The sequence below is a fragment of the Paramisgurnus dabryanus genome, chromosome 3 (assembly GCF_030506205.2).
Source record: "Paramisgurnus dabryanus chromosome 3, PD_genome_1.1, whole genome shotgun sequence".
NCBI classification, from domain to species: Eukaryota; Metazoa; Chordata; class Actinopteri; order Cypriniformes; family Cobitidae; genus Paramisgurnus; species Paramisgurnus dabryanus.
The window spans coordinates 15,608,203-15,680,291 of NC_133339.1; the positions used below are offsets into that span (position 1 = coordinate 15,608,203).

Here is a 72,089-nt window from a genome sequence, read left to right on the forward strand (position 1 = left end):
AAACAGCTGCAGCTTTTCACATTCACCCATAGAGCTACAGACCTGGATCCTACAGAGAGAAACTGGTACACACACACACACACAAAGACGCACAAACACACACACACATACATGCACACACTCACAAGGTTAAACATGAGATACTAAAAGGCACACAGAGAATCACTTCATATTTGAACAACGGTAGCCAAAACTCACCTAACATTGTATGTGTTGTGTTTGCGTGTGTTATTGTGCGTGTGTGCGTGTGTGTGTGTGTGTGTGTGTGTGTGTGTGTGTTAGGTATCACTTCTGAAGAGATTGTTCAGGAGTCAATAAAACACTGGAACAAACAGCGAGTGAGTTTCTCTTCATCTCTCTTCCTCAACATCCAGTAACTGAAACCAATGAACACTCAGTGTGTGATTATAATAAATGATGACATCACACCATACACTGACGAATCATTCACAGTAAATTCAGAATCATCTATGAAGAACATCAGACATCACTGTGATGTCATATTGATATGAACTCTGTCTTTCATCAGACATGTGTGTCCTCACCTAACAAAATCACTGCTGCCAAATGTAAGAGTCCAGTGAGAGGCGAGGAGACTAATGGGAAGGTGGGTCCTGTACAGGGAACAGGAAGTGCTGAGTCCACTGAGGTCAAAGGTCACGGGCTGGAGATGAAGTTTGTGTGTGGTCAATGCTGGAGAGATGGACTGCTCAGTGAACCAGACCGAGCTCTGAAATACTGCAGTGCTAAAGCTCGACACGGGTGTGAAGACACGACTACACACACACATATTAACACGCATTGTCTGTCTCACCCTCTTCTGTATGTATATCTGTGTCTCACTCTCTTCTACAGCTGGCAAAATAAGTATTTGACACATCAGCATTTTTATCAGTAGGGGGATTTTTGGGTGGGCTATTGACACAAAATTTCCATCAGATGTAGCCATCAAGCCAAATATTGAATTCATACAAAGAAATCAGAACATTTAAGTATACAAGTTGAGTCATAATAAATAAAGTGAAATGACGCAGGGAATAAGTATTGAACACACTTCATTTAAAACTTCGTCTGCATTGCTCAGGACTGATTCTGGCCCATTCTTAAATGCTCTTTAAATCTTGAAGGTTCTTTAGTTCCTCTTTTATTAACTTTGATATTCAGTTCTCTCACTGGGCCATTCAAGCAACTTGATTTTCTTTCTTTGAAACCAATTCATTGTTTTCTTGGCCTTGTGTTTGGGATCATTGTCTTGCTGAAATGTCCACTCTCTTTTCATTTTCAGCTTTCTGGTAGATGGCAGCAGATTTTTTTCCCCAGAATGTTCAGTGCATTGCTTATAGTTTTCTTTGAAACAACAATACTTGCTGATGCAAGGTCTTCCTGAAGTTCTGCCCGAGTGGTTCTTGGAGATCTCTCTTGATTATTCTTTGGACTACTTGGACAGGGATCTTACGTGGAGCACCTGTTGTGGCCGGTTTATGGTGAAGTGATGCTGTTTCCATTTCCGCATTATGGCCCCCACAGTGATCACAGAACATTTAGCATTCTGGAAATGTGCCTATAACCATTCCCCCATTCCACATTAAGATTACGAAGATCATGAGAGAGTTCTTTGCTTTTACCCTTCATGAAGTCTTTTCTGTGTGCCTCCTGGGTAATGAGAAGCCTTTATAGGCCATCAATTAGGACTAAAGCAGCTGATTTCAATTAGTACTGATAGGGGGCAGGATTTCTCTTTTTCAATACTGACAGATTTCAGGTGATCATCTGGCTTTCTATGCCATTTTGCACCTTGTTCTCTTCATGTGTTCAATACTTATTTCCTGTGTCATTTCACTTTATTTATTATGACTCAACTTGTATACTTAAATGTTCTGATTTCTTTGTATGAATTCAATATGTGGCTTGATGGCTACATTTGGTGGAAATTGTGTGTTCTGTCTGTCACTCTGCTTTTTCTGTCTGTCTCATTCTCTTCTGTCGGTCTGTCTGTCTCTTCAGCTGGACTAAAGAGAGAAGGATTTTACTGGTAAAGTCTCAGGAGAGGAAGAAGTGGGTTGCTGTGCGACCTTTGCCCTTTGCTAAGACCTTCCCTCAGCAATATGATGTGAGTGAGAAAGATTAATGTATGTACATTTTTGACATTTAAACATAAAATCTTCATTTTAAAAGGTTTTGTATCAATTACCACCTGTTTACGGGGTGTCTGATGGTCATCTGGGGTTTGCCCTTTTGTGTTATTCTAGTTTTATCTTTAAAGACATATAATGAAATTAAACTTGAGTTTAAAGAAAGATAGAAATCCTGAAACAGCAGAGATGATAAACGTGTGTAATCTCAGTCTCATAGCAGTGATGTGATGTTGAGATGTTTTTCCACAGATCTGTGTTCATGTGATGAAACAGCGTAAGTGTAATTATATTGGGAACTGCACGTTCGCTCACAGTGAGGAGGAGAAGGAGCTGTGGACGTACATGAAGAACAACAACTGTGAGTTATCTCAGAGTTATACATTCATATCTGATGATGTACTTTAACTGCAGTAAAGATTGTGTAGGACATCATTGTGTTGAATATTTCTTCAGGTAAAGACATTCAGCAGGTGTATGATGTCTGGCTGTCATCAACCAATCAGAATCGAGGGTCTGATGTAACCTCACCATCTCAGCCAATAGAAGAGAAGCAGATCACCATGCCGACAGACTTTGCAGAAGCTTTGGTGTGGTTCACTGTATTTATTTATTGTTGTTGTTGTTGTTGTGTTTGCTGACTGATCTGAATGTTGTGGTGTTTTGTTTGTCAGCTGGAGAGTTTTTACTGCGCTCTGTGTGGTAAACACAGTAACAGTAAGCGTCAGTGGCTTCAGCACATCACATCAGAGAAACACAAACAGAGAGTATTGAGTGGAGAGGGAGAGGATGAGAGTCTGGTCTGGTCATATCGATTCCCTGGACCATCTTTCTCTCTCTGTCACAGGTACTACAACACTTATAATCACATCATCACTTGATCGTATGGACTGTGTGCTGATTGGCTGTGATGTTTGATTGACAGGTTAGAGGAGGGTTGTCCTGATGGGGTGAGTTGTGATTTCGCTCACAGTGAGGAGGAGCTTCAGGAATGGAGAAGACGACGAGAGTTTCTGCGCAGGACATTGAATAAAGCTCGAGAAGATTTGATGATATCACCCGACGACAATGACTTTGGAAACTACAATTTTCTCCTTCATGACTAATACACAATTACACACACAGAGACACACACACACATGATGCGTTACCTATAAAGCCGTTTTCTGGGTAAGAGTGGCAATTACAATGTCCTCTTTCATGACGAAACACACAGAGAAGAGAGTTCAGATACATGTATGCTTCACTTGAGTTCAGTTCAGTTCATCGTCATCAGATCTATAAATGTAAACTCAGAACACAAACACACACACCGGTGAAAACCGTATTTTGTGTTTGTCCTGTTGATGGTTTTATTATAATTCACTGTTTGTAAAATCCATTGCACCACTTGACATTGCTTACAGAATGATGTAATAAAGATTATTTTTATGAAATGTTTTTGTGGTTTATTATAAACAGTCATTAATCTCATTAAATGCTTCATAAAGACTACATAAATACAGTCTGTGCTTTAATATACAACAAATAAAAACAAGATCCATTCAGATGTGTTAAATAAAATATTTACTAGAATAAAGATGTGACACTAAACATGAACATTCATTAAGATTTGTAGTATTTTACTTTATGTAAAGTTATATATAGAACACTATTTACAGGTCAAATATCTTTAGATTTGTATAATTGTTGATAATAACAGAGAACCAGCAACCAAACATTACTTGTGCAGTGATCTACAGATTAAACCCAATATCTGCACAGATATTTTTTGTTAGTTGTAAATATTCAGATTGTAACATCTGTTGCAGAATAAATAGATAAAATGATTTAATTTTAATTTGACAGCTTTTTCTCTCTGATCGTACATGAGATGATCTGCGTTTTGAAGAAGTAAGGCTTAATTTGTTTATGTGAGTGGTGCTGCAGGTTTAATGTCAGAGCTTCTGGTATGAAGATGTTGTTTAATTGAAGTCTCTTGAATTGATTTTTTTCACTGATTATTAAATCTTTGTCTAAAACTCACATCTTTATGAGGTGTTGAGATATTCATGAGTTTAGAGTCAGAGATTTTCTGTGAATCAGTCACACAATCTGTTTATGGTCTGGAGGACACACTGAATATATCTGCTGTCCATCATAGGTGCTTCATTACATGAATTTATCTAAACTCTCAATGTTTTGTGTATTTTCTCCATTCACTTGTAATCTTACCAGAACCCTGAAATGTTTTCTTATAGTATATTTCCAGCTCTTTCTGAATCTGCACACAAACCACTTCCAGTAGGGCATCTCAGAGAGGTCAGGGGTGATGCTCCACTTAGCATAAACTCCTCCTGCCATTCTGTATTCATTATATGGTATCCACTGATCTGAACTGAAGATGAAAGTGAAACTGTCAGATGTTACTGCAACTCATTCAGAAATCTAAAAGATTTATATCTAAACGCATTATTTACTCTTCTGTCTAATATTTACAGACACAGATTACAAACATGAAGAGTCTAAATGTAAATACCTGTATGTTAAGGTTTCTTTGATGTTTCTTCATATGAGCTGCAGTAAGAAATTTGAGTTTAGGTGAAGTCAGGAACAACACACAAGTAAAAACTGAACAGACAGGTATTGTCAGTTACATGAATTCACCTGAATTTGAGCATAGACAGCAACCCAACTCACTACTTTCAAGACTCAGTACGGCAGTAAAGACATTGAGGACATTATTGTAAATTAAAATTTTTCATCATGCTCTTACAGTATAATTATGGTCGGTAATTTGTAAAAAAAAATTCAAAAACACTTTGGAAAAGTGAGTCGTGCCAAGTACCAAAAGACATTTGTAGCCAATCAGTAGTAAGGGGCGTGTCTAAAAATGACATGGAGGATAGAGCACTCAGTTCTATCAGGGGTTTAAACAAATACTGGTGAAAAATTCAGTCATGCAGGGACACTTTTGTGTTAGTTCTAGTTTTTGGGCCTGCAGCATGTGATCTATGTGTCCTGCAGGTGTTTGTCCACAGCAACATTTTGATCTCTGTCTCCTCCTCTTGTGCTGGGTGTTTAACGTCACCTTCAGAGTGAAACGGAGCAACACCATTCACACGTTTAAACACACAGTATTATCAAAACACAGTCGACTTGGATTACCATAGTAACACACATTGCTTTCACTCATTTATGACATTGTTACCTGGGTTCTGTATGTGTGGGGCGAGTCTATTAAAAGAGGGTCCAGATCCTTTTGGGGTAGGGGCGTGTTTGTTTTTGTGATTTAACAGAGGTGAAAAAAGTACTTAAGTGAAAGTAAAGTACTGAGAGTAAATTTGACTAAATTAAAAGTAAAAGTATCTGGCCAGAATCATACTTGAGTAAAAGTAAAAAAGTACCACATTAAAATTGTACTTGAGTATTAAAAAAGTAAAAGTAACAGGAAGAATGAAAATTAGAGATTCTTGTTTAAGCTTTTAATCTCTAAAAACATGAAGTGAAGTTATCCTTTACAACTGTTTATATTTAATTGTATTTCATTATCAAACTATAAGACTACTAAGACCTAATTTCCAACATGATCTCACAAAGTTCTGTGGTATAATCACAGATTTTTTTTTGCTTAATTATCCGTGTCATTGTCACGGATCTCCGCATTTTTCCGTGTCTGTACCACTGACTTTCTTTTTTGTGTCAAGTTCACATATTGGTTACTCAATTGTTTATCCTATTTTTAAACAATTTTCGCGTGGGTTTGGGGTTAGATTTGGGGTTTGGATTAGGATGTCACTTTAACTATTGGTTTATACTATTTTCCAGACTTTTAAACAATTGTCGCCTGACGTTAGGGTAAGGAGTTGGGTTTGGATGTCATTTTGTTACAGAAAGTCGTTCTAACCCCAAACCCACACGAAAATGGTAAGAAAATAGGAAAAACAATTGAGTAACCAATACGTGAAACTGACACGGAAAAGAAAGTCCAGTGCAGATAATTCGGAAAACGGCTACAGGATGCACAGATCGGAACTGAACAGTTGTGATACACAGTGTGGACAGTGAGTTTGTCAAATTAGATATGCACCACAATCAGATTTGGACTGACAGTGTGAACAAGGTATTAGTCTTGATAGAGAGTCTCTATTGGTTTGATAGAGCAAGGGAAAATAGATCTCTAAAATAGAAGTACTTTTTGACTGTAAATAAAATTGTAAGGAGTAAAAAGTAAATTTTTTCTTTAAAAAAATGTAATTAAGTAAAAGTAAAAGTATTGATTTTTAATTTTACTCAAGTAAAGTAAAAATCCCCAAAAATAATACTTAAGTACAGTAGTCAAGTAAAATTACTCAAGTACTTTACACCTCTGGATTTAAAATATCAACAATAGTTACCAGAAATCGCTTACCCTACCTTTAATGACAATGAAAAAGTTATTATCCACTTGAATGTTTTATTTTCACAAATGTCAAATATTATTTAACAAATATGACTCTCTTTAGCTGTAAAACCCTTTAAGTGCATGTAAACGTCTATGAACAAGACATATTAAACAGTTACAAAATCACTAAAACTGCAACTAGAAACAGTGGAATATTTCTGAACGAGCTGAGGCAGAGATTAAGCAGATTTGAAATGAATGTATTTGAAGAACATATAATACATGCAAAGAGCATTCACTTCATTATCTCATTTTTGACAGAGGTGGCAGCTTTTGCATTTCAGTTTCTCACAGATAAGCTTTTATGGATTATGTTATTATTATTTACTTAGCTGTGTGGATTTCTTGAGTTAATACTAATACTTCTGCTTAAAATGTCATGTCAATTGCTGCACCAGAAATGTGTTTAATTAAAAATATTGACAGGTTATTTATAAAAAATAATACTTATTTCCCCCACTGTAAACAAGGCAAGTTTAATTATACAGCACATTCAAAGTACTGTACACAAAGGCAATTCAAAGTGATTTAGATATGATTTTCAACAACAAATATGAAAGAGAATTAAAATAAAACCCAAATATACATAAAGAGAGATGACATTAAATGCTTGACAGTTTTCAAGTCTTTAAAATACTGCACACAAATAACTTGTATTTTTTTTTTTTTTGTTGTATTCTAATAAAGACACTGAGAAATATTCAGAAAGATGGGCATTACAATAATTACATGCACAGCTAGCTGTCGATTATCTGGTACTTAAATGTAAGTTTACTTAAAAATTAAACTTTAAACTTATTTAAAGGCTTGCATTAAAAAAATGAAACATAGCTATTTTAATAAGTACACTGACTCCCTCGATCACAATCAAGGGGTTTAGGTTTCATGTACAAGCAGACTTCAGTCAGACTATATGTTCAAGAATATAGTGTATAATGTGATAACTGCAGTACTGCAATATTAAATATCATGTTTACTAGTATTACTGGAATCAGTGGGGTAGCGTCTGGGCATGCAGGGTATGCACGTGCAAATGGGCCCGGGCCAATAGGGGGCACGGCACTGGGCCCGCCCCAGCTTTCAATTAAATGTTTATTTCTGGCCGCAATAAACATATTTTTGTATGCATATCATGTGTAGTGATTTCTTATTTCTCTGTAATGTCAAATTTCTACAACATTTCTTGTTTGCGTTAATAATTTTTTTTTGCACTTCGCAGCTGCCGTAGACTACTATGTCACCATTTTTTTTACATGCATCGCCGTGCCAAAATAAAAAGAAAACACAGTGTGAGAGGTTACAATAGCGGCTATTTACATGAACATACATTAAGGATGGACAAATATAAACATAAAAGTTGGGCCTTAAAGAGAAAAGAGAAGGCGGAGAAGTTAGTCAAGAGTCAAAAACTACCCAAAACATTTCGTTTTTTTATTTAAATCTACCCTTTAAAGTAAAAAAGTAAAGTAAAAATATTTGACTACCTTATAAAAAGTATTATGTTGTTAACAGACCTGCGCGCAACAGTTAAAAGTGCCAACAGGCAAGGATGGGGGGGGGGCTTTGGCTTAAGGGGGCCCGTAATTTTTTTTGCATATGGGCCCGGGAATGACTTGCTAGGCCACTGACTGGAATGATTGTGTTTTGTCCCTTTCACAGAATGACACACCGTTTATTTGGTTCTTCTTTTTTTAACAGTTTTGCTGATAACGTTTCTCCAGTAATTCACGTTGTTTCTGTTCTTCCTCCAGCAGTTGTTTAAGTTCTTTAACATGTTGCTCTTTCTTCTCTCTGAATTCATTAAATTCTTCTGCTTTCTTTCTGGCTTCATCTTCATATTTCTTCTTCATCTCTTTTATTCTCTGTTCATGTTCCTGCTTCATTTCTTCTCGCTCTTCCTCTTCTCTGTCTTTTCTCTCTCTTTCTATTCTTCTGGTCTCTTCTTCTTTTTCTCTTTTTATTTCCTCAATTCTTTTCTCCCATCTCTTTTTCTCTTCTTCTCTTCTCTCATCATTCTCTTGTCTTTTTATTTCCCACTCCTCTTTTCTCTCTCGCTCCAGTTTCTCATAATGTTTCCTCATTTCATTTTTCTTCTTTTCATATTCTCTGTCTTTCTGTTCTCTCTCTTCTCTTTGTTTCTGCCTCTCTTCTTCTCTCTGTCGTCTTTCTTCATCTCTCTCTCTTTCAAATTTCTTTCTGATTTTCTCCAGTTCTTCTTGTTTTTCTCTCAGTTCTTCTTCATGTTTCTCTCTCCTCTCTTTCTCATCTTCCTCTCGTTTTCTCATCTGTCGTTTATTCTCCTCCTCCCATTCTCTCTTTTGTCGTTTAATTTTCTCTTGAATCTCTTCTTTGTCATTTTCAGCTTCTCTTATTTTTCTCGCCCATTCTTGTTTCTCTCTCTCTTCTTGTTCCCTTCTCTTCTGTTCATCTAAATCTCTCTTTTTATTCTCCTCCTCTTGTTTCTTCTGTAACTGTATGATGAGATATTCTTTAGCTTTCATCTTCTCTTGATCTTGTCTGTATTTCTCTTCTCTCTTTCTATCGTCCTCTTCTCTCTCTTTCTCTCTTTTTTCATACTGTGATCTCTGTTGTTCATTCTCTCTCTTCATCTCTTCTATCTTCTGATCATATTCAGCTCTTTGTTGTTTTTCCTCCTCTATTTGTTTCTGTTTCTCTTTCTTTCGTTTCTGCTCTTCTGTTTTTTCTTTCTCCTCAAATTCTTTTCTCAGAGTTTCTTCTTTTTCCTTGAATTTATTTTCAATTTTCACTCTTTCCTCATCTGCTTTTCTTTTCTCTTCCTCCAATCTCTTCTTCATGTTTTCCATTTCAATCTCATATTTGGCTTTTAATTCATCTTGAATTTCTCTCTCTTTCTCTTTCAGTATTTCCTCTATTCTCTTTTGAATGCTCATCTCTGCTTCTTCAAACATGCTGTTAGTGAAATATCGACCCTGATTTGTTGTTTTCATCTCTTCTATCATCTTTATCAGTTTAGTCACTTGAGTTCTGTCTTGTTTGTCTCTGTTATTAAAGGCCAGATATCTGTCTCCACAGTCTCTGATCAGTTTATTCAGTTCCTCAGATGTACTGCTTTTCACATAATCCTCTATAGATTCACCCTCAAGATCATCTCCTCTTGTGAACAGAACAACACTGAACTGTGCTGCATTTGGACCGAAGATCTTCTTCATCAGATCTATAGTCTCTGTTTCTTCTTTGGTGAATCTACCCAAACTTAACACAATGATGAAGGCGTGAGGTCCAGGTGATGACAGTGAAACACAATTCATGATTTCCTCCAACACTTGTTCTTTTTGTGATTTTGTGTCAAACAGACCTGGAGTATCAACAACAGCGACTGATCGACCATCAACTTCATCAACTCTCTTCTCACAAACAGACGTCACTGAATCTGTGCTTGATCGGCTGAGAAACTCATTTTTTCCCAGTATTGTGTTTCCTGTTGCGCTTTTTCCACTTCCTGTCTTCCCGATTAAAACAATCCTTAAATGCTTCAGATCTTCCTGTTCATCTTTAATACCTGAAAATCAAGTTAAGATTTAGGATTTAAATTCATGTAAGAATATACAGAAAAAATAGCTTGAACTTCTCAAGAACACTGGCATGCCTTCACAACATGACAGTAGCATATTTTTTATGAAACAAATTACTTCACATTCTCCAAATTGCACATAAAATACTCATAAAAATAAAGATGCTCAAAAGGTGCTACACATGTGCATGTAATAAAAACTTCCTTAAACCAGTAAAGTCCTTCAAAGACAAAAATACTTATATTAAACCAGAAATAAAATGTTTATTAACAATAAGCTTTTTGTAAGACTGCTTTGTTGAGGACATAGAAGATGGGAGTAATATCCGTTTAGGCAAGACTCATTTATGTGGTTGAATGTAAATGAAACATCATTAACAAGTAGCTATCTGATCAGAAAAATGACCAGGCCCTATAATGACTGCTGGAAAGTTAAAATAAAGTCATTGTTAAATAATGTGAAATAAATATAGTATAAAGGACATTCTGGAAATGTAACTTATACAATGGTGAGAAAATGGGCAAAATAATTATATTATAAAAAAAAATCGTATTTGGCCTTTGGATGAGTTTTTCATTTTACTTCGGCCAAGAATTTTCCTTTCTGTGCATCCCTACTTATAACACGGCTATTTACCTCATAAGTAAGAAAAGGAGCATTAAATATTGATTTGGAATATTTTATTAGCTCATTTTTAACAAATGCAGACCTTCCGCGTGGAAAACCGGTTTACTTTTATGATAAAGATAATTTAAGATAATTTGATTTTTGAGTAATATTAAACTAATCCTTTCAAAATGATTTGCAGCCATGTGTTATTAGTTTCAGGTGGTTGTTATGTAAGGAATAATTGATAACGGGCAAATATTAGAAATTAATGGACGTCCAAGGTGGTAATGCAGCATGGCTTGAACATGGATTTGCATTATTTTCAAATAATTTAAAGGACCGGAGTCAATTATTCCTTTTATATTGCTTTGGTGGTTATTTTAAGACCTTTGACAGGTTAGGTGTGTGGTTTACAGAAAATTATTAACACCTGTAAAACATTTCTTAACCAATCAGAATAAAGTATTTAACAGCACCGTGGTATAAGTCAGAATAACAAACCTTGGAATGTCGCGACTGGCCAATCAGAATCAAGCATTTTAGAGTGCCATGTAATAATATAGTTTATAACATTTAATATATGGATATTTCTCTAACAAAATCAATCACATGGATTACCCTCAGAAAGCCTTTATCAACCCCCTGGAGCTGTTTGGATTACTTTGTGAAGGATGTATGCACATTCTTTGGGCTTGAAGGAAGTGGACCCCAAGCTTGATATTTTTTAAAAACTGAATATGTGTTTAAAAAAGTCACACTGAAAATTCATTTAAAAATGCCCATGACAAAGACTCTGCCAAATACAGGTAGATTTCAGCTGTGGTTTGTAAGACAGCCACTCCAACTAGCCACTTTGGCAGGTTGAATATAATTTTACATTTAGTTCACAGTATGTAAACGGTTAAAAGATTGCTGTGTCTCATATGACCTTGCTATTTTTACATACTGTGACTATACAAATCACAACATATATAGGAAAATGTTTGCGTTATTTTGTCACTTATTGGGAGCAGTATGCTAGCTGGAGCCATTTACTTCCAATCTTTGTGCTAAGCTAGGCTAGCGGTGGTTGTGTCAGACAGAGTTACGGGACACACAGAGATGAGAAAGGGTATGTATGAACTTATCTAACTCTGGTGGATACAGTGAATAAGATAAAGTCCCAAAAAGTCGGCGTGTTTTCCTTTAATTTACATTAAAGTATTAAAATCTTACCACATTGGTTGATCTTTAGCTGTAACTCGCTCAGTTTTTCTTTATATTCCTCTTTAGTTTCATCTCTCACTCTCATCTCTTGAGCTTTGACATACATCTGAGGTGTATATGGTTCAGTCTTCATGTTTTTTATATAATCCAGCAGTTCTGGTATTTGTTTTGATTGTTCATGTTCTTTTAATCCAATCACTCGGTATCGTCCTCCACAGACACTGATCAGATTCTGACATTCAGGATATGATTTTAGAGAATCTGTCAGATTTTTTTCAACAGTGAGATCAGATGTGAAGATCACTATGAAGTTCTTGCTGGAGTAAAACATCTTCTTGATCTTCTGTACTTCTGCTTTATCTTCATCAGTCAGTGGACCAAGAGGAATAATGATGAGAAACACATGAACTCCAGGATCACAGAGAGACACACAGTGGAGAGATTGATGCATCACTTCATCTTGTGAGAGTCGAGTCAATGACGGAAGTTCAACAACCGAGATCTGATGTCCATCTATCTTCTCTTCTTTCTTCACACACTGTGGGCTGAACTCTTTCTTGTTTGATGGTGGTTTTCCTCATAGAAGTCTGGAGACATTGACCTTCAGTCCTGGATCAGCTCCACACAACACCAAGTTCAGATTTGATTTTCCACCTACTGATGCTGAAAAACATACAGGAAAACTATTAAAAATGGTTGTATACAAATGTTATCATTTTAATTTGTTGGGCATCACGCGTGAAGGACGGCTATATTTTTTTCTACAAAAGTAATTTCAAGCATTTAACCATACACCTTCAGATTATTATTTTTTTTAAGATCATAGTTAACATTTAGTCGGGTGACCCTAAACTTACTCTTAGAGAGCCTAAGATGTTTTTTTAAATAAAACAAAACATTTTAATATTAATTAAATTGATTTTAATTTATAGTCATATTTATAGAAACAGGATATTCAATACCTCCTCCATCTTTATTCTTTTTATGACTCGAATATTCCTCCGCTGATCCTTCAGCTTCTGCATCTTCATAGATGTCACATTTGAGATATTCTTCAGGTTCTTTCTCAAGTATCTCATCTACTCTTTTGATCATCTCAGAGCACCATCCTTCTTGACCTTCATTAAAGTAAAGATGTCCTCCTCCACATTCACTTATTAACTGAGTAAATTCATTGTTTCTCCCAGAAGTGTGTATATCTTCATCAGTAGTCAGCACTATGGTGCGTTTTATTGCTTGATCACTGAAGCAGTTCAACACATTCATAACTCTGTGTTTGTCCATCTCACTGAAGTTATGATGCTGCACTATGAGCATGAACACATGAGGTCCTGGTGCAGACATACTCACACAGTCTTTTACTCTTTCTGTGATCTGATGTTGTGTGAGTTTCGGCTGGAGCAGAGGAGAACAGCTGATCAGAGATGTTTCTGTTCTCCACCATTCCACTAATTCTCACACTCTGATTCTTTAAATAATCTGAAGGAAGTTTCGTCTCCTTCACATATTTCCCCTGGATAAAGTTTCTCACTTTGATGTTTTCAAATAAATTCTTCCCCAGCAGAACAATCCTCAGATCACTCACTGAAACACAATCAATAATGAAACCTCTGGATTATGTACAGTATGTTACCTTTTCAATAAATGTACAATACAGTATGTGTTAGTCATACGTGCAACTGCTACTTAAACCCATTCCTAAAATGATGCGAAGCAACTTTTATGTTCTAAAACATTTTTTATATCATTCAATCATATTATGCACAAATAGCCAACTGGGATGTCCCATTTATTTTAACATAGTGACACATATTTTATTTGTTATGCCTAATTGTATTATCAGTGGTAGCATAATATTCAGTTATTAAGCTTGTTCACTGCTATGGGCCATCATATTTCATATACTGTATAATTTATTTTCCAGCTTATTACACAACTGCAAAACAATATGTATGACTTTGTGTTCATACACCTGTATTCATTTACATATTTGTGTCTTTGATTTGTTAAAACAGATAAAATGATGACATCCACAATATAAGATACAGTATTGTTTTGAGCTACTAGGAGTATGCAATTGTTGTTTTAATATATGAATATTTTCATAGTGTTTAGCTACTGTAGTGTTTAATTCTGTGCTTTTGTATGTATTTGTATCTAAAGTCTATTAAGTTAGTAAAAGTAAGTTTAAAGGACAAGTTCTGTATTTTACACTTAAAGCCCTGTTTTCAGATTGTTTATGATGAAATAGAATGGTTTTGACTGAAATTTGGACATATGATGCTGGCTCAAGAATTTTCGGGTGTTTGTTGTTTCACCTCCCACCTCTATAATGGCTTAATAGGTGCACTGGAACAATCCTTCCTAAAATGCATTAAACTTTCATTTACAAAGATGTGAAACTCACCGAGTGGTCCACTGATATGCTCACACAAAAATCGCTGCAAAAGATGCTTTCCAACAGGTTTTATCTTAGTTTTTGTCAAACTTCACTGACTTGTATTAGATGTGTTGTGTCGCGACAGGAACTTTGTTTGCATTCTTGTAATTGGCAAAGGCAGATTAGCGCCACCAACTGGGCTGGAGTGTCTATTATTCAATCTCTCAACGTAAGAATGTACGGGTGTGAGTAGGGTTGCCACCCTTGTCTGATAAAAAACCGGGACATATCGATGACCCGACCAATTGGTTTGCTCACAAGCCCCCTAACACCCCCCCCCCATGGCATAATATTTCTAAAGACCTATGCAATTTTTGGCAACACTTTACAATTCTTATTTGTTAACATTAGTTAATGTATTAACTAACATGAACTAACCATAAGCCATACATGTGTTACTTTATTTGTTAATCTTTGTTAACATTACTTAACAAAAATACAGATATTCATGGTTTATTCTTGTTTACATGTGTTACTTTATTTGTTAATCTTTGTTAACATTACTTAACAAAAATACAGCTATTCATGGTTTATTCTTGTTAATTTACAGTGCATTAACTATGTTAAAAAGATTTAAATAATGTATTATTAACATTAACAAAGATTTAAAAAATTGCTTTATAAGTGCAGTTCAGTACTAGTTCATGTTAACTAATGTAGTAAACTAATGTTAACTAATGAACCTTATTGTAAAGTGTTACCCAATTATTTGTTAATTATACTAAAATATGTAAATCACTTTTACAATTTATATAAGCTCCTTATACTGTTAATGTAAACTGTTTTATTTATATTCCATTTAAACAGGTCTAAATAGCAACTAGCCTCTCAACATGTATTTTACAATCATTTTAACCCCCCTGGGCAATGCTGAAGTCACTGTTACAAACTGTACAGCATGCAAGATTGTTATTACTTTTAACTCTTTTAAGACAGGGGTACACTTTCGTGTAGTCTGGCGTAAAACGTGTCTTATATTTTTGCTTTTTGTTTCTAGATAATTCGGTTCGGGAGAAGAGATAAATCCCGCCCACACTGACAATTGATTGGTTGATTTACCGAAACAGGCCAATCAGGATGCTCTCTGTCTTACATGCGCTTATTGAGGCACACATACACAGACGCAAGGTCTCCGTCTCTGCCGTGCGTGCGCTAAATAATATATTCACATAGCTTTCGAAAACCGGGACATTTAGTGTCCCGGGAGAGTTGATAATTTTCCCGGGACAGGTTAGTAAAAAGAAGGACAATCCCGGTAAAACCGGGACAGGTGGCAACCCTAGTGTGAGGCGTTTGGAAAAATAGGTCCACAAGTTAACAACGAATGCTAAAACACCTGTTGGAAAGCATCTTTTGCAGCGATTGTTGCGTGAGCATATCAGTGAACACCCCTGACCACTCGGTGAGTTTCACGTCTTTGTAAACGAAAGTTTAATGCATTTTAGGAAGGATTGTTCCTGTGCACCTATAAACCCATTATAGAGGTGGGAGGTGATACAACAAACCCCTGAAAATTCTCAAGGCATATGTCGAAATTTCAGTAAAAACCGTTCTATTTCATCATACACAATCTGAAAACAAGTGTGTTGGGCTTTAAGTGTAAAATACCCAACTTGTCCTTTAATAATCATTTTCGTTTGCCTGTATGGATCTCGTCCACCTACAGTATATTTATTGTGAAATTCCAATCTATATATTAAAGTGAATAACAATACAAATCATTTTGGGGTGAAAAAATGGCAAGTAACCAGGTTGCATAATTGTGCACACATCTAAACTAATACTTATTTGAAGCGCCTTTATATTTTAAAACAGCATGCAATCTTATTAAGTAAGTCACAATCCGTTTCACACATCTTGACTCTGCAATACTTTGCCATTTTTCTTGCAAAAGCATTCTAACTCTGTCAAATTGGTTAAGGTGTTTCCTGTTCACAGCCCTCTTCAGATCACCCAATAGATGTTCAATGGGATTTAGATCTGGACTCTGGCTGGGCCATTCTAAAACCTTGATCTTGTTTTGGTTAAGTAATCCCTTTGTACATTAGAGGTGTGCTTCATTTTGTTGTCATACTGTAAGATGAAATTTCTCTTCATCTAAAGTGTTTTGGCAGAAGCCTTAAAAAGTTTTGGGCTGGACAGGTATTTTCAGAGCTATTCATTATTTCACTCACCCTGATTAAAACCCCAGATCCAGCTGAAGAAAAAAAGCCACAAACTATGATGCTGCAGCCCATCCTCACCCCATGGCGTCAATATTTGACGCCACTTGACCATGCGTCAATATGTTACGCGGAGGGTATACCCTTCGCGTCATTTTTTGACGAACTGGGGACTTCAATACTATTGAGTCCGTTGCATTCTCTTTCCTATTTTCGTACCATTTTCGGTTAGATTTACATAATGACATCCCTACCCAAACCTATCCCTAACCCCAATGTCAGGCGACAACTGTTTAATTTCGCGTACCTAATAGTATTGAAGTCCCCAGTTCGTCAAAAAATGACACGAAGGGTATACCCTCCGCGTAACATATTGACGCATGGTCAAGTGGCGTCAAATATTGACGCCATGGGATGAGGATGTGTTGCACTTACATACTATAGTGTGGACATGAGGTTCTTTTGGGGATGTGCTGGCGTTTTTTATCAAATTTAAACTTTGGGCTCATCAGACTAAAATACATTAATCCACATGGTTTTGGGGGATATAACGTTTTTTTTTATCCCAATCATGAAGAATTCAGGAGATTATTTTCACATGAAAGGAGAAACCAGTACTTGACAGATATTAATTGTTTCAAAGTTGCTGTAGGCCGCAGCCTCCCTTACTAGTTTTATCCTTGTTTCTTGTCAAATTTAGGTGGATGTCCTAGTCTTAGTAATGTCATTGTTGTGCCATATTTTCTTAACTTTCTTAACTTTATTTTACTTCCATAAAGTGCGCGTGCACTCTCACGTCTACGTACACGTAGCTGTGGGCGTGGCCTTGCTTCACACAGAAACAGAAGATTACACTGATGTCAGAAAAATCCTCTATGACCAGTCACAGTTTATTAAGGGTTAATTAGTTATTTTAATTGATGACAGTTATGTACTAATTCATATTTAACTTAAGTCTAAATGTGATTGGTTGATTCTGAACACTGCTTATAAAAGGGTGTACACACTTATGTAATCAGGTTGTTGTAAATGTTTAATTTTTTTCCAGTAAATTATTCCTATTGTTATTTTCTTTAATATATAGATAGCAAAATCATAATAAAGGTGAGACAGGTTCTGACATGATTTATCTTGGTATGCACTGTATATTAATTTAAACAAAACTTAATTACATAGATAAAGTTCTGTTGAGATGAATTAATTAATTGAGTTAAAACTGAATCATTATATAAGTGCTTGTTATACATACCCACAATAAACATCATTTTATAGCAGTCTTAAAAGAGAAACTACTGTGTGATTCAGTATAGAGTCACAGTTTGGCCTCGTACACACTGCAAAGTTTAGAGATTGAACTCTGTATTTATGAATGACCTGAGGGCGAGATTAAGCGGATTTGACGCAAATTTATACCACTGGTCTGTTGAATGCTGTATTCTTATTGGCTGAGAAATGTTCCTTGGGTATGCATTAATTCTGATAACCACACCTAACTGTCAAATTTCTTAAAAATCGGCACCAGAGCAATGTTTGTGGTAACCGTGGTATAAGAGGAATAATTGACTCCGGTCCATTGAATTATTTGAAAATAATGCACACCCGCATCGCACCTTGGGTGTGCATTATTTTCTTATAATTCAATGGCCCATCGTCAATTATTCCTTACGTATTATCTTTTGAGAGCATTCAGTTACATTATCATTATCTCATTTTTGATGGAGGTGGCATTTATCAGCTTTTGCATCCTAACTCTTATTTATTGCTTCTGATGTTTCTCATTTGTAAGTCTCACTGGATAAAAATACAAATACTGTATCTGTCATGTCAATAAAATGCACTTTTTGAAATTGGAAAGTAAATGAGAGACAGAGGGTTACTCACTGTTTGGTCGATCCCCATAAGGACTCTGTCTTCCAGTCGGGTTTGTCTCATTTTTTTCTGTTTCACACATTTAACAAAAAAAAGATAGACCATTTAACACATCTACATAAATATGTAATACATAAATGACCATTTAAAGGAACATGCCCACATTTTGAGAATTTTGCTTATTCACTGTATTCCCCAGCTGAAGCCATTCACTTCCAGTCTTTGCGCTAATCTAAGCTAGCGTGGGCTTCGTCAGACAGAGTTACTGCACGCATGGAGATGAGAAAGGTATGTATGTACTTATCTAACTCTGGGGGATACGGTGAATAAGCTAAATGTGGGCGTGTTCCTTTAACTGAATGACAAGGCACAAGCAGAGCACAAACTTACACTGGGTTTAATTGTAACACAGCTATTTCACATACATCAATATGTGTATTTTTTTCTTGCTGTCAGATGATCTACTGTTAATTAGTGAAAAGTTCTGATTTGTTTTTGTGTGTAGATTCTGGACAAAAGGTATTTCGGAGGCATGAAAGTAAATTTCCTCATTACTTTTGGAGTTGGGTTTGTAAGTTATCAAATCCAACATAATATTTTTTGTCTTAATTGTGCAGCCTATATATCTATCCATATACAGATGCATGCATAGATGAAGAATGGATGGATGAATGTGTGGATATCTATCTATTATAGGCAGATGTACAAACAATATCCACCTTTAGTATATAGACACAATGGCCCTCATTTATCAAAAGTACGTACACCAAAATTCCAGCGTACACCTGGCGTACACCCAAAACCACGGTGACTTTGAGATTTATCAATATGGACGTTGGCGTACGGCACGCTCAAATCCTACGCCTGCTCAGGAGGTGGTGTACGCACATTTTGAGTTAGTGCAGAAATGCGCAAACACTTCCTAACACCCCAAAACGCACTGACAAACGAAAATATATGATATATTATGACCCACTGTAGAAAAACAAAAACATAGTAATTATAAACTTCAGTGTTTATTTTTATGCAACATGTACTTCAATGTTTAATTTGTGAGACTTTACCGAAGCATTTGATTTGTAGGCATATGTATTCCTTCAGTTGAGAGCCTGGGCGCTTTACCTGACGTTTCAGGGCAAAGCATGTGAGCGGAGCGGAGCGTTGAGCGGTGCGGTAATATTACCATCAAAGCGCCTCTCTAAAAAGTCAGCTCGCTCAGCACCGCTCGTTGAACCCAGAACGCCCTTTGATAATTTGCTAGTTCGAGAAACTGTAAAAACGTCTAGCAATAAGTAATGGAATTCAAGCCTTATACATAAATGTAAAGTAAAAATCAAAGTTAAGATTGGACAGGAAGAAAACATTGAAAGGAATTGCGGAGAGACTGTAAAAGTTAGCAAATATTCATCCTGGAATCTGAAGCGGCACATTGTAAGAACGCACAAGGATGTGCTACAAAAACATGGTAATAATGCATCAAATGGTAAGCTAGTTACATACCATTCGATGATAAATAAATAGCTACACATGAATAGGTAAGGTAAAATGCTTGTGTTGAATGGAGCCATAAATCCGATCATGATGACATGCGGACAAAATCATGGCCACGAATTATCTTTTATGCTACATATGGACACTTCTTTTTCTTATTTAGTCTAACGTATGGCCATAAATATAAAATTCGTTCCCAATATTCAACAGTTTGTTCCTTGGAATTAATTATTATAATATTTCGTAATTACTATTACAATTATTATTACTTCAAATTATGAATTAGCCTAGTAAAACATGTGGATGTCGTGGAAACAAATTGTTAATTTGAATTATATCCGGAGCTCCGTATCAAACTGGATCTTAGCTAACAAACAACTGTATGTAAATACAGAAAAACACACTACAAAAGTTACTACATCATTTTAAAATATTATTTTAAAAAAACTTAACCGAACCATTAAGCAGACATATAATTTAGATGTAGGCAACATTAAATAATAATAATAATAATAATAAATAATTATTCTTCTAAATATCAATTTAGAAGAATCTCAAGAATCTCTTTTCCCATCTCAAAAAGGGAAGAAAACACTAACGCGTACCTTCTCAGGAACTGTCCCACAACTGTGGAATGATCTGCCGGTCGTGACACGATCAGCTGACACTGTAGCTGTCTTTAAGACTCGGCTAAAAACCCATCTCTTCCACCATTACCTAACTTCCTAATTACAGATTTACTATCTTTATTTAGTTACCCTTCTCTTTATCTCTTTCTCTATCTACCTTCCTCTTTATCTAAAAAAAAAAAAAACTACTAACATACCCTTGGCTATGTATATTGTGTTGGACTTGATGAGACTATTTCCAGTGCACTTATGTATTGCTGTTCTTATGTTGCCATAATTGCTTCTATTGTTTACCTCACTTGTAAGTCGCTTTGGACAAAACCCTCTGCTAAATGACTAAATGTAAATATCAATTAAGCGTCATTAATAATAAAAATAATAATACAAATTTTACAAAACGTCATGCAATTATTAATGTGTTTTTAATCCCGCTCTTTAAACTCCCAAATAAAACAATTTTGTTTCTTTCCACTTCCCTGGTTTCTCGTCTTTGCCGTCTTCCATGTGTCAATGTCGTAAAATGAGGGCGTGGGGGAGGCGGAGACTTGAATTTATATGGGCTTGTTATTCTAATGACGATCGTTTTCAGCCGCCGCATTTATGAAGGGCAGATATTGCGTACACCTGAATTTCAGAGGTACGCACAGCTTCATAAATCAGGCGGTGAGACGAGTGTAAGCATAATCTTACGCCAACATATACGCCCATTTCTACGCAAGAATGATAAATAAGGGCCATTTTGATTGAATTATTTGTGTTTAAACACAAATGTGTGTTACAATGAACCCCACATATGGGGTAAGTTTTAACATTTGCACTTCTATCGGTAGATTCTAGAAACAAACTTTGTTGGGTGGTTTCCCAGACAGGGTTTAGATTAATCCAGGACAAACTATAAATATAGCTGCAAGCAGCGATGGCAGCCCCTCGTACGTTTTTTTTATCCCTATACGATGCCTCAGAGAAAACGATGTACGGTTGGCAAGTGCATCAAGTGGGTAAATATCGGTGGAATATTTTATGTTGTTACTGACCAGTGTTGGGAACGTTACTTAAAAAAATTAATTAGTTATAGTTACTCACTACTTGTTCCAAAAAGTAACTGAGTTAGTAACTGAATTACTCTATAATAAAAGTAACTTGTTACCAGGGAAAGTAACTATTTGCGTTACGGTTAAAAAAAAGTTGCTATATGTCAAAGAATTTGTATTTTTTTAGCAGTTTTCACATGTCAGTTGAAATGAGTAGAACAGACAGGTGTTCATACATAACTTTCCATATTTATTGCACGTCAACAGACAGCAAGAGTTTTATCCTACACTTCAAGTATTATCTTTGTAAGAAAAGTAAACAGTTACACCATATGAAGTGCATTTAACTTCAGCAAACTAAATGAAATAAAACTCTCTCAACCTGAGACAACTGGTCAAGTAAACAACCTGTACTTCCAAGTGTTTTGTTCACAAAAAGTTAACTTTTAAACAACAAAAAGTGTGTTTGCTCTGTAGTCGTATTCTTAATTAAATAAATCAAACTCCCAATGTCAGACAACTGGTCTGGTAGACATTCTGTACTTCAGGTATTTTCTTCAAAAGTAAACCGTTAAATAATATAAAGTGTGTTTGCAATAACTGTAGCAAATTAAATAAATCAAACTGAGATAAATAGTCTGGAAGACATAGGCTGCTGTATTTCGTTTTCTTCATTAAAAAAGTAAACAGTTTAACAATATGATTCTTTAAAGTTGCTTACAACGGATGTCGACAAAGTCTTCGCTCCCGGACATAATGTACACATTACATGCACGTTCTTGCTTTGACCACAATGAATTTGAAGTAGTGCTTATATCTCCACCTTGAAAATGCCAACTTTTCATCGGATTGCTCCTCCTGACTCGCCATCTCTTCTGCTGCCGCGAATCTTTGTTTAGCTGTTGCGTGTGTGTGGGTAAATTCCAAATGCCGTTTGTGCGCCCGTGAAGGGCACTTCGCGAAGGGGATGTAAAATCCAAATAAACAGAAAAAGACGCTGTATTTTATCACCAAGTGTATTTTAATTAGCCACACTATCAGACAACATTGCGCAACTTTATCTAGAGTTTATACATCAAGAGATTTGATCTTCGAAGGGAATAGGGCATAGTGATCATCACTTTCGATTGGAATTCGCCCTGTGTGTGTGGGTCGCCGCAGGCGCGTGCGCTGGAATGTGTAAAACAACATTGGCTCTGATTGGCTACCATGAAACACATTACTCTGCCTTAGCCAATCATAATCGCTTATCTCATTATTAACCTACCTCCTCACTAGCTGTGTGAGCCAGGGTTGCATTTGGATCACACAGGTTAAGTCAGTGCATAGTAACGCACCGCATTTAACGTCCGGTAACGTTAACGGCGTTGTAACGGCGGGAAAAGTAATTAATTAGATTAGCCCGTTACTGAAAAATGAACGTCGTTACGTAACGCCGTTCTTTTAAACGGCGTTATTCCAAACACTGTTACTGACCCATTAAAAAAAACACATTTTAGACAAACGGGGGTGCTAGTGAGCCACTTTTTAAGAGACACACATTTGTTTGACCTTTTTGTCCACACGTAACAGCCGACAACTCTGATGTGTGTGCCAAATTTTAAGTCAATCTAAGCATGCCAAGAGCCCTAAATATGCCTGAAATTATAGTAAACTTTGCCACGATGCATGGCAACAGCGTTTGAGATATCAAAATCTGTTCGCAATTTAGCAACTCCAATGTCTAAGTATAATCTTGGCCAAGTCTGGTCTCAATCCAATGAATCTCCTAGGAGGAGTATTTAAAAGTTTACCACATATAGGCACATTGATGTGAACACACATAGACACATCTTTGGTCGAACAAACATCCCACAAGTCTTTACAATAAGAATTTTTTTGCCAGAGACATAAAACACTTCCTGTGTCTCTGATTTTGCCATAAATTTGTTGGAGTAAATTTGTTGGAGCAAAATGGAGTTTTGTGCACTGAAAACGCACGGGCAAAAATATGAATAATCTAACTCAAATATTCTTTGAATGATCGAGCCAAAACCAAAAGCCATTCGTTTGTGCCACACCTACACAATAGATACATAAATTTCTCACTGACATTGAACTGCAATAAAATTTATATCAGATTCAACAGATTTAGGCCTAGGCTACATCAACTGACATATATGACTATAACTGTGTTTTCTGTTAAATTTTCTTGTGTAAACCTGTAAACATCAACATTAATGCCCTACACGGTAAAAAAGCAACATTTTTGTCAAATCAACATATATCTTTATGTTATTTTAACTTAAATTAAATTAAGTTAAACAATTTCAACTTGTTTTTATAAGCTATGTCCTGTTCCTGTTTCTCTGATTTTGCCATAAATTTATTTCCTCGCCATGGCAACAGCATTCGAGATATACAAAAATCCTTTCGCAATTTATCATCTCCAATGTCTCTGCCTCATGTTCACCACGTTAGGGGTCAATCGCATGAATCATCTAAGAGGAGTTTTTAAAAGTTCACCGCATGCACTTTTTAAACAATCCAAAATGGCTGACTTCTGTTGGGCGGGACTTGGGCAATTTGAGTAATCGAGCCCAAAACCAACACAAAGTAAAGAATAGAAGTCGTCATTAGCTGGAACAACCCTGGTACTTTAGAGCTAAACATACTAATATGAGAACATGAATAAAACAACAATCTCTTAACCCTCATAAGCTCAGATTTTCCTGTATACGTTAGAGTTCCCTTTCAGTCGGTCACTACGACGTCACGTCGTGACCGACGAATTGGGAACCGCTTCGCGGGTGACCTATCTACTTCGAGAACTATAAGAAACGCCAATGAACTTGGCATGCAGGTATTTGCATAATGCCGGCGCCGCCCCGCCAGGTGCGTATATAAGGCGCAGGTGCACAATACCAAATTAGCTTTATTGCTTCGAAGCCGGCAGACATCTGCTCACGAGAAGCTATTCTGAAAAAACTGATCTTCGTAGATCCTGTTCTGTGGGAAAAAAGATCTCAGCTTGCCAAAGTTGGTTGGGCGAAGACACCTCAGCGGAGGCTCGCAGTGTTTTTTCTCCACCCTTTCTCTCTCTCTCTGTCTCTTTAATCAGGACTTGAGTTCGAGTGAGTGCGTTGCCTCTCCCTGTGTGTTTCACCAGCTTGCACAAAAGAGTGATTTCCCTAAAAGAGCAGCACGTTTGAGCTTTGTGTCTTTTTAAAGACAGCCACTCATTCGTGTCACGGTCGGGGTCGTCTTTTTAAAGATGGATTTCCGTCCGTGTTCGGTTTCTGGATGCGGTGTGTTCATCGCCCCCCGGGATGGCCACCAGCGTTGTCTTTCGTGTCTGGGGCTCCAGCATGCAGAGGCAGCGTTGCGTGATAGTTCATGCTCCATTTGTGAGGGCATGACTATGGCGGATTTGCGGAGACGGGTGTCGTTTCTCCGGGAACGGCGCCCGCCTTCCAAGTCTGGTGCTGCTAAGAGCGCAGCTACCAGACTTGCGAAGGATGACCTCCGTATAACGGTGCTGGGTCGGTCTGCTGGTTCGTCCAGCAGCTCCCAGCGCCCTGATCCGTTGCCAGCGGAGGTCCCGATGGAGACGAGCGGCCCGTGTTCTACGGTGTCCTCGCGCTCTGTCGAGCCTCCACCCGACGTGATGTCCACCGTAACATCGGAAGGGGGGTTGTCAGCCTCGGACGTCGATCCGGATCCGCTCCCGCCTTCGGGCCAGGTTGCGGCTTCTGTGTTCGACCCCGAGATGGCAGCCATGCTCGCTCGGGCGGCGGAGGCGGTTGGCTTGGAGTGGACTAAACCTCCCCCACCTGAACCCTCCCGCCTCGATGATTGGTTCTTCGGGGGTGCCAGGGCTTCTCAGTCCTCGCCCCCGGTGCCTTTCTTCCCCGAGGTGCATGAAGAGCTGACGCGGTCGTGGAAAACCCCGTTTTCCGCCCGGAACCGACCGTTTCAGCCTTCACCCCTCACCTCTCTCGAGGGTGGAGATGCCAAGGGGTACACTGGTATCCCGTCAGTGGAGCGGCCGGTCGCGATGCAGTTGTGTCCGGCCGGTGTCGCTTCCTCCTGGCGGGACCAGCCTACTCTCCCCTCACGGGCCTGTAAGCAGTCTTCGGCGCTGTCCGGTGCTGCTTACAAGGCTTGTGGGGAGGCAGCCTCTGCCCTGCATGCCATGGCATTGCTGCAGGTCCACCAGGCTAAGGCTCTGAGGGACCTGCACGCGGGAGGTCACGACTCGGCGGAGTTCTCTGAACTGCGTGCGGCTACGGATCTGGCGCTTCGTGCGACCAAGGTCACCGCACGCGCCGTCGGGCGTGCGATGTCTACCCTGGTAGTCCAGGAACGCCATCTCTGGCTGTGTCTGGCGGACATGAAGGACGCCGATAAAACCCGGCTCCTGAATGCTCCGGTTTCCCAGACCGGCCTGTTCGGCGAGACGGTCGAGGAGTTTGCGCAGCAATTCTCCGCGGCCAAGAAGCAGACTGAGGCCATCGCTCAGATCATGCCACGTCGGAAGCGTCCTGCGCCTGCCCCATCCACGTCGGCGCCTCAGCCTGCTCCTCGCCGAGGGCGTCCTGCGGCGGCCGCCTCCGTTCCTCCCCGGGGCTCTTCTAAGAAGCGAGGAACCGGTCGTCAGCAGCCCGCCCCGGCCGCTCAGCCCGCTTCAAAGGGTGGAAAAAGAAAATCGAAGCGGCCCTGAGACGGGCGACCTAGAGATGGAGGGGATCGCTCTTCGGGAGATGGTGAAAGCACCACTCCCCCCACCGGAGGAGGGCCGGTTGGGGAATCCTTTGTTTCAATTTTCTGTTCCGCCGACTTTTCAGTCGGCACCCACAATTCCACAAAAAGAGCGAATTCCACTTCCATCTCTAGGTCTTCAGATGAGCGCCGGAGACACGAGCGGGCTCATAACCCCCCCTCATTCTCCGACTCATCAGAGGAGTACGAGAGCAACGCACGGGCTCATAACCCCTCCGCGCTCTCTGTCTTCTCAGGGGAGAGAAGACAATCACGGGCTCATAACCCATCGTCTTCCTCCCCCTTCGCCAGAGGGTGCATCGAGTGGCGTGAGGTGTCTCCAGCAGAGCCTCCCTTACTCACCCACCCAGCAGCGGACTCAGGTGAGTGTTATCATGCACAACACTGCTGTCGGTGCGGCCAATACGCACACACCGGCGATCACCTCCGTTGCGCCCGCCGCGGGTACACCGATCGTGCCTTTAGTCCCTCTCGCACGGTGTCTGGGGGCGTGGGAACAGCTTCCCAGCCCGTCGCGTTGGCTTTTACGCACGATTCGTCTCGGCTACGCGATCCAATTTGCCCGGCATCCCCCCAAATTCTCCGGCGTTCGTTTCACTGCGGTGAGAGCTGCCGATGCGCACGTCCTCCGTGCGGAGATCGCTGTCCTACTGGCGAAGGACGCGATCGAGCCGGTCCCTCCAGCCGAGATGAGGTCGGGGTTTTACAGCCCTTACTTTATTGTACCCAAGAAAAGCGGCGGCTTGCGACCGATCCTGGACCTGCGTTCGCTGAACCGTGCACTTCACAGAATGCCGTTCAAGATGCTGACGCCCAAACGCATATTTCCATGCATTCGTCCAAACGATTGGTTCGCATCCATCGACCTGAAGGACGCGTACTTCCACGTATCGATTCTCCCCCGGCACAGGCCGTTTCTCCGCTTTGCGTTCGAGGGGCGAGCATACCAGTACAAAGTCCTCCCGTTCGGGCTCTCTCTGTCTCCCCGTGTATTCACCAAAGTAGTGGAGGGGGCTTTAAAACCCCTGAGAGAGAAAGGTGTGCGCATTCTCGCGTATTTAGACGATTGGCTCATAATAGCTCAAACACGTCAGACGCTGTGCGATCACAGAGATTTAACTCTAAAACACCTCGCTCGTTTGGGTCTTCGGGTCAACTGGGAAAAGAGCAAGCTTTGCCCCGTGCAGAGAATCTCTTTTCTCGGGATGGAACTGGACTCGATCGATTTGACAGCTCGTCTAACAGAAGCGCGTGTACAGTCGATTCTGACTTGCCTGAATACATTCAAGAGCAAGAGCGCGGTCCCGCTGAAACAATTTCAGAAGCTCCTGGGGCATATGGCAGCAGCTGCAGCTGTAACTCCGCTCGGACTGCTTCATATGCGACCGCTTCAGCATTGGCTTCACGATCGAGTCCCGAGGAGAGCGTGGCTGCGCGGCATTCACCGTGTTATCATTACACCTGCGTGTCGTCGCACTTTCACTCCGTGGTCAGACCGTGCGTTTCTCCGAGCCGGTGTGCCTCTGAGACAGGTCTCCAGGCATGCAATAGTATGCACAGATGCTTCGGACACGGGGTGGGGGGCCACGTACGATGGGCTTGCGGCTTCGGGGGTCTGGACGGCACCCCAGCTGCATTGGCACATAAATTGCCGAGAAATGTGGGCTGTATATCTTGCGCTCGTCCGTTTCAGCAACGAGTTACGGGGCAAAGATGTATTAGTTCGAACAGACAACACTGCGACCGTGGCGTACATCAATCGTCAAGGCGGTTTACGCTCGCGTCACCTGTCGCATCTCGCCCGTCACCTCCTCACTTGGAGTCAGAAGAATTTGAGGTCTCTTCGTGCCATTTACATTCCGGGCACGCTCAATGTAGAGGCGGATGCGCTCTCTCGGGCTGCGCGTCCCGGCGAATGGCGGCTCCACCCCATTGCGGTTCAGCAGATTTGGAGACGTTTCGGCAAAGCGCAGATAGATCTGTTTGCTTCTCCAGAGACGGCCCATTGTCGCCTGTTCTATTCACTAGCCGACGACTCGCTCGGCGTGGATGCATTGGCACACAGCTGGCCGCGAAACATGCGCAAATACGCGTTCCCTCCGGTGAGCCTCATTGCGCAAACCCTATGCAAAATCCGGGAGGACGAGGAGAGCGTGCTGTTGGTGGCACCGTATTGGACAACCAGGAGTTGGTTTCCAGAACTCTCTCTCCTCGCGACAGCCCCTCCTTGGAAGATTCCCCTGAGGAAGGACCTTCTTTCTCAACAAGAGGGCACATTATGGCACCCGCGCCCCGACCTATGGAACCTCCATGTGTGGTCTCTGGACGGGGCACGGAGGATTTGAGTGATTTACCGCAAGAGGTATCTAACACTATTGCTGCTGCGCGAGCGCCGTCTACGAGACAGGCTTACGCGCTTAAATGGAACCTGTTTGTCGACTGGTGTTCTTCCCAAAGTGAAAACCCCCGAGAATGCCCGATTAGTGTTGTGCTTTTATATCTCCAGCGTCGTTTGGAGAATAGGCTGTCACCATCCACTATTAAGGTCGATATCGCTGCGATATCAGCTCACCATTCACCCGTAAACGGTAGAACAGTGGGTCAGCACGACCTGGTCATTAGATTTCTCAGAGGCGCTCGAAGACTGAATCCTTCGCGTCCTCCCTCTATTCCTCCTTGGGACCTGTCCTTGGTGCTGAAATCACTCCAGGAAGCCCCATTTGAGCCTCTGCATAGTGTGAGTGTTAAATTTCTTACTATGAAAACATTAACTCTCCTTGCTTTGGCTTCTGTTAAGAGGATAGGGGATATTCACGCATTTTCGGTCGATGAATCGTGCCTTCAGTTCGGGCCGGCTGCATCCAGCGTAACACTGAGACCCCGGCCCGGCTTTGTGCCCAAAGTTCCCACCACTCCTTTCAGAGATCAAGTGGTGAACCTCCAAGCGCTGCCTTTGGAGGAGGCAGACCCAGCCATGGCTTTGTTATGCCCTGTTCGTGCACTACGTGTGTATATAGACAGGACGCAAAGTTTTAGGACCTCAGATCAGCTCTTTGTTTGTTACGGTGGTCAGCAGAAAGGAAAAGCTGTCACCAAGCAGAGGATGTCCCATTGGATTGTGGATACTATAGCCCTTGCATATCAAAAGCAGAATGTGCCTTGTCCATTTAATTTACGTGCTCACTCTACACGCAGTGTGGCATCATCTTGGGCACTGGCTCGCGGTTCCTCGCTAACAGATATTTGTAGAGCTGCAGGCTGGGCGACACCTAATACGTTCACAAGATTCTATAGTGTTCGTGTCGAACCGGTTTCCACTCGGGTTCTTTCTACTAACTAGTTAAGAATGCCGAGGGTCGGCTCGTGTGTCGGCTTGGAGCCTCTTTTTTGGTGCTGCACATCTGCACCAATATGGAAGGCCATCGGGGCAAAAACGTCTAAAAAACTGTTTTTGCCTCTCCTCCACCGCCCTGATAGCTGGTGTTGCGGAGCATCCGCTGTCAACCTATCACTGATGTATTCTCTGTAAACCTGTGTAGGCTAGGCGTCCACATTTGTCCCCTACGTGGGGTTCATTTGTGTGTATACTCCGTGGGGTACTAATCCTCCACGTTTTCCTTAGCAGAGCCTGCTCTGCATCTCTCTGCATACTATGTTTTGTTCAGAGACTTTTTATGAGCAACCTATCGGTTGTTTCATATTTTATGTCATCCATTCAACCTTCTTAGGGGATGGCTTCCGCAGTGTTCTAGCTCCGCTCAGTTTAGACGCTTCCCCAGTTCGCTGCTTCACTATCGTGGGTTAAGGAACAGGTAGTGACCGGCCTTCTGCATTTCGCCTTAGGTTCCGCCCCTTACGTGGAGGGCGGAGGGCTTTTACAGACACTGGAAGGGTTCAGCTGCAGTGGCGTTTTGGTAGGGATTCCCAATTCGTCGGTCACGACGTGACGTCGTAGTGACCGACTGAAAGGGAACGTCTCGGTTACGTATGTAACCCTCGTTCCCTGAAGGAAGGGAACGGAGACGTCACGTCCCGTCGCCACAGTTTGCTGTTCCATTGCTGTTTTCAGGCTGGGCACTGCTGCTCGGCTTCTCAGCAATAATATAGCTAATTTGGTATTGTGCACCTGCGCCTTATATACGCACCTGGCGGGGCGGCGCCGGCATTATGCAAATACCTGCATGCCAAGTTCATTGGCGTTTCTTATAGTTCTCGAAGTAGATAGGTCACCCGCGAAGCGGTTCCCAATTCGTCGGTCACGACGTGACGTCTCCGTTCCCTTCCTTCAGGGAACGAGGGTTACATACGTAACCGAGACGTTCCGTGGGGGTAAAAATGTCCCAGAGATTACAAAAGAGATATCATTTTTTTTGTTGATACAAATAATATATTTTTTTTTGTTTACTTCCCATCTATACATTAATGCTGGGTTTTGGGAGATATGAAATAGTTTTATACCTGTTTACCAGTAAATTTCTCAACTACACCATTAGCTTGCCTTTAGAATCTAAATTTGATTTAAATAGTTTTTAGATATTGATCTAGATGTTATGTGTTAAATTTTGTCAAAAGGTGTTTAGAAAAAAAACATAAAAGAATTAAAGTTTAGGAATTAAATCATTTTGACCAGCAGAGGCCCATAGAGATCCATTCATTTCACTGGATATGGGCAACTGCTCAAATCACTACTTTAGTAATACATTTTGTGAATTTATGTTTATATAAACATTAGAAAGGACATTAAAAATAAATATTATTTCAAATAGTAGAATTTTTGTAGTTTTTGATGTATTTTAAAATGTCTGTTTTTATGTGTGTTTTATGTGTCTGTGTCTGTGTGTGTGTGTGAGATTGAGCATGTCGTTTCTATATTGCAATTTCTGTGTTTACATTTTCAGATTTATTCAAATAAAAAGAAAAAAATTATTATTTTTTTGCATTTATTTGGGGTAAATTTTACCCCAAAGGGCTTCTTTTAAACATCTTTAGAACGACCAAATCAAGCCCAGTTTTTATATGAATATTGACAGATAGTTTAGAAAAGTAAAAAAATATTATTCCACTGAGAGAAGGGGAACCATGTTTTTTAACTAAAGAAAAGTGGCTTGGGGTAAGATTGACCCCAAGGGACTTATAAAGGTTAATAATGTCTTTATTAAATATTATCATTTCATTAACGTTTTTACTAAACAAACAATACCTAAATCTTGAGGTTTATATTTAAATCCTCATCCAGTGGTTCATTCAAAACAAATATCAGCCAAACTGAATCAACTGTAAATGAATTCTTGTTTTAACTAACAAACTTTTCATACTTAACTTTAAGAGTGTCAGATAAAGAGTCTATGCATTGCTTTGCATGCATTGATCAAAGAGATACGTCACAGGTGTGTCTGCGCGGGCAAAATCGCCTAAAGGTCAGTTATTTTTTAATGCAGAACTGTGCGCATTGTTAGAAAAATTGCCATGCACACCGCTATGCAAAATGGAGTTACATACGCCCTGTCCAGAAAATCACCCCAATATGTTCATTTGTAGCAGAGATGTGTGTTGTGTAAAAAATTTTTTTTTTTTTACTAAAAATATGATTTATCTAACTCAAATATTCTTTGAATGATCGAGCCGAAACCAAAATGCATTCGTTTGAGCCACACCTACACAGTAAATAATAAAGGATCAAAGGGAGTTAATCATTATTTCTTACTGACATTGAACTGCAATAAAATTTATATCAGATTCAAAAGATTTAGGCCTAGGCTATATCAACTGACATATATGCCTAAAAGTGTGTTTCTGTTTAATTTTCTTGTGTAAACCTGTAAACATCAACATTAATGCCCTACACGGTAAGAAAAGCAACATTTTTGTCAAATCAACATATATTTTTATGTTACTTTAACTTAACAAATTAAGTTAAACAATTTCAACTTGTTTTTATAAGTTATGTCAACTTATCACTTAAAATAGTCTGTCAAATAGACTAAGTTGTTTTAATTTTATACTGCATTATTTTTTTAAAGTGTACGTGAGAAATTGAAAGTAAAATCAAACCCCTCATACAGTAAGTTAAGTGGAAATGAAGAAAATGTTTGTGGCATTTAAAGGATTGTATTAAAACAAAGACTTACCATGTTTTTCAGCTGAAGGTCTAGATAAAGACATTTTAGGAGCGCAGCAGAAAGTTCATTACTGTATTCTTTTACACCAAACACGACATGAATACTTCCACTAAATGAAGTGCTGAGTATAGTCCAAGGTTCAAGCCCAAGGTATAAGCTGATAACACACACGCGCCTTCTGCTACACAGACATCCAGAGGACGGAGATGAAAACACATGTTAATCCAAACAATAATTGTACAAAAATCTAGTTTTTGCCAGAATGCAATATTACATAGATTTAAAAACGTGAAAGATTTTTATTGATTCACATGAATGAAGACACGTGATTATCTGATAATTTTGCACAAAGCATTGAGTGGTGTATACATTTGATCATACTTTTCTGGATAGCTTGGCTATTTTGTGAGGAATCTTGGTGTTGTTCTGGATAGTCGGCTTACTGTTGAGAAGCATGTCTCTTCAGTTGTTGTCTCCAGCTTTAATTAACTCCACTTACTCACCAAAATTAAACATGTCTTGCCTGCAAAGCCTCTCGAAACAGCTGTTCATGCTTTTATTGTCTCCTGTCTGGACTATTACAACTCGTTATATTCTGGTTTATCAAAGTCTCAAGTTTCTCGACTACAACTGGTCCAAAACGCTGCTGCCAAGTATCTCATAAAAGGACAGAAATATGACCACGCTACCTCCAATTTTTATCTCTACATTGGCTACCACTTCACTTTAGGATTAATTTCAAAGTTCTTTTATTCATTTTTAAATGCTTACACGATCTTGCCCTGCACTACCTATTATTTATGCTATTAAAGCAACATTACACAATAACTAGGGTTTAAAAAAATGGAATCAGAAAGACCTTTAACAGTTGGACAAAACAAGTGTTAAATGAGTGTACAGATGACATCTACAGTAATTTTATACCACATACATTTTATGAAAAGATATCAATAAACCTAAATCAACGTATTTAGGTTTCTTGATATATCTGTATACTGATATATATTGATATATACAATTTATCAATGTCTAGGCCGGTGGCAAGCTATTTGTCAGTTTAGTTCTCTAGCGTTAATAAATGAATTTCTTGTAGCTGACATAACTACTCCCCATATTTTGTTGGGGATGGATTTTTGCTAAAGTGGGTGATCATTGATTTCCCACAAAGAACCCATATAAACACACATCTTTTAATATATGTGACATATATAAAATTTGACGGTTTTCTATTTTATATGTACATATATGCACCTATATGTTCACCTATATATTAGTAAAATTATTATAATCCATAGCTGCTAAAGAACAATCTGCATATATCAGACGAGTGCACAAAATGAGCAGAAAACACACATTTTAACATCTATATTTTTGTGATATTGTTTATTGTTAAAATGATCCCCATTAGTTGTCACCAAAGTCTTCCGCAAAATAAATAAATCACATACAATAATAATCTAACAGCAGTAAAACATTGTAGACATCATTATAATCATCAGAATTAATTTAAGAATATATTATTACAGAATTACATTAATTATTACATTCATACATTTCCTACTCACAATTTTAAATAGTGAATTCTCAGAGTCTAGTTCCTGAAAGAGACTTATTTATTTTACTTATTATTATTTTACGTATATTCAATGGGAAATTATTGCAATGATTGATGGCACGATAAATAACTGTTTTCTTTAAAGCATTTGAATTTAGACGTGGTAATATCAGCTGGCCATCATCAGCTGACCTAGTCAAATGAGAATGAACCTGATCACACCTAACAATTTGGTTATACAAGAACACTGGTTGAGAAGAAAAGACAGTTTTACTTAAAATTTAATTGTATTGAAAACCAGCCTTTTCTCCACCATTAACCATGAGATTCGACGGTGCATACTGATAGTGTTTGTTCTTATGGGACAATGTAAGATTTACCTGGCACCTCTGTTTTGGACAGTTTGTATTTCTTTGGTTGAAAGCAAGGGTCTTAGGGTAAGCTGCAGGGGTGACAGGGAGATGTCCCTGACTTGTCTGTGCTGAAATCAAGGGATAGTTCATATTAAAATGATTTTTTTATGTTTATCAGCTTACCACCAGGCCATCCAAGATGTAGGTGACTTTGTTTCTACAGTAGAAAACAAATGTAGATTTTTGTCCAACCGTTTCAGTCTGTCAGTCGTATAATGCAGGTGGATGGTAACAAAATCTGATAGAGAAAAAAACCCATCTACAGACAAATCCAAATTAAACCCTGTGGCTTGTGACGGCACATCAATGTTCTAAGACATGAAATGATTGGTTTGTGTGAGAAACCCAACAGTATTTATATCATTTTTTACAACACTATCCCCGGAGTTCTATGCACCGTCTTATTTGCATAATGATTAATCAGAATTTGTTACCATCCACTTGCATTATATGATTGGCAGACTGAAGTGTCTTATTACAACGTAAAGTGACGTATTAAAGCATTAGTGTCCTCTAGTGGCAGTAGCTTATACAACCTGTTGTTACGTTTTAAGGTTTTCAAATCAGATTAGACAAATTTAATTTTATGAATTTGTAAATGTAGAAATGGTTTCATAAACATTTATGGTTTTAAAGACATTTTGGAGCATCTAGCCCCACCCTCACCCTTACCCTAAACCCATCCACTTCTTAACCATATAAAACACAACACATAAGTAAAAGTACAGTCAGGTATTTATTGCATAAAACAGTATAAAAGTATTACAAACCATTCGCATTTCAAACCTTGCGATCTAAAGCCATACGATTATTTATATGAAGAATGCACAGTCAGATTCAAAAATAAACCAGCATGATGTAGTCGGTCACAAGAGCCAATAGCGCTTCACAATCTTAGCTTACGTAATGATGCAATCGGTCACAAGACACACGAGAGCCAATGCCTTTTCAAAATCATAGATGACGTTGTGAGTTGTTTTGTATGCTGTGTTTATGTCATTTAATAAATAAATTGGTACGTTATTTGTCCTAAATGCCTGAATAGTGTAATGTGTAATAAAATACAATTAATCCTGGCATTTTAAATAGAAAATCTTATCCCAGTACATGTCATCATAGCAAACTTATACCCCAAAATATCATTTTATACCCTAATATATTAAGTTTTACCTGTTGCTGGTAGAGGCGCTAATTTAGTAAATGCATCTATTGGTTGTATTTGGTGAAATGGACAAACGATCAAAGCAATCATATGGGTTGTAGAATATGTTGGAAATACGGGAGTCTGCACGGGGTGTTTATTTAAAAATTGACAGGATATTTGAGTTTTATTTAGTATTTACAGTACGGCTTCAACATGGTGCACGTCAAAAATAGGCTGTGTCTCATTTCATTTAATTGCAAAGGTTGTATCCTCACGAGGACTCATCCTCTGAAGGAAGTGGTCTACAGAGAGTCCTTAACCAGAATTAAACGAGACGTCCTTCATAGGACACACGGGCACGTTCACGTCAGTGTTGTTGTGCTTTCTATACTTGATTTAGTTAAAAGGTGCAAAAAAGGCTAGATGTTTTGCCTGCGCTGCTGGCCAATTGAGTGGACCGTCCGCATTTGGTGGCCATCTTCCCACAGGGCGCTCGATCACTCGTAGCATTGAGTTTTAATGATCTAGGTACTTTTAAATGACCAAAACTTGCTTAATTTTCTACCAATTTTCAAACGGTTTGGTTTGTTATAAACGTCAAATATGTACAACTGACACTGCATGTTTATACAAAACAATTTTTTTTTCATGAAACATGTTAAAGCATCGGGAATTATTGCCATGTTAATAACGTTTGTAACAAACCAAACCGAGACTCTGCCATAACACATCTAGCCTTTATACATATCTATGGTCCTACTTAGATTTCTGAAATGAGACAGCCTCAATGATGTCTGTAACCACTAGAGTCTAGAGGACGCAACCTGTGAAACGAGACACAGCCATGGACTAGGCGCCTATCTTTAGCGAAGCAGCGCAGAGAGCTGCTTCTGGGATGCTTTTGAAATGTGCAGGGTCACATCTGATGTAAACAGAAGCATTGACAAAAGAAGACAAAAAACCAAGGGACTACCATCACTGTACTATTTTAAAAAGTCTCAACTTTTTGAGTTTTAATAATTTTGTATCTTACAATAATGTGTGTTTGATGTACAAAATTATCCACAATCTAGCCCCACCTCCTCTTAAGGGATGCGTTGCCCATAATGGAGGTGTTGCTAGGACTAGAGCATCTGTTAGGGGAGATTTGGTAACGCAGTATAGAAGAACAGCCTTTGGTCAAAAAGCGTTTTCAGTTAGAGTAGTGGGGATGTGGAATGCTTTACCTATAAACATCCGAAGCCTTGATAGCTTTTCAAGTTTTAAAAATAAGCTTAAGTATTGGCTATTATCAGAACAAATCTGCAATCATCTATAATTATGCTGTAAATTATGTGTTTTACCTACTGATTTTTATATTTCACATTCCTGGACATAAGTATTGTGATGTTTTATGTGATGTTTTATGTGGTGTATATGTAATGTTGTATGTTATTTTATTTGTTTACCTGCCCAGGGACAGCAGATGTAAACTAGCTTTTAGCTAATTCTGGTGCAATTACATTTAATTGTGCATTGTCCCTGTAAAAATAAACAATAAAATGAAAATGAAATTGACTAGAATGACAGCGATCAGTTCCTGTTGCCTCTTACATAATACATAAAGAGAGATGACATTAAATGCTTGAAAGTTTTTCAGATTTTTAAATACTGCATACAAATAAACCTGTAATCTCTGGTTGTATTCTAATAAAGACACTGAGAAATAGAAATCATTCTAGCTGTAAATTATATGGCACTTAAATGTAAGTTTACTTAAAAATGAATCTTTAAACGTATTCAAAGACTCATATTTAAAAAATTAACATATCTATTTTAATAAGTACACTGACTCCCTCTGTCACAATCGAGGGGTTGAGGTTCTGTCTAAAGAAACGTCTCTCTCAGAGGCTGTTTACACTTGGCATTAACATACGTTTACGTCGATCGGATCACAAGTGGACGACGTTAATGCCAGGTGTAAACGGTGTTCAAAACGTTTTGAACGCGTCCACTTTCGACCACTTTCAACCACATCCAGAGGTAGTCGAAACCACTTTCGATCGGATCGCTTTGGAGTTGCGGAACGCAAATGTGGTTGAATGTGTTCGAATAGCCACACGCGACCGCCTTCTCTCCGCCCATTTATCTAATCTGAGGTATTAAACACAAATTTTACGTCTTTTTTTGACTTCTTGCGAAAATACGGTGAACAGCGCTATTTTTAGCCTTTCATTGATAAAACGACTGCGGGTGTTCTCCGTAGTTTCGTTTTGAAAGCGTGAAAGTTGCACGATCCTATTTCATCAATTGGGCTGAAAATTCAGAGAAAGCTCCAACATATACATGTACAAAACACTGTGCAGCATGTATACTTGCTAAACAAGCAGTGGACTCCCACATAATATAAGTTTGCGTCCATATAAACTCATAATTACTCCCGCTCGCGTTTGAATGACAGCAGAGAGACTCGCCCACCGTCTCACAGACCACCCCCTCACAGTATTCAGGACAGATGCGGTCGAAAGTGGACAAAAGAGTCGGATTTAAATACCAGGTGTAAACGTAATGTGTCTCTCTCGTCCACTTGTGATCCGATCGATGAAAACACATCTTAATAACAGCGGGAACTCCAGAGAGATGTTTAGGTTTAGCACAAGCAGACTTCAGTCAGACTAGATGTTCAAGTTAATAGTGTATAATGTGATTAATGCAGTACTGCAATATTAAATATCATGTTTAGTATTTATATTGTTGTGTTTGTTCTCTTTCACAGAATGACACAACATGATTTATTTTTCAGCTCTTCAACTTCTTCTTGTAGCTCTCTTATTTCTGGACTTTTCTGTTGTTGAAAGTGTTGATGACGTTTTTCCAGTAATTCGCGTTGTTTCTGTTCTTCCTCCAGCTTTTCTTTAAGTTCTTTAACGTGTTCATCTTTTCTTTCTCTTAATTCATTAAATTCCTCTGCTTGTTTTCTGGCTTCCTCTTCATGTTTTGTCTTCATGTTTCTTCTTCATCTCTTTTATTCTCTGTTTGTGTTCCTGCTTCATTTCTTCTCACTCTTCCCGTTCTCTGTCTTTTCTCTCTCTTTCTCTTCTTCTGATCTCTTCTTCTTTTTCTCGTTTTATATCCTCAATTCTTTTCTCCCATCTCTTTCTCTCTTCTTCTCTTCTCTCATCATCTTCTCGTCTTTTTCTCTCCCACTCCTCTTTTCTCTCTCGATCCAGTTTCTCATAATGTTTCATCATTTCATTTTTCTTCTGTTCATATTCTCTCTCTTTCTCTTCTCTCTCTTGTCTTTGTTTCTGCCTCTCTTCTTCTCTCTGTCGTCTTTCTTCATCTCTCTCTCTTTCAAATTTCTTTCTGGTTTTCTCCAGTTCTTCTTGTTTTTCTCTTAGTTCTTCTTCATGTCTCTCTCTTCTCTTTCTCTCTTCTTCCTCTCTCTCTCTCATCTGTCGTTTCTTATCCTCCTCCCATTCTCTTTGTTGTCGTTTAATTTCTTCTCGAGTCTCTTTTCTGTCATTTTCAGCTTCTTTTATTTTCTCACCCATTCTTTTCTTTCTCTCTCTTCTTGTTTACTTCTCTTCTGTTCATCTAAATCTCTCTTTTTAATCTCCTCCTCTTGTTTCTTTTTTAATTCTGCTATTATTTGGTTGTGTTCATGTTTCATCTTCTCTTGATCTTGTCTGTATTTCTTTTCTCTCTTTCTATCCTCCTCTTCTCTCTCTTTCTCTCTCTTTTCATACTGTGATCTCTGTTGTTCAATCTCTCTCTTCATCTCTTCTATCTTCTGATGATATTCAGCTCTTTGTTGATTTTCCTCCTTCAATCGTTTCTGTTTCTCTTTCTCTCGTTTCTGCTCTTCTGTTTTCTCTTTCTCCTCAAAGTCTTTCCTTAGAGTTTCTTCCTGCTCTTTAAATGTATTTTCAATTTTCACACTTTCCTCATCTGCTTTTCTTTTCTCTTCCTCTAATCTCTTCTTCATGTTTTCCATTTCAATCTCATGTCTGGCTTTTATTTCCTCTTTTTCAGTCTGAATTTCTCTCTCTTTCTCTTTCAGTATTTCCTCCACTCTCTTTTTAATGCTCATCTCAGCTTCTTCAAACATGCTGTTAGTGAAATATCGACCGTGGTTTGTTGTTTTCATCTCTTCTATCATCTTTATCAGTTTCGTCACTTGAGTTCTGTCTTGTTTGTCTCTGTTATTAAAGGCCAGGTATCTGTCTCCACAGTCTCTGATCAGTTTATTTAGATCTGCAGATTTACATTTCTTCACATAATCCTCTATGGATAAATCCTCGAGATCATCTCCTCTTGTAAACAGAACGATGCTGAACTGTGCAGCTTTAGGACCAAATATCTTCTTCATCAGATCTATAATCTCTGATTCTTCTTTGGTGAATCTACCCAAAGTTAACACAATGATGAAGGCGTGAGCGTGAGGTCCAGGTGATGACAGTGAAACACAATTCATGATTTCCTCCAACACTTGTTCTTTTTGTGTTTTTGTGTCAAACAGACCTGGAGTATCAACAACAGCTACTGATTTACCATTAACTTCACAAACTCTTTTCTCACAAACAGACGTCACTGAATCTGTGCTTGATCGGCTGAGAAACTCATTTCTTCCCAGTATTGTGTTTCCTGTTGCGCTCTTTCCACTTCCTGTCCTCCCAATCAAAACAATCCTTAAATGATTCAAATATTCCTGTTCATCTTTAATACCTGAAAATCGAGTTAAGAGTTAGGATCTTATTGTACATAAAGTTTCTTTCTTTAAAAAACTCATGGGAGAATATACTAAAAACGACAAATATATACATAAAATGTAAATGTATGACATTCAGTAACAGCAGACCATATAAGCTTTAAATAGCTAGCAAAATAACTTTACAGAACTTTAAGACATATGGAATAGATGAATAAATGTACTAAACATGCAGTTTGTCTTCTGTATCTCAAACACTCAATGGCTTTTGAAGGCTTAAATATCATTCTTATGGTGAAAATAAAACTTGAAAAAGGTACGAATTACAAATTATTTAATTTTGTTCCTTTTCCCTTACCTTTATTAAGGCATAACATTAAAGTATTAAAATCTTACCATATGTGTTGATCTTTAGCTGTAACTCTTTGTTTTTTCTCTTCATTTCATTCAGTTTTTTTTCATATTCATCTTTAATTTCATCTTTCACTCTCATTTCTTGAGCTCTGACATACATCTGTAGTGAATATGGTTCAGTCTTCATGTCTTTTATATAATCCAGAAGTTCTGTTATTTGTTTTGATTTTCTATGTTCTTTTAATCCAATCACTCTGTATCGTCCTCCACAGACACTGATCAGATTCTTACATTGAGCATATGATTCTAGAGAATCTGTCACACGTTTGTCAACAGTGCCATTAGTTGTGAAGATCATCATGAAGTTCTCACTATAGTAAAATATCTTCTGGATCTTCTCTACTTCTGCTTTATCTTCATCAGTCAGTGGACCAACAGGAATAAGGATGAGAAACACATTAACTCCAGGATCACAGAGAGAGACACACAGTGGAGAGATTCATGCATCGCTTCATCTTCTGAGAGTTGAGTCAATGATGGAAGTTCAACAACAGAGATCTGATGTCCATCTATCTTCTCTTCTTTCTTCACAGACACTGAACTGAACTCTTTCTGATTTGATGGTTTCTTTCTTTGTAGAAGTCTGGAGATGTTGACCTTCAGTCCTGGATCAGCTCCACACAACACCACGTTCAAATTTGATTTTCCACTTACTGATGCTAAAACAACAATTAGAAATGTATGACAATATTGATATGCTGTAAATCATTACAAATAATATTTGAAATTAGTTGGGAATTCATATTTAGTTATTTTTAGTATTGAGTCAATTACTTATGGCACAGGCCAAGACTGACAAGTTTGTGATCAAGTATCAAGTACACAGACATCCAAATGAACATGTTTAATTCAATTCAATTTTATTTAGTTATTTTCACAATTGTTTAGTTGTTTCAAATTAGTGCTTTAAATTAATAGATGCAGGAGAAAACAAAGAAACATCATAAAACATAAGCAGCAGAATACAGCGGTTAAGATTAACCTAGCGTGGGTAGTAATAATTTAATGTATGTAAGAGGGTGCTAAGTTAAGCCAATGTCAGCTTACCCCCAAGGGCTGAAAAAAACCCTAGGAAAAAACCCTGCAGGAAAAGTCCTAGGAGGGGAAAAAACCCTTGGAGAGAGCCAGACGTAGCTAATTCTATAGAGGATAAATGGAGTCAGATAATTTGCTTAATGTAATATTAATAAAATGACTAAACACACTACTAGAAACCACACTACTGGACTTAAACTAAATAAAACTGAATTATAATTTTGTTATATTGTTATTAAAATATTTTATAAAAAATGTGCTTGTTGTTAAACAACCTGTTTATGGTTTTGTTTTTACATTGCTACTTCCAGGGTTGCCAAGTCCACCTTTTTCAAGGGGAATTGCGCTTTGTTAATAGGCAAGGCAAGGCAAGTTTATTTGTATAGCACATTTCATACACAGAGGTCATTCAAAGTGCTTTACACAGAAATGAGAAAACAATATATAAAAAAGAAAAAGAAAATGTAAAAATAAGATTTACATGATAAGATCACAATAAAGACAAAGATACATGAGAATTTAAAATAACAATTAAAGAAAATAAATGTGATTTTAATAAAACAGTTTAAAATGCTAAAAAGAATAAAACAGGAGTAAAAGTGACTTGAGTTAAAGGTGCAGTCAGTGTGAAGCAGCACAGTGCTCATTCAGTAAATGCAGAGTTAAACAGATGTGTTTTTAATCTAGATTTAAAAGTGTTTACTATTGCAGCACATCTGATCTCTTCTGGAAGTTGATTCCAGCTAGAGGTGGCATAAAAGCTAAATGCTGACGCACCTTGTTTTGAGTGAACCCTTGGTATTTCTAACTGACCTGATCCTAATGATCTGAGTAATCTTTTAGGTTTATATTCAGTTAGCATATCTGTCATGTATTTGGGTCCTAAGCCATGAAGTGATTTATAAACGAGTAACAATACTTTAAAGTCTATTCTAAATGTAACAGGAAGCCAGTGTAAGGACCTGAGGACCGGAGTGATGTGCTCAGATTTCTTGGTTCTGGTCAGAATTCTGGCAGCAGCGTTCTGTATGAGCTGCAGCTGTCTAATGGTCTTTTTGGGGATCCCAGTAAGGAGTCCATTGCAGTAATCCACCCTGCTGGTGATGAAAGCATGAACAAGTTTCTCTAAGTCCTGTCTTGAGACAAAACATCTAATTCTGGCAATATTTCTGAGATGGTAGTAAGCTGATTTGCTTATCGCTTTCACGTGACTACTGAAATTAAGGTCAGACTCTAAAATTACACCAAGATTTCTGCCTTTATTTTGTGTCTTTAGACCCCTAGAGTCAAGGTATGTGTTAACTTTGAGAGTTTCATCTTTATTTCCAAATACAATGACTTCGGTTTTGTCTTTGTTTAACTGGAGGAAGTTTTGACGCATCCAACAGTTAATTTCATCAATGCATTTACATAGAGAGTCAATGGGGCTGTAGTCATTGGGTGACAGGGCTAAGTATATCTGGGTGTCATCTGCATAGCTGTGGTAAGCAATTTGGTTCTTTTTCATTATTTGACCAAGTGGGAGCATATACAAATTAAACAGAAGCGGTGCAAGAATTGAACCCTGTGGGACTCCACATGTCATGGATGTCCAATCAGATTTATGGTTACCTATGTTCACATAGTAACCTCTTCCTTGTAGGTATGTTTTAAACCATTTGAGAACCATACCAGAGAGCCCTACCCAGTTTTCCAGTCTATGTAAGAGTATGGTGTGATCTACTGTGTCAAAGGCAGCACTAAGATCTAGTAGCACCAGCACTGATATTTTACCTGAATCAGAGTTTAAGCGAATATCATTTATTATCTTTATGAGCACTGTCTCTGTGCTGTGATGCTGACGGAAACCAGATTTAAAGTTGTCCAGATAGCCATTTGAGTTTAAGAATTTGTTCAGCTGATTGAAAACAACCTTTTCAACGATCTTGCTTATAAACGGAAGATTTGAGATAGGTCTGTAGTTGCTAAGTATGGTTTTGTCTAGGTTACTCTTTTTTAGGAGAGGCTTAACAACTGCTGTTTTTAATGACTCTGGAAAAGTGCCTGTGATCAGAGAGGTGTTTACTATTTTTAAGAGGTCAGTTTCTAAGCAGTTAAGCACCTTTTTGAGAAAAGATGTGGGGAGAGTGTCAAGGCTGCAAGTTGATGCTTTAAGATGTTGTACTGTTTCTTCCAAGGTTTTTATATCAATTATGTCAAATTCTGAGAGAATGGCTAATTTCTGAGGTTGTTGCAATGATATCTGACTGACCACAGTACAATTTGAGGTCGTATTGATTGCCATTCTGATATTACTGATCTTCTCAGAGAAAAACTTAGCAAACTCATTGCATTTGTTGTCAGAGAGCATTTCACTAGGAACTTGATTTGGGGGGTTTGTTAGTCTCTCTACAGTAGCAAAAAGAGTGCGAGTGTGGTTTATGTTGTTATTTATAATATTGGAGAAGAAGGTCTGTCTAGCTGTGCCTAGTTCTACATTGAAAGCACGAAGACTGTCCTTATAGATGCTATAATGTACTTCAAGTTTTGTTTTCCGCCACAGACGTTCAGCTTTTCTGCATGTTCTTTTCATGTGCTGTACTGCTGTTGTGTTTCTCCAGGGTGCTTTACGTCTGCCAGTGATCACCCTGACCTTTACTGGAGCTATATCATCAATAGCATCTTTAACTTTTATGTTAAAGTTTTCAAGGAGAACATCAACAGAGTCTGCGGATATGTTTGGCAACATTGACATAGCATTCATAAATACCTCACTGGTGTTTTCATTTATGAACCTTTTTTTGATATAGACAGATCTAGCATCAGTGGCAGGACAGATCAATAAATCAAAGTAAACACAGTAATGGTCAGATAGCGCTTCATCCTTGATTACAGTGGATGAAATGTTTAGACCCTTGCTAATGAGCAGATCAAGAGTGTGTCCCCGATTGTGTGTAAGACCTTGCACGTGCTGGGTCAGATCAAAAGTGTTTAAAACATTTAACAGTTCAATCGCAGTATTGTTTTCTGAATTGTCTATATGAATATTGAAATCTCCAGCAATAACAAAATAATCAAATTCAGAGGAAATTGTTGATAAAAGTTCTGTGAATTCATCAACAAATGCTGAGGTGTATTTGGGAGGTCTATAAATAATTGTAAACAGAATGCGTGGTGTACCTTTTAGAGCAATACACAAATATTCAAAAAACTGGTAATCACCAAGTAACACTTGCTTGCATTGAAAGGCATCTTTGAATAAAGCAGCTATTCCTCCACCCCTTCTAACAGCTCTACAGACATTTATAAAGGTAAAGTTGGGTGGCGCTGATTCATTGAGGACTGTAGCACTGCAGCTGTCATCTAACCAAGTTTCATTTAGAAACATAAAGTCCAGGTTGTTAGTGGTGATAAGATCATTAACTAAAAAGGATTTGTTCTTTAGTGAACGGATGTCCAGAAGTGCTAACTTAACAGTAACTGGTTTTGAAACGGTATCAATCTCAGAATGACGTATAATAGGCAGTAGATTAGATAGAATTGCTGTGCGGCTGGAGACGGCCTTCATCTTTCTATCACATGTCAGGACAGAGATAGGGAAAGCTAAAGGGACATCGGGCGCCCGCTTGTTCTTAAAATATTTATGATTGTTACTGCTGACGTAGCGGGAACCCAACACACATCAGTTACCAGTGCTGTTTGCAGATGAGGGCTGGTGTGATCCCTGACATTGAGGCAGAGGTCGGAGTGCTCTTTGAGATGGAGGGGGAGGGCGGGCTGGGCCCGAAGGCTTTGGTGGTTGAGGAGCCCGCCGTTTCTTGGTTGATATTTGGGGACTCGCAGCAATAGAGTGGGAGAGCTTTGTTCCAGCAGATACCAGTTTCTCCATTTTCTCTGAAAAGCCCAGAAGTGGTGATGTTGGAGAGAGGGAGAGAGAGTGTGACGACATCAGCTGTGATTCTGGTGTTCCTGAAGGCTGGGAGGGAGTGTTATCATTCCTCTGGTCATTATCAACAGAAACGTCCTTGGGTGTTGATTCACAATCCAGCTGCAGCGAGGTCTGTGGGCAGGGCTCAGCCTGAGCTGTGTCTGTGAACAGTAGTTGTGACTGCAGAGTTTTATCCTTGTCATCTGAATGTCCATCCAGGTGCTGGTGTAAAATCCTGTGGTCATTTCCGCTGTTCAGTAGTGGACTGGCACACTCAGCTGATGGATGATGCATGGAGAAAAAGATATTGTCTTTAAGCAACCTAGCACCTAGTTTCTTTGGGTGGATACCATCTGTGTTAAAAAGTTGCCTTTGACTCCAGAAGATATTGAAATTGTCAATGTAATTCAGTCCTCTCATGGTGCAGGTTTTTTGCAGCCATGAATTTAAGCTTAGTAGACGAGAAAACATATTTGTTCCTCGGGCTGGGAGAGGTCCACTGATGAAAAATTGAACTTTCAGTCTTGTAAGTGTTTCAAAAAGTTCATTGAAATCCCCCTTAAGGAGCTCAGACTGCTCTTTCCGAATATCATTCTTTCCCACATGTATGACAATCCGACTGACAGACTTATGTTTCATCAGAATGTTGCAAAGTTCCTTGTTAACATCAGAAACCGTTGCCCGAGGAAAACAGTATGTACGGGTAGCCTTGCTTTCAAAGTTTCTGATAATATTGTCACCCACTATCAGCGTGTTTGGCTCGGCTGCTGTCTGAGCGGAGCGCCGCTGCCTATATGATGTTGAGCGTCTGTTAGCTCTGTAAGCTACTGGCTGACGTGATCTGTGTCCATTAACATTTGGGAATTCTTCACCCAAACTCATTAGTGCTTCAAATCTATTTTCAAGCCGTACAGGGGGTGGTAGAATACCAATATTGGCTACTCGAGTTGTACCCATATCTGGGGTAGATGATGCTAATGCAGCAATTTGTGACACTCGTGACAGTCTAATGTCTTGAGCACTTTTGGGTCTCGCACCCTGTTTATGCCATCGGTTTGTGTCCTCAATTTCTTTAGGTTTCTCTGAGCTCACTATGACCTGTTTAAAAGCATTAGGTTCACAGGACTCACCAGCTTTATGTTGAGAAGGACCACGATGAAGCTCCGCTGTATGTTCTGGCAGGGTCGGCAGCGCCACAAGTAACTTTGTTTCGAGAACTGCAATCTTTTGTAAAAGTCTGTGGCAATTTGAGCAGCAGGTGGATTAATGCTGCGTTCCAGGCAACCTGTAACCCGTAACTCACGACTTCAAAACCACGACTCACGACTCTGAACTGGGAGTTCATCGATCTAGTACGAGTTCACGGGTGGGAAGTCACGGGTTTGACGGCCGTTCCAGTGCACTTTCACCGGTAGAAGGTTGTAAAAACACGGGTTACAGGCTGCCTGGAACGCATAGGGTCGTGAGTCGTGGTTTTGAAGTCGTAACTCACGAGTTTAAAAACCTGCCTGGAACGCAGCATTAGATCCAGAAGGCGGCATTCTTTCTTCTTTTCTTCTGTTTGAGTGTGGGCAGCTGTGTTGTCCTGTTTTAGGATTGTCAGCTGCCGGCAATAGCAGACTGGTAGACCGCTTTGACAAATTCCCCAAGTTGTTGAATGTTCCAAATATCAATATAGTTCCAGGAATTTGTAGTTTTAGTGTGAGTGCCCAATTGTTTAGTTTGAGCACTGTGCTGAACTGCTGGTAGTTGAATCAAAAGATAAAAGCGAAAAAGCAAAAGCGCAAAGCACAGAGCGCAAGTAAAAGCGTCCGAACAGTAGCGAAGCAGGAAGCTGGTCTCTGGTCTAATACTGTTGCTCCAGGCAGAACCCCCCACGAAATGTGATTGGACAATTTTGGCTAGTTTTCAATAGAAATTAGACAGGTTTTGGTGTAAAACCTGCCAATACTGGCTACTTGTCACCATCTGTAAGTAGGGACAACTTTATTCAAAGGTGTCTAAAGTAGGGGTGCACCAATAAATGCCGATATAAACTATTAATATGTGGTCGATAACTATTCTGAATCCCACAGCTGATATTATTCACAGCTGTTTTTCATGGACTACGGGTTTTGATCAGTAAGTCCTTATCGATCTGAAATCGCTGTTAGTTTGAGTCGTTTACAACATGCATTTGAAAAGCAACACTCGTCAAACATAATCATTATACATATTCTTTACTATCATTAAAATACATGTAAAGGTTTGAAGAACAGCAATATAAATATATCTTTAAGCCCTATCCTGGAGTTGCATGTCATCATAGTTGTGTGTGTATGGTCTTTGTCTGCGGCACATATTGAGTTTCTGCACGAGAGCGCCCTCTGGCTTTTGGATGTAGTGGCATTTTACCATAATTCATTGAGAAGCATAGCAAGCATCATTGGCCGATAGATCGCTGCACCCCTGGTCTAAAAGTGGTTGATAATTTTTCTACTTAGCCCCTAAGCTCTGGAATAATTTACGAGTCGATCACTTTAAGTCTAAACTAAAAACATTTATCTTTAACACTCTGGGGTCGGCTGCGGCGCGGGCGCCGCAAACTCTTTATTTTTCGATCACTCCCCAAAGAGACTTAGATAACTCTGCTGATTTTTGACATACAGATATGATTTATACATCATTTAAAACGTTAAATTGTCTAGTTTTTTTCTGTCCACTCCCAATAAAAACAGCATGTTGTGCTTTTCGCAAAATTAAGAAAATAAACATGATGCGCGTTTTGTTCTCTCTCCCTCAGTGAAGTCCTTTCAGAAACACGTCAGAAAAATTAACTCTAACTTAACGAATATTTGTCATATAAACAAAAGATAAATGTCTACATAATGCTTGGAATGTCTGCTTTTGGAAGATGTAAGTGAAATCGAAAACAAATATTGTAATTCGTTGTTAACTGTATTAGAAGAGAGAGATGTACCGTCTTTCTTCTGTTGCTTCATTATCTATAATGAGCCACGCCCCGCTCCATTGAAGAAAAGAGCAGAGATCATCCATATTCATTAGGCAACCCCACAGTCAATGGACATTCCATTCCGTCTCTGCAGCCATTCACTGCTGTGAATGAGTTTTAATCCGAGTGCTGGAAACTAGTGGTGGGCGATCCTGCAAAATTTGGTATCGATCCGATTCCAAATACATATAGGGTCAGTATTGCCGATACCAATCCGATACTTTTAATTTTAAGAAATACTTTTGTGTAGGGGAGAGCAGTAACTTGTCATTTTTTCTCAGGTGAATGAATGATAAATTCTTTAGGCAATATTTTTTTATTAATATATTGAATTCCACTGTAGAAAAAATTCTTTACAGCCTTTTTTATAAAAAAATAACAAAAATAAGAATAACAAAAATCTCTTTTTTTCTGGTTTTAAATACAAATCAAATAAATTAAAATAAAGTGCACACAATTATTACTGAAGAACAATCAAAGAACAAATATAACTGTGCAATTACATTCCCTGAGCCCCCATTCTGGACCCTGTCCCCTGTTGAAGTCAGAGGTTTTTATTGAGAAACAACAACATATTTACATTTTTCCCTTTTATGGCACTTCTTCTATCGCTCACTAGCTGTCCTGCCTTGGAGAAGATCCTTTCTGATGGAACTGATGAGGCAATGACTCCCAGGTGCTTCCTTGCTAGCTTGCTTAGAGAGGGGAATGTTGCCTCATTCTTTTTCCACCAAAGAAGTGGGTCTTGATCCCTTGGAATTGGCTTCTCTTCTGTGTAGCGGCGCATTTCAATTATGGAATCTGTGCCAGTTGTGCGATGCTGCTGGGAAGCAAGTACTTGAGAATCAAATTCCATCCATATCCCACCTTTTGCAGCAGCCCCTGCAGGGGAGCATGAGGTAGTCGCAGGAGCCATTGATGAGGCAGAGCTGGTGGCAGAGCTTGAGCTTGGTTCAGGAGGGGCTGACATTGAAGGGGCCGAGGTCTGATTGATCAACTGCATTTCAGTGATGAGTCGCGCTTTCACAGGTTCAACATTTGCCATATCGCGGAACCCAAGGTTTTTAAATCTTATGTCCAGGTAGGTGCTGACTGCAAGACCATAAAAGGTTTCAATACCTCTGAAACGACGCTGACATTGTGCTGACAGCTCAGCAGCTAGGGTGTTACCCTGGCGTTCATTAGATGCAGCTGATTTCAAAAGGAGTGATACCAGGGGAATCACCTTTGACACTGAAACATGTTTTTCAGATGATATTTCTCTAGTGATTTCCTCAAATGGTCTCAGGGCATCAATGGAGAGACTTATCAATGACCAATCTTCCTCGCTTGGGCACAGTGAGCTCTTTCCAAGCAGACAGAGCACAGTGGTCACCACATCCTTCTGCTCATGCAGTCGCTCAAACATGTAGAACACTGAATTCCACCTCGTTTCTACTGATTGAATCAGTTTATGCTCTGGAAACTTCTGTTGTTTTTGAATTTCTTTGAGCCTCTCTGCTGCTCTTGTGCTGTGGTGAAAGAAGGTCACTATAGCACTACATCTGTGCTGGAGGTCCAGTAAACCAGGGAGAGCCTTTATGGAGTCTTTCACCACTAAATTTAGGGTGTGTGCAAAGCATGGATAATGTTTCCACCCGGCTCTGTGCACAGCAGCAACCATGTTGGCACCATTATCTGTGATTACAGCCTGAATTTTGTCTGATATACCCCATTCATCAGTGATTCTTTTCAATTCTGAACAAATGTTGTCAGCGGTGTGTTGTCCTGAAAAACTACAGGTCTCCAAGACATATGCTTGCATTTGCCAGTTTTCATCAATAATATGGCATGATACAGTTAAGTAAGCCTCCGTGGTTCTTGATGTCCACATGTCTGTTGTAATTACAGCACTGTTTGTACTATCCAGAGATTTTTTCACTTTTGAGCGGCACTCTTCATACAATGCTGGTATGTTCCCCACCATTAAACTTTTCCTACTTGGAATCTTGTAGCGTGGATCGAGGGTATGAACAAAATCCCTAAAACCCTCATCCTCCACTATAGAGACAGGTTGCAAGTCCTTTGCTATCATTTTGATAAGCTTCAGAGTAATATCCACAGCTCTTGGGGAATCACCTAGGTGAAATAATAAAATGTCTCTTAAAATGTATGTCAATATTGTAGCCTAAATATAGCAGGTCACATAAGGAAAAATAATATATATTTATAGATAACATGTTTCAATGGGCTGCATATATTATTTGAATGTCAGAATATGATCTATACTAGGCCTACATTTTGACAACAAAATGTGTGTGATTGCTCAACAACATTCATGTTTATTTTCTAGCCTGTCAATAAATGTGATAATGATGGTCATGTTTGACTAGATGGAAGCAATCTGGAGTGCATGATAGCCTATATGCAAACATATGGACGAGCCAGTTGTTATCTTAGACAACAGCTCAATATAGGTGTTTGCCATGCTAGACAATAGGCATTATATTAGCACACTGTTAGGCTGTAGGCCTATTTTATAATTTTAATAATTATTTTTTTCAAATTTAAATCAATTAAATTTTTAATGAATTAAAATTAATAATTTTAAGTGTTGTTTTACAAATTTGCACAAGTGTAGTGTAATCTAATCATAGAGGGGGACGGGCGGGATAAGTGAATATAGCCCAGGTCTAAATGTAAGAAATAAAGTTAGTCAGGTTGCTCTCACCTTCGCAATGTCTTATTCTTGAGCAATCTCACACTAACTAATGCTGAAGATGTGATATGACATGACTAACATAATATAAGCCTACTCTTACAAACTACCTGGGTATTCTCTGCCTCTCTGAAATGACTCTCCCAACGAACTCTGCCTCAGTGCCGGGGGTCTGGAAGTGGATGGATTTCCCTCCTCATTTCTTCGTTTTTGCAGCTCAGCATTTTCCTTGTCATGTGTTTTTAAGTGTTTGTATAAGTTTGTTGTGTTGCCACAGTATCGAATGCTCTTTTTACACACGTCACAACTTGCAGTGTTATCATTAATTGCCGTAAAATAGCTCCACACAGCGCTTCTCTTTCTCTCAGCCATCCTGATCTCTCATGTGCTCGGCTCGCCTCACTCAGTTCGCTGCTCCGCAGCACGCTGTGTCAGTGAGTCACGTGACGACACAACAACGAATCACAGCAGAGCAGCAGGAGGGGGAGGAGTATCAAAGTGCGCTAGGATGTGAAAGCAGCGTTTGCTCGCTCAGGATTGGAGACATAGAAGACACGAGCAAACTAGTATAATGAACGTAGAGGAGAGAAATTTCAAGTAAAATATCGATTAAATTACAATTGTATCGATCCGATACCAATACCAGTGTTGGCATCGATACTATCGATATTTAGATCGATCCGCCCACCCCTACTGGAAACATGACATATACTTGTTTACTCGTGACTGTAACTAAAGTTATCTCCAGACGCGAGGGTGACTCGATCGACGTCCAAACGCACACACAAACACACAATGCCTCATATTTGAAGCGCTTTGTGGTATCATTATAAAAGATGCGATTACACACATCACATACTTGTTTACTCGCGCCTAAATCTCCAGACAGACGCGAGTGTGTGTGCTTCGTCAGTGTGACGGGATCGATGTCCGACATATAAATCCTTATTTACTTGCGGATGTGTGTCAGTATCTCCAGATGCGAGTGTTTTCTTTGTCTTCCGTCAAACAGCTGAGGCGACGGGAACGCACATACACAAACACGCGAGTCAGGAAACTCGACGCGCTTTTTGGTATTCTTATAAAATACGCGATTGCAAACAGTACAATCCTTATTTAGTTGCGTCTAAGCGCATATCTCCGCACAGCAAGTTTATTAAACACAGGATCACTCGCATATGCACACATTCACTGCTTTCATGATCAACACGTGAGGTAATGGCGGCGGCTGTAAACAAACATTGATAAGTTTATCACGCGTGTCCCTGGTTGTGTTTCTACTATAATGATTACAAAAACACAAATAGGAGTCCAGACAACGATAGGCAGTTGTTCTTTTGAGCTTTTTACTGCACAAAAGTAAACCTCTCGCTGGCCAACCAAACACAAACCCTGTGTTCACTTTATGATGGCCAAACAGTACTTTTACCATGATTAGGCTACTATGGTTTTTAAAAGGTAACTTATAATTGTGATATTAATAGAAAATATTTCAATAGAAATATATATATATATATATATATATATATATATATATATATATATATATATATATATATATATATATATATATATATATATATATATATATATATATATATAGTGTGTGTGTGTGTGTGTGTGTGTGTGTGTTTACATTGTATTGAAAAGTAAACCTTATCATGGTTTTACTGAGGGTTACATTCCTGTTGAACATCCCCACAAGGCTCATTAGTGGCTCATTATTCAACTCTTTTGTCTCTCAGCTGTCAATCACTGATTATTCAGGAGCTTTCCCGCCTCCACGCATACAGCCTTTACCAAGCAAAAGTGTCTTAGAAATTGTAAATCAATGCATTGCTTTATGTGATTGAGTAGGCCATATGATTTTCACATCATTTTGAAGAATAAACTCTAGACTACTAGATCCTGTTTGGAAAGTCTTGGGAAAACATGTTTAGAATGAGTTTTGTGGAGTTATATCAGTGACTTAAAAATTTTGCTTTTTCAAAAACCACGCATAAACATTTTTCTCTCAAAAATACAAACATGTACATACATGTTGATTATATGATATTGTAGCCCAGTTTGTGATGAACACAGTGTTATGAGACTTTTGCCATTAATATGTTTTCAAGCAACTGAAAAAAGCACAAATGTCAGTGCATGTCAAAACTTCCCCAGGGCCCTAAAAACCCCTTAGACCCCAGAGGGTTAACAAAGCATTCACATAATTTGCCGCAATAGTTAGGTTGTCCGGAACAAAGCATTCACATAATTTGTCTTGTAAATATACTGTACTTATGCCGCAATAGTTAGCATGTCCTGAACTGAGCAAATATTCAACCATTATTCTGTATGACACTTGCATTACATGCGAGTGGCCCGTACATTAATAGGATTTTGTTTCTCTTTCCCTGTCTCATCCCCGAACCTCAGGACACTGAAACTAACAGACCCAGTTCCTACTGCCGTGAAGCTCATCACACCACTGATCTACTGGCCTTCCTGCAACATGAAGCCCAGCCGATGTCTGACCAACGACCATCGACTTCTTGTTTATCTATATATACACTGTTAGATGTCGCTGTAGATTTAGCAGTACATTACTGTAAAAATCCACAGTACTATACTGTATGTATACATTACAGTACAGTACTGCAGTTCATAATGCATTCTGGGTAAATTTGTTTGAGCGGGAAAATTTTACAGTATATTTTGGTCTTGATGTAACCTTGCTGTAGCCATTGCTGTAATGTGCCAGGTGTACTTGCAATAATCAGAGAAAGTGCGCCAGAGTCAAATCACACAGACAGCACAACTCCTGGCTGCAGCTGAAGGAGGACGATTGATTTCTGGCAGTTCGGTAAGTTTGAAATATTTCTGTTTCATGAAAACGTAATTTTTAGTTTAAGAATGTTGTCAATAGTTTGTCACAATATTGTTTTAAACGTGCAATGAGAGAAAAAAACGGTCGCCAACAAAGTTTCAATCTCCCTCAGAAAGTAAGCTAACGTTACACACAGATGTCTACCGCTGCTTTAACTCGCTTTACACCTTTTTTAATGAATATAGGGTTGTTTTAACTAAATTATGAGGGTTTTGGTGAGTTTATATTGTGATGAAAGTGTGGTGACAATGAAACTATTTTTAACGAAATGGACAAAGACAACCCGCCAGCGCGGTCTTGCGGTCCCAGCATAATGGTCGTTTATCTCAATATCATCCAACTGCGGCCACAAATGGGCGGTCTCGTACTGCTGGGGGTTCCCGTTTTCGCAGACAGACACGCCCCGTTCTTCTTCGCCGCCTTGCGTTAACTGTCAACATCCGGTTATCCGGATTAATATAACAACATTCGCAAGTGGATAATGACACGGATTACCAAGCAAAGGGGACAGTCGTGTACTTTTACGCGAGATAAGGATACGTCGCCTCCACTGCCGCGTGACACCAACGTTGTGGTTAAGCGCGTCGCCGCCATGGACACTTAACTCAAAAGTAGTTGCAGATGCTGTCAGATCTTTTTAAAAGTGTGTGTGTGATCGTACAAACCTCAGCAGGTGTAGCTAAAGGTCTTAAAATCTAAACGTAAATATTCTGTTTTTGATTCAGGAGGCTGGAATGTATGTTCTTATTTGTATTTATAAGCATTGACTCTATTTTAAGTTTAGAATATACGAATTTTAACTACAAAACCTTCCTACTAGAGAATCCCAAAGGCAAATATACAGTATGTGCCCAGTTAAGTGTGTGGCTGTGTTATAATATTTAGGATAATAGCCTACACATTGTTATAAGTGCCACTGTAAACTATAATCAGCAAAATGCAAATGTATTAATAACATTGCAAAATTAAACACAGAGCTGTATGTTGCACAATCATCTTTAATAGTTTAAAACCAACAGTATGGTGGTCAATATGTTTTAAAGTCAACACGTAAGTTAAATAATTACAATCTAGTATAAACACACACATACACACACATACATGTTTTTTAAACATGCCATTGTTAACTTTTGATATTTTTATAGACATTGATGTAAATAATTTGTACTTTTTCTTGGGAATTTCTGAAATAAAGAAAAATGACACATTTTGTTGTTCATTGTGGTGCAAAATAATAACATCACAACAAACCCCAACCCTTACTCACAAAAAAACTTAATTCATCAGCTGCTATATGGATTAAACTGCTGTAGAGTTAACTGGCTCGTGAAGTAAATCTGCTCAGCTTCCTGCTTGCACAGCCAGACCATGTATGATGAGCTACCAGGAGAACATAAAAATTGTATAATTACACCATTTTATTACTACAGAAGAGTAAGCTATTATACACAGGCAACACTTATTATACACTGCTCCTTTTAGCCATATGCTTTACAATGTTTTCCAAAATGTGGGTTCCAGCAGCAGGTAGCCGTATATAGCTTAAACTACATGAGATTGTCAATACAACTAATTTTGCAGCTCCTGTTACAATGAAGTTATAAACAGTATGCAGTTTTGTGAATTACAATTACATAAATATCAGAGTTGGGCAAAGATACATTAAAAATGTATTTTAACCGGAATACCAAATACCTTAGATTCAAGTGTATCAAAATAAACTACAAAATACAGCAGCCACAACATGTATCAAAATGAACTACTGCATTTTTGTATTTTGAAAATACTAAAAATAGTTTTAGAGGGGAGCATGACATTTCTTTGCAAACCTGAGTTGGGCTATTTGATCTTTTGCTTCTCCTTTACATTGGCTCTGATTCATGAAAAAATCTGACATATGCAACCGGGTACGAACTGAAGGGCCTACATTGCATTAGCAACACTGACAAAAAAGTAATTCATAAGAAGACAACTGATGGCACCTGTATTCATAGCAGCTTTCTAACTATTTAATCATTTGCTCGCAGCAGCCTGCACGTTTCTAACATTGACCACCACCTTTCACATGAATACATTTTCCGGTCTAGGGCTAGGCAAACTTCTCAGTAGGCAAAGTATTGTACAACGTATTATACAGTATTTTAAAAATACAAAACACTAAAGTATTTTGATACAAAATACAAATGCATTTCATCAACCCTATCAAATACAAATTACAAAATATTAATTTACTATTTTATTCATTAAGATGTAACTTTTAAATTAAAAAAGCTTAATGACCTCTTAAAATTGTAAATACTGCTTTAAGAAGACGGGACATATACTGCTGTCCAATAAGTTTTAACATGCCACAAAGTTCACTTACAACTGTGAATCATTAGGACACACATACTGTAGCCAATGTATGCATCCGCACTAACATGCATGAAAGAAACACTATCATAATATATAATATTATTACTGTTAATTAATGTTCATGTTGCTGTTATTGTGTACTGTCTGAATATAATTAAATAACTTAGTATCATCTCAATAAATAAAGTTGTTGACATATGTCTTCAACTGACCTTTAACTTCCTAAGACCTAGATGTTTTTGTTGTTTGCACCATAATAATTACTTCTGTGTAACTGGAACATGTTGTACACAAATGTGGACAATTACACTGCTTCAAGTTCAAAGAAAAATATTTGGATATTATATTAATTGGTTCTTTTTAATTTCCATAGAAATCTGAAATTAAAATGAAACCAAAGCTCTGGTCTTAAGAGATTAAATATTTAAACCTTTGATTGTTAAGATTATCCCGCTCTTTTCTCAATTGTTTGTTTATATGGTTCTTGAAAAGCCTAATCATTTAGGCCTGTCAATCATCAAGAACATAATAAAAGCACCAGTCTGTGCCTCCAAGCCTAGCTCCTTTCCATCTTCTCCTTCACAGTTTTTTTCTTCCTCTCTGCAGTTCTGTTACGGGGGATTTGGGCTCAAGCCTTGGCCTCAGGTTCACAACTCCCTTTGAGGACAGAAAGCAAAGTTAATTAAGACTAAATGGGCAGGTGAACTAGTAAACACTCTGTTAAATCCCTCCACTTCACTGAATTAATAAACAGAGAAAACAATCACTGTTAAGGATAAATATGTGAAACACATGAAAGGTGTACACCAGTCATGAAAAAACTTTAACATTTTTCTCGTGATGGTAAACTGGGCCAAAGAGGAAGACTGTATAGTTAGTACATAAATACAACACATTGAATGATTACAGACTAAATCTACCACAGTAGTTAGCAGATCAATAACTGCCCGAGTTAAATTAGTTTGATTAGTCTATATTAATAAAAACAAAAAATAATGTTAAAATTAACTTTAATACTAAAGACAGCTGATTTGTTAAACTTACACTGATGTTCCTCTAGAGTCTAGAATAAAGGATCAACACAGTTGTGATCACACAAAAAGCTATCAGAAGCTAATATGTAGTGGCTTTAACTATATTAGCAAATCTGCTAACTTTCAAACCAGTTCTGATGCCTTAAACTGCACAAAAAAGTTAAAGACATGAAAGTTAATTTACATTCAGTAGGTCACTCACCCTCTGATTATTGTCCACCTTGCATTAGTGTCCTTTTGGTGCTGGAAATGAAGTTCAATCAGTTCGGTCTGTAACAGTAAAACTCGTTTTAACCACACAGTTATTTGGCGATGACGTTTGGATGGCACTTGCTTAGTGGCGACCTATGTATCAGGCGTGTTATAAGGCGACGTACATAGTTCAGACGTACTTAGTATACGTACATTTTTATATAAATTTCGAACATGCGCCGTCGTCGCGTCGCCGCCGGTAAACGATTCTTCATGCACTCGCCGTGACATCGCCGCCGGTCTTTCGTCTGCAGTCACAATCAAATCCATTCAAAACTTCACACGGACTGACGGCGACATAAGGGAAGGCTGCTCCTTTTCCTTCTTCTGGGAAAGCTTTGAATTGTCAGCATCCACTCGCCATATACCGCCACCTACTGTACCGGGGCTCGCGAAACTCTTCGCGATTGGTCGATGAAACGCTACCAGGAACGCCCTGAGGGCGTTCTTGTGTCATTACGGGAACACCCAAGCCGCAGCTAGACCCTTCTCGTTTATCTCGGCGTTTCATCCGTTCAGTTAGCGTCAGAGAAAAGTATTAAGTTCGACTGTTTGGCAAGGCTGACTCGTGGTTGTAAACAGACAGGACTTGTCACACCGTACACAGCATACTGTAGTACCGAACTCCTCCACAGAAGTGAAAACAAGAAACCTCATATTTAACTGGATACATGCATCGAACTCATCGCAGCTTTAACTTCGACCAAATATCATTCAGACCTGGGCTCATCTTAATATCAGATGAACGAAAGGGATTGCCGCGCGTATTGTTGTTGTTATTATATTACGGTATATCAGCAAAAGCAGAGAATATCTTCTCTTAAGCGTTTTACACGTCCAGTAAGTTGTCCAATACATTTTTATGGCATATTGTTTCCACCACTTCAGATGCATTACACGCTGTATATAAGTTTCCAAAACACATCAAATCAATGCACGAAAAGAGAATGGGCTCCGCATTTACGTACCTTTGTCTTCTCGTCTCTGTCATCTGATCCTTCATCTCTGGATGTAAAATAGTCCATAATAACATCGTGTAGGAAACTGGCATCACCAGGATTGCTCAGATTTAGGCGATCATGTTTATCTTTAAAGTGAGCAGCTAGCTACTAACTTGTTAAAAAACTTTGCGTGAAATAGCGTGTTACACCGCAGCCGGTCCGGGTAAAACATTAAAGGGACAGTCTTTTTACCTTATCACTATAAATCGCTATTTTCTGCACTAAACGAGACATTTTCAGAGATTTTCTGTAGACAAGATGTTATAATTAAAAAAAGACTTATTTAGATATTTAGATATAATATATAATATAACAACTAATATATATATATATATATATATATATATATATATATATATATATATATTATATATATATATATATAATATTTATATATTTGTTTTACAACTGACTTAACACTTACAGTAATGTTTTATTTGTTAGCATAGCATGATATTAGATTTAAACACTTAATAAATTTTTTAATCAATCACTTTGTCTCTGCACAATGAACATTATCAAATATTATTAATGTTGTAAAATATATTGTTCATTGTTAGTTCATATTAATCCTGGTCCTCGAGGCCCCCCTCCCAGAAAGTTTTAGATGTCTCCTTATTTAACACACCTGATTTAACTCATCAGCTCGTTAGGTAGACATGTTTACCATTTTGGAAGGAGGCTGATAAGTTGAATCAGGTGTTTTAAATAAGGAGACATCTAAAACTTTATGTCAGGGGGGCCTCGAGGACCAGGATTGGGAAACACTGCGCTAAGGCATTACCAAATGTTAAGGAATAAACTCTTATAGTAAAGTGTTACTAAATTTTCTTTTACCATTTCCTTCACAATGTCTACTTATTTCTATGGCTAACAGATTTTGTTACATTTGTCTTTTTTACAGTCTTACCATTGCTTGTAAGCTGGATTGGGTAAGATGGATCATCTTTAAAGGCACCAGGCAAGTACATGATGTACAGTTACAAGTCATGTATTTTTTCGACTGCAATATTAAATGCTTTCACGTCACATGCAAAATTACACAGGAATGTGGCTGACTTTTTATTTGTAGTTTACCTGAGTGTCATTGCACTTTTCAGGAGTTAAAGGAGTAGTCCACTTTAAAGATGGGGTCCATTGACTTTTTATAGTAGGAAAAAAAATACTATGGTAAGTCAATGGGCCCCATCTATAAAGTGGACTACTCCTTTAAGGCAGATGTGGAGGCACAACGTGTGATACCAGACACACACCAAGCACATTATGTTCGGTAAGTTTGCACTTTACCACTACAGTTTCTTTAAATACCCATGTATACACTCATTCACTCATTCACACACAACACTGTAACACGACCATACACAACATGTACACAATTGTCTTAGTTTGCCATGTAGAAATATACAAACAGAAATATTCAGACTTTGGTTATAAGAAATTTAATTTAATAATTGTATTTATTTAGCAGAGGTGTCCCTGGACTTTATTGACAAAAGATTTTGTTTTCAGAATAAAAAGTTGTGTCCAAATCAGTAACAATTGTACTTTCTGTTCAGGACATTCAATCATGACATGATCTATGTGGATGCTGTCCATTGAGGAAAGAGTTTGTTCAGCGGTAAGTGAATCTTCTGTATTTGTATGTAATTAGGTGTGGAACAGTAGAATAAGAGCAAAAGGTTTCAGAATAGGAGTAAATTCAAGGCTGAGTTTAATTTTTTAAGAATCTTTTTCTATCTTATATTTGTTGACTTAATGTTTATGATATTTCTAACAGGTTTCTGGATAGAATTAATTCCAAAGATGGGGAAAAAGTGCACATCCAGACAAGGAGCAAGCAAAAAGACAAGGAACTTGGTGCAGAGAAAAGCTGTGGCCATTAACCCCCATGTGAACAGCTTCATGCAGTCCCTGATTGAGTTCGAATGGACGACTTCAAAGTAAAGGCCACTGTGGTCTGTCTGCCACAGTTTAATGCATTTATTTTTAGTGTTAAATGAAATTTAAGTAGAATATTTAAAACTATGGGCCATTGTTCTTTTTACCACAGTGAAATGTTACCTTTTAGTCGATGATGGACTTTAAACTGAAAACTTCAAACTATGGAACAGTGTTCTATTTGCCTGAGTTAAATATGTTACAGCAGGGGTCTCCAAACTTGTTTATACTTGTTGATTTTATTTTATTTAACTTGTTTATATGTTTATTATTGTTTAAAATCTTGTTTTAAATATGTTTGTTTCAATTAAATGTTTTTTTAAATAAAATTTTGATACATACATTGCTTGGATTGCCTTTTAATTCATTATGTTTTAATTTAGCATTTTTACCATATTAATAACTATAGATTTAAACCTAAATCTCTAGCTATTTTATATAATATTATTGTATTAACTGTAATAAATAGTATTTATGGGTCAATATAGACATTACAGTAAATTACTGTAAAAATAGACTACTGTAATAAAATATTGTAAAATTACAGTACAGTACTGCTTTGTAACTATACAGTACTAGTTTGTGTACTGTAAAATGGTATTACAGTACAGTACTGTAAAACCAAAATACAGTAACTTACTGGCAACCGTGCTGCCAGTACCGTACTGTAAAAATACAGGGAAACCATTAACAGTGTATATATATATATATATATATATATATATTAAATGTTTTAAATCCCATAAAATGTTATAATATAGTATCTATTGTATAGTATATTCTCTATAGAATCAGCTTTGTCTGGGTTTCTCTAGTTTTTTCCCCCTCAGGACTTTTCCCACTGGGATTTTTCCAAGGATTTTTTTTTAAGAAAACGTGCCGCAAGATCAAGGATTTTTGCCCGCAACAATCACAAAAAAACCGTGTTTTTCTGGAAGAACTGATTAATGTAAAGCTGCTTTGAAACAATTAAACAATTGTGAAAAGTGTTATATACATACAATTAAATTGAATATTTAATTAGAAACAGTCCACTATTCGCGCTCTACTATGAATTTGTACAAAACATTTGTATTGTTGTATTTGATATCCCGCCTGTATTCCCTAAATTACCCCGCCTCAATATAATTTAGCAATTCATCATCCGCATCACTCTACAACTGTACATTCAGATAAACCAAACCAGCACTGCAAAGTAATCGACTTTATCTCACCTCTCAATTGAGTGCGTTGCTAGGTATTCAGTAACCTTGGGCGGTGTCCGGGCCGGGCTCAGCTGGATCTGGCTCTAGGGCGCTGGTCTATGATTTGTCCAAAAGCAAACTATCTCGTTTCAATAAATAAACTCACTCAGAGACTTATTTAAAAGAAAGTTTACGAATCGCCATAGACAGATGGTTTCGGTTTAATGAACAAAGTTTTTCATAACAAACAATATCAGCTACAGAAATAAAAATACGAGTAGTCTTCACCACGAGGAACGGCCCAGATCTAACTGTGCCTCCCACATTTATAGTGCTCAAACCCCCCATGATGACACCAGGGGACTTTCAGCCTCTTTCCTTATCTCGACACAAATCCGTTCACTTCTTCTTTTAATCATGTACAGACTTCCTTTCTTAAGCAAGTAAAACGTTCGTGACATGAAGCAACCCAAAAACATACTATCACATAAAAAGAAAAATCCATTTAATTCCTTTTAGAACAGATTTGTTACCTTTTCTCTTTAACAAGGAAAACATATACTTATATCTATGGCCACCCTATAGAATAGGTGGCCTTCATTTCTCGATAGATTAATAAAGAAAGAAAAATCACAAGTTGCTCAGGCATGGTGTTACAAAACCACCTGGTACCTCTTTCTGCATGCACGCGAGTCCTGCGTGACACAGGTTACAAAACACATCAAAAATCACACATATAGTTGGACGGCGCTGAATCCTTAAATTATTAAAGATTCAACCTCGTCCATCATATTTCTTAAATTTGTCCTTTCATCGGATTCGGTTGCGGCCCTTTCCATTTCACGTATTAATTTTATTAACATCTTATTTGTCCGTTCTTGATCCTTAATCATTTCAATCATTACTGTGGTAGTTCTGATGAACTTTGCTTTGCTTATGCGAGCGTTTCTTCCGTCTTCTTTTTTGCTCCTCCTTCTTCTCTTTGCCTTTTTCTTTCTGTAAACCTTGATTAATTAAATCATTGGGATTAACTTTAATTCACTGAGGCGTGTATATTGCATTTCATCTCTCTGGTCATATGGCCCCTCTGACACAACCTTTTTGACCCAAGCTTGTACTTCCACTTCCTCTTTTCCCAACATGTGGTCTCACGCTATCTCTTGCAAATGCTATCTTTTGCAAAACCTGTGAAATTTCGGTTGACTAGTGGATTGCACCTAATCCCTTTGGGTCATATGGCACATCTGACACAACACCCTCTCTTGCAATCATACTATCAACCCCTTCAGTTCTATTTCAATTTATTCTTTCATACTCTTTTTCATTTTCATCAATGCACACATCAAATACGTTTCACTTGTTCTTTACCATTATGGCTTCCTGGTACTTCCTTGCTTTAATTAGCCCCATTGAGCTTTCATTTCTATGATATTCATGGGTTATGGCAAACTCTGGTTCGATCCATGGCTACAAAGATCTTTATCAGTCTCAGAAAAGCTAACACTTTTTCGATCTCTTCTAGGTGGATTTTAGGCCCACCGAGAAACCGTCTGAGTGTTTTTCCGACTGGGTTGTCAGCGCCTTCCGATTCCCGCGACCATTGTCACACATACCCGAACTCTTAATGGTTGCCATTCTCATAATATCTTGTACCTTTAGCCGTTTTTTCTTTTCTTAGACTCATTGTTCCAAAGTATATTCTTGTTCCTACACAATTTCATCATTCTTCGGAAAACAAACGTATTTTCAGTAGTACATTTTGTTATTCGCTTTGGCTTAACATTAGCAGCTCAATTGGGTATTATTCACTTTTCCCCAACTTCTTATATAGGTCTGTTTTTAGTCATATTTAATTTTTCCAAAATCATACATACATATACCTTCATCGATTTAAACATTCATGTTCTTATGACTGATTGTCCCAAAATGCATACAAATAAACAAAATGAAAAACAAACAATTTGTTCATTTCTTGATTAAATATAACAGCCTGGTTTACATTCTTTAGTTTTCTTCTTAAATTGATCCCATCTGCTCATCAATATCAAAATTGCTAATAGAACAATGTTCCCGTTGTTCATTACAAATCCTACTACGAAAATTCCCATAGTCCTAGTTCCTATAACGATCCAGAGGCTTGCATATTCTTTGTATCTTGATATCATTACCCCTGTGAGACTTAGCGCCTCAATTATCATTAATGCCACTTCACACCAGTACATTATATCCTCAACCTTGAGTATTTTCCATGTTACATCTATAGCAAATTTACACAAACTTGTGGAAATCAAAACCACTTTGCCTCCAGTTCCCAGTATATTGCTCCATCCATCAGACACGATCATTATACTACATACTAATATCGTTTTGCTTATTTTTCCAATAATCAATACTCTTACAATTTGAACAAATCCCAAAAACAAGTGCCAACAGAGGTTTTTTGTAAAAAAACTGAATCATCATCCAAGTAATAAAAACCCCAATTTCACTGACCTGTTCGGAATTGATTATTTCAATCCCAGAACCTCCAGCATCAGCCGTGGTCGTATTAGCATCTGTATTATTGGTTTCCCCGATGGATGACATTCTACTCCTTATTACTATTTCTTTTGGACCTCTGTTGGTCTTATCCGGAACAATTGGTTTCTGTTGTTGTCTCTTTTTTTTTCAATTTGCTTGCTTGTTAATTCTCCCCATTAATTCTTTGTGAGCTTTTCAGTCCGAGTCGGTCTTTTTTATCTCATATCTTTCTGGTTTAGGCACTCCTGCCTTCCATAGCTCCACCCACTCGAACACCTTTTCATCTTAAATTTTTAACAATGGTCTCTCATTGGCGTTCTGTCCCTTCCTGTTTCTATAGCGTTTACGCCCCTTTTCTTGCACATCTATTATCTTTTCTATCAGGCTCAATTCGTCTGCTGGTTCTTCTTTCTGTGAACACATGCGCCTTCCTGCTTCTCTGCACAGGCATTTGATTGTGATAAACAATAGTATTAGTCCTAGTACCGTTAGGGCCGCATATAGAACGTACCATCCTACATTAATGAAAAATTTTACTAATCCATGCCATATGTCTTTAGTAATGAAATTTCCAACCGCAATGGCCGCTTTCTTGACATGCTTTACCCCATGCTCGAGGAACTTCACAGGTTCATTATACCATCTGGGCCCCCCTTCATTGTCTCCTTTTAGTTCAATACTTGTATTACAAGTTATATTTCTCATCCATCCTAGACCCAAATAGTAAGTTTCGTCTTTTCCCATACACCAGTTTACCTTCCAGTTTTTCCTTTCGATGGTGTCACTTAAATCGTCGATAGCGATCGCATCTAAGTTAGGCACTATTCCTGCTTTTCTCCCATAAGTGAAATTATACCTCACTCTACTGTTATCCCCGATACGCGCTGGTCCGTGGAATAACTTCCATTGTTGGTTCTTATCTATTACTCTCACTACTCCCCCGGGACCGTAAGTCATCTCATACCTATGTGGTAATTTACTCTCCCTGAATGTGCAGGGTAACGGGACTATTCCCTTACTCCAGTAACATAACACTGCAGACATTTGATTAATCGTCACGGAATCTTGCTCTTCCGAACACTCTTTTATCAATTCTCCGCATTCTTTCCCGTTCAATCCGTATACTATATCTTCGTGAAAAATTAAACTTCGTCTGTACACTCCGTCGTTCTCTTTCTGCTGCCTTGAACTTACCCGTTTAATACGCAGCCTCCTTTTTACGCTTAATGTTTCCTCATTTTGATTTCCTGTTAAAGGATCTGTACCGTTCACAAGGTCACTGCAATCCATTTTTTCTTCATTTTTATCGCACAGGTTATTATATGAAAAATCATTATAATCATTCTGAACGTACCAATATCTCTTTCCATGCCTTTTGCTAATCTGCTCTCTCACGCACTGGTCCATTTCCTTAACTTTTCCCTCATAATAGCTTCGAAATTCTGACTCTGTGTTCAAGGTCTCATTTAATTTCATTCTAATTAGATACACATCTGCATATGTTTTATTTTCATCTATTTCCCAGAATCCGACTTTATGGTTAAATTTTACTCTGGGTAATTCCAGCCTTTCTCTCCATATCCATGGTATTGTTTTGTTCAACTCTAAACTTATCGAGGTAGCAAAATATCTCTCATACTCTTTATATTCCCACCCGTCGAATCCTAGATATCGATCTCTAGCGGTGGTTAATAATACAAAATCTCCTTCCGGATTTAAAATACTGCTGGACTTAATCCACTTGTCTATATTTCTACGCAAATCTCCTGCGTGTTTTTGTCTTCTTTCATACTCGCTTCTTTTATGTCTTTTAATACCATTTTTATTTTCACACCCTTCTATCTCCCACGGGTTGAACTTCTTACTTGATCTGAATATCCAACAGCCTTCTACTTCTTCGTTCACCCCTATACGGTAAGTGTTCCCTATGAAGAAATTTTCGGTCTTATTTTTGTTAGTTCCCTTGATATAACTGTTGCTCTCATATATCTCAATTTTTTCGCTATGCCAGTGTCTGATTGATACTCTCTTTCTCAATTTCACCCTTGGCTCTTTTACCAAATAATACATCACATTATGGTTTTTATCTTTACTTGGGGTGTTAACTTTTAACCACTTTCAGAAATTTGTGCTATTCTTCTCCACTTCTGCTTTTCTCTCTTTAGTTGTAGCCCATACCGTTACATCATAACCTGACACGTTTTCTTTTTCTACGTGTATTTTTGCTAATACTATTTCTCCGGTCATTATTTCCCATTCTAGTTCATAGTTCAATCTCACAGTTATCAATAACATCATTATTATTCCAAATAAACACCATAAACTTATACTCATCCATTTGGTGCATCGCCTCTGTTTTTTCAGCTTCTGGATTTTGGTTTTGGCTGTCTCTAGCTCTTCCGAGAGGCTTTCCATGGATGCTGATTTCCTCATGTCTGTAATCAGAGGTTAGTCTTAGGCCCTTCTACGAGCCTTGTTTTTCTTTTCAAAAACCCATGCTTTATTATTTTCATCTCAGATTTCTTATCATGTAACTGAACCTCCATTCCCCCGACCCAATTGAAATCAGGATGTGCACATTCTAACACATTCAACTTGATATGCATTATTACTTCAAAGTGTGTCTCTGGTTCTTCAGTTATCTGTTCGTCATGATAAGGCATCCCTTTTATGTACTTTTCGTCCGCTGGGGACCAGACTTTGTGTTCGCCAGCTTGGTTAGCCTTTGACACCAAAAGTTCAATGAACTTTTCTTTTCTTTTCGTTCCGACTTCCGCTTCTCTTTTGTCACATTTGACCTTTGTTGATTTCCCCGGAAATCGTTATCATATCTTGGCATGTCTACCAACTGGCCTTCTTGGGCTAACTCTAATGCCAGTGAACCCCAGCTCCTTACCTGCCATTTTTGGTCTCGTTTCACATAAATCCACGCTAGACTTCCCTTATGGCTTAGCTTCGGGTTCACTTCAGGAAAGCATCTCAATATCGGCTCGTGCCACAAATTGAGGTTCCATAACATGCTTTCATACTCAGTTAACGTCAATCGCTGTCTCGATCCTGACGGTCAATTTCTCGGACCCTGTTCTCCCTCTCTCGGAGGACTTCGTCCCTACCTTCTCTTCTGTCACTTGGAAAAATAGGTATTCTTGCGTCCAAGAATGCCTTTTTCTCATGTTCTCTCATCCCTATGTATGGATGCCTCGAGAACCCGATCAGTATTCCCTCTTGGAATAGGCCTATGGGTTTCATAACTCTTATGCTCTCCCAAACTGATCTAGATGACATTAAGGTTCTATTTTTGCTTTCACACACTGCGCACTGCCACATTTTTCCACCGTCCCATGTACAACTACATTTATCACACCCATTTCCAGACACTCTGTATGAGACTATCCGTACTTTAGGATGATTTGATTTACAACCTCCACATATTAGAACGCCACCAATTTCAATGTGACTTTGTTCTTTCACTAGCCATTCAGCACCCATGTCTTTTTTCTCGAATGGGCTAATATTGGGCATAGCACGGGCCTCATTGCATATTATGCAATGATACGGCCGTACTAGGACCCCTATAGGTGTAGTTGGGTCTCCTTTTAGGCCCATAACTCGTTCCAGTTCTGGGCCTAACCAAAGCATTGCTCTCGATCCGTGCTTACCGTGTTCCACCCTGATCAAACCCCTCTTATTAAAAATGTCAATGATCTCCTGCATTGTTTACACTTTGATTAGATCTTTGTTGCTATATATTCCGTTGTTTTCTAACTCGACGGTATTAGATCCTGTTACTGCCTTGACCGTATCTACGGTGCCTAACCCTTCGCAGAATCTCCCTACCTTCCTTCTCCAAGTGATAATCACTTCATCACCTGGTTGGAACTTCGAGTTGTCTTTTACTTCTTTTTCTCTTGGTTCCACCTTATTGCACCTGTTAAGATTTAAAAGACACTTATCAATGATCGTATCCCATTCGCCTAATTTTTCGTTCTTTTTAAACCATTCTTTCGCTTCGCGGATCGCTCTCTCTGCAATCCCATTAGTTTCGGGCTTGTATGCAATACTCTTTGTCAGTATTATTTTATTTTCCTTACAGAATTCCTCAACTAATTTACCGCTTACGTTATGTGCTCCGTCTGCTCTCAGGCTCTGCATTTTTCCTTGCCATTTTATCCACTCTTTTAAACAATTAACCACATTTGTTTCTAATGCTGTGGGCATTGCCCAAATCATTTTCATGCGCGTACAATTGTCTATTGCTAATAAAAAGTAGCAATTCTTGAGTTTTGTTTGTGGACGCAGGGAGCCAGCGAAATCAATGCTTACTTCCTGCCCTTTGTACTCCTTTGGCAACTCACTCTCTGCAGCTGCCTTTGCTGTCATGAACTTCCTGCAAATTTCACATTTGAATTTCACTTCCCTGTATCTTGTCCTCCAATTTGGTACTTTCATACCTCTTAACCTTAATTCCATCTGAATCATATTAAAACTCGGATGGTTCAGGTCATCATGCATTCTTTTGAACAATTCGGTCACTTCGGTTCGTTTTACACTGCCTATCAGCTTGTCTACCTCTCTGTTCCCTTTCAGTTGGTCACTACGACGTCACGTCGTGACCGACGAATTGGGAACTCGCTTAGAGAGACCAATCTGCTTCGAATACTACTAAAACGCCAATGAACTTGGCATTGAGATATTTGCATAATGCTGGCGCCGCCCCGCCAGGTGCGTATATAAGCAGCAGGTGCAAATAGGGAAATTAGCTTTTTATCGCTTCGAAAGCCGGCAGTATCTGCTACTGAGAAGCTACTTTACTCTGTTGGGATCTGATTGCTGAAGTTGGTTGGACTGGCAGTACCACAGCGGACGCTTCGCTTATTCCACGGCTCTACATCTGTTTGTTTGTTTTGAGTTTAGTGTGTGCGTTGCCCTTCCCTGTGCGCATCATCAACTGAGCATCTGAGTGAATTTCCCTAAAAGAGTGATACGAGAGAGCTTTGTGCCTTGTTAAAGGCAGCCACTCTCTCGTATATCCGGACATCAGCGTCCTTTTCAGGATGGCTTTTCGTCCGTGCGATCTTGGGTGCGGCAAATACATGGGTCCGAAGGACGGTCACGAGCGTTGTCTTTCGTGTTTGGGCATCGAGCACGCAAAGGCAGCGTTCGCTGGGGGTAAGTGTTCTCACTGCGAGAACATGTCCCTTGTGGATTTGCGGAGACGGTTGTCTTTCCTCCGGGAAAAGCGCAACCCTCGTCCTGCGAGTGCTGAACGCCGCCACGGTGCGGCAGTGAAGCTCTCTAAAGACTATCTCCGCATCACTGTGCTGAGCCGGTCGGGGGATTCGTCCTCCAGCTCTCAGCCTCCTCATCCACAGCCGGTTGATGTGCCGATGGAGACTTCAGCGTCGTGTTCTACGATGACTCTAGAATCCATCGTGCCTCCCTCCGGGTCCACCGACGCCGCAGCATCCGAGGGTGGGCCTCCTCCCCCTGACGTGGACCCCGACGCCCTTCCTCCCTCTGGTCGGGTTGGGACGCCGGAGTTCGATCCAGAGATGGTGGCAGTGCTCGCTCGAGCGGCGGAGACCGTAGGGTTAGAGTGGGTTCCCCCCCCTCAGCCCGAGCCGTCCCGCCTGGATGATTGGTTCTTTGGAGCTGCCCGGGTTTCACAACCCTCTCCACCGGTGCCTTTCTTCCCCGAGGTGCACGAGGAGCTGACTAAAACCTGGAAGTCGCCGTTTTCTACCAGATTACGGCCGTTTCAGCCCTCCCCCCTCACCTCCCTCACCAGCGGAGCCGCTAAGGGTTATACGGGGATCCCTCCTGTGGAGCGCGCGGTCGCGATGCAGCTGTGTCCGGCTAACGCTCCCTCTTGGAAGGACCGCCCAACCCTCCCCTCTCGTGCCTGCAGACAGTCCTCCGGTTTAACGGGCGCTGCCCACCAGGCATGTGGAGAGGCGGCTTCAGCCCTGCACGCTATGGCGTTGCTGCAGGTTCACCAAGCGAAGGCCTTAAGGGATCTGCACGAGGGAGGACACGACTCGCCTGTCCTTTCGAAGCTCCGGGCTGCCACTGATCTGGCTCTTCGCGCTACGAAGGTGACAGCGCAGGCAATTGGTCGTGCCATGTCCACGATGGTGGTCCAGGAACGCCACTTATGGCTATGTCTGGCGGACATGTCGAATGCGGAGAAGAACAAGTTCTTGGACGCTCCAGTGTCCCAGGCTGGCCTCTTCGGTGAGTCGGTGGAGTCTTTTGCCCAGCAGTTCTCCGCCGCCCAGAAGCAGACAGAGGCGATCGCTCAGATCATGCCCCGGCGCAAGCGACCTGCATCTCGCCCTCCAGCGCCGGCGGGCCCGTCTGCTCCTCGCCGAGGGCGCCCTGCGGCGGCTGCCTCCACCCCCCCCACTAGAACATCTTCCAGGCCACGGAGGGGGAACAGCCGTCGGCAGCCCGCCCCGCCCGCCCCACCCGCTTCCCGTGGTAAACGGAAATCGAAGCGGCCCTGAGACGGGCGACCTGGATTTGGATGGGATCACTCTACGGGAGACGGTGATGGCATCGCTCCCTCCACCGGTAGAGGGCCGGGTGGAGAATCTTTGGTTTCGTTTTGTTTCTGTTCCGCCGGCTTCTCAGCCGGCACCCACAAAACCACAAAAAGAGTGCATTCCTATTCCTTCTCCAGGTCTTCAGAGGATCGAGAGAGATGTGAGCGGGCATTCACATGCTCTTCCTCCCTCTCCTCTATCGCCAGCGGGTGTTCTGAGGAGTTCCAGCTCTCCGCTGAGGAGACGGGACCACCAGCACCCTCATCGGAGTCTGTGCTCTCCGCTGAGGAGACCAGATGACCGTCACCCTCAGCGGGCTCAGGTCATTGTCACACACACACATACTGTAGATACTTATGCTGTCGCAGCAGACGTACCGGCAGTTCCGCCTGTCCCGCCTCGCCGCCCCACCGCGGGTACACCGGTAGTGCCGTTAATTCCCCTCGTACGGTCCCTGGGGGCTTGGCTTCAGCTTCCCAACCCGTCTAGTTGGGTTTTACGCACTGTCCGCCTCGGTTACGAAATACAATTCAACCGGCACACACCCAAATTCTCGGGCATTCGTTTCACCACGGTGAAAGCGTCCGATGCACATGTACTGCGTGCAGAGGTCGGAGTCCTGCTGGCAAAGGACGCGATCGAGCCGGTCCCTCCAACCGAAATGAGGTCGGGTTTCTACAGCCCGTATTTCATAGTACCCAAAAAAGGCGGTGGGCTGCGACCGATCTTGGATTTGCGCGTTCTGAACAAATCTCTGCAGAAGAGGTCTTTCAGGATGATAACACCGAAGCAAATATTCAATTCGCCCCCAAGATTGGTTTGCGGCAATAGACCTGAAAGACGCGTACTTTCATGTGTCCATTCTCCCTCGTCACAGACCGTTTCTCCGGTTTGCATTCGAGGGACGGGCATACCAGTACAAAGTTTTACCGTTCGGGCTATCCCTCTCTCCCCGTGTGTTCACGAAAGTAGTGGAGGCGGCGTTAAAACCCCTCAGAGAGAGCGGCGTTCGCATATTGGCTTACCTCGACGATTGGCTTATAATAGCGCATTCTCGACGGACGCTTTGCGAGCACAGAGATTTAACGCTTTGGCATCTCGCCCGTTTGGGTCTTCG

At 39.3% G+C, this 72,089-nt stretch overlaps 3 protein-coding genes and 1 long non-coding RNA gene across 6 annotated transcripts in view; 1 reads left to right on the top strand and 3 right to left on the bottom strand.

The window, feature by feature from the left end:
• Positions 1-3,558, top strand: part of zc3h7ba (zinc finger CCCH-type containing 7Ba) — a 13,771-nt gene extending 10,213 nt beyond the window's left edge. For all 3 annotated transcript variants that reach the window (XM_065278421.2, XM_065278422.2, XM_065278423.2), the window contains exons 15-22: positions 1-65; positions 283-338; positions 530-762; positions 2,005-2,110; positions 2,385-2,493; positions 2,589-2,722; positions 2,807-2,979; positions 3,058-3,558. The exon at positions 1-65 is cut by the window's left edge and continues 117 nt beyond it. In XM_065278421.2, the coding sequence (XP_065134493.1) occupies positions 1-65; positions 283-338; positions 530-762; positions 2,005-2,110; positions 2,385-2,493; positions 2,589-2,722; positions 2,807-2,979; positions 3,058-3,238 (1,057 nt within the window). In that variant the 3' untranslated portion in view covers positions 3,239-3,558. The remainder of the gene's footprint in view (positions 66-282; positions 339-529; positions 763-2,004; positions 2,111-2,384; positions 2,494-2,588; positions 2,723-2,806; positions 2,980-3,057) is intronic.
• A 4,332-nt stretch (positions 3,559-7,890) lies between these two features.
• LOC135769072 (uncharacterized) lies at positions 7,891-40,769 on the bottom strand. Its single transcript, XM_073813836.1, has 2 exons — positions 40,625-40,769; positions 7,891-10,096 (listed from the first exon to the last, which is right to left on the bottom strand). The coding sequence occupies exons 1-2, from the start codon at positions 40,767-40,769 to the stop codon at positions 8,247-8,249; spliced, it is 1,995 nt and encodes a 664-aa protein (XP_073669937.1). The 3' UTR covers positions 7,891-8,246.
• LOC141279833 (GTPase IMAP family member 4-like) lies at positions 11,914-13,268 on the bottom strand. Its single transcript, XM_073813715.1, has 3 exons — positions 12,887-13,268; positions 12,526-12,587; positions 11,914-12,480 (listed from the first exon to the last, which is right to left on the bottom strand). The coding sequence occupies exons 1-3, from the start codon at positions 13,266-13,268 to the stop codon at positions 11,914-11,916; spliced, it is 1,011 nt and encodes a 336-aa protein (XP_073669816.1).
• Positions 40,770-55,265: 14,496 nt separating the features above from the next.
• On the bottom strand, positions 55,266-58,160 carry LOC135769077 (uncharacterized). The gene is made up of 3 exons (XR_010542363.2): positions 57,938-58,160; positions 57,735-57,802; positions 55,266-57,155 (listed from the first exon to the last, which is right to left on the bottom strand). It is a non-coding gene; the product is annotated as an uncharacterized lncRNA (long non-coding RNA).
• Between the last annotated feature and the right edge of the window lie 13,929 nt (positions 58,161-72,089).

What these genes read in the sequence shown, in the direction of transcription:
- LOC135769072 (XM_073813836.1), bottom strand. Translation starts at nt 40,769, where the DNA reads ATGAAGACTGAACCATATTCACTACAGATGTATGTCAGAGCTCAAGAA. An exon ending in GCTAAAGATCAACACATATG is followed by an intron (nt 10,097 to 40,624) that starts GTAAGATTTTAA and finishes CTTGATTTTCAG; the next exon opens with GTATTAAAGATGAACAGGAA.
- LOC141279833 (XM_073813715.1), bottom strand. Translation starts at nt 13,268, where the DNA reads ATGTCTGCACCAGGACCTCATGTGTTCATGCTCATAGTGCAGCATCAT. An exon ending in AAAGAATAAAGATGGAGGAG is followed by an intron (nt 12,588 to 12,886) that starts GTATTGAATATC and finishes TATGTTTTTCAG; the next exon opens with CATCAGTAGGTGGAAAATCA. An exon ending in GAGCTGATCCAGGACTGAAG is followed by an intron (nt 12,481 to 12,525) that starts GTCAATGTCTCC and finishes CCATCAAACAAG; the next exon opens with AAAGAGTTCAGCCCACAGTG.